General features: G+C 33.8%; 1 protein-coding gene and 2 long non-coding RNA genes across 6 annotated transcripts; 1 reads left to right on the top strand and 2 right to left on the bottom strand.

Annotated features, from left to right (window-relative positions):
• Window positions 1-3,361: 3,361 nt before the first annotated feature.
• On the bottom strand, window positions 3,362-25,312 carry LOC138348338 (uncharacterized). 4 transcript variants are annotated; one of them, XR_011220866.1, is made up of 5 exons: window positions 22,098-25,312; window positions 19,532-19,625; window positions 14,358-14,428; window positions 8,286-9,155; window positions 3,362-5,733 (listed from the first exon to the last, which is right to left on the bottom strand). It is a non-coding gene; the product is annotated as an uncharacterized lncRNA (long non-coding RNA). The 4 variants fall into 4 exon arrangements; XR_011220863.1 differs by lacking the exon at window positions 3,362-5,733 and having other exon boundaries at window positions 7,574-9,155; XR_011220868.1 differs by lacking the exon at window positions 3,362-5,733 and having other exon boundaries at window positions 7,574-9,155; window positions 14,358-15,227.
• Window positions 25,313-32,798: 7,486 nt separating this feature from the next.
• Window positions 32,799-36,766, bottom strand: LOC138348341 (uncharacterized). Its single transcript, XR_011220869.1, has 2 exons — window positions 36,168-36,766; window positions 32,799-33,528 (listed from the first exon to the last, which is right to left on the bottom strand). It is a non-coding gene; the product is annotated as an uncharacterized lncRNA (long non-coding RNA).
• A 14,360-nt stretch (window positions 36,767-51,126) lies between these two features.
• On the top strand, window positions 51,127-51,507 carry LOC138341832 (uncharacterized). Its single transcript, XM_069293746.1, has one exon. It carries the CDS (start codon window positions 51,127-51,129, stop codon window positions 51,505-51,507), a length of 381 nt encoding a protein of 126 aa, XP_069149847.1.
• The last annotated feature ends 20,582 nt before the right edge of the window (window positions 51,508-72,089 follow it).

The raw sequence follows: 72,089 nt of genomic DNA on the forward strand, positions 1-72,089 counted from the left end.
TTGTTTTATCTTTCATCAACTTTTGTAATCATGTGAGTGAACACAATTGAAAATAAAAGAGAGGGAAAGATTCTGAGTGTAATTTTACTAGCAGATGAATTGTTAAGATAGAATTCTGATTTGCATATCAGACAGGACCAAGTTAAGGAACTTTGTACTTCTCAAGGGTAACTTCAAATGCTCTAAAGGAGATTTTTAAAACCTAAGGCGATTGGACTAGGCTCCACAAAAGTGACCCAAACCAGTATAAACATCTTGTATTAATGCAAGATATTTTTAGGGTTTCTTCATTCTACTAACTTGCAAGTTAGATGACTGACCATAACAAGTAGCAGACTAACAAATAATTGAATTCACCCCTCCCCCCTTTGTATGTCACATTGTTCAATAGGTATGTCGAGTCTTCCTAGCATCTCCTCTTTGGTTCTCAAAGTTTCCATTTTATTACGTGATTTAATATCTACTGCAGGGAAATATCAATTAGATCGGTGCAAATCTTCTATGAGGTAAGTTGTGTATTGAACAGAGTCCAAAAATCTTTATGGCATTGTGCATGTGATGTGGTTTATTTTATTCATTTATTTTCCCTCTTTTATTCTAAGAAAAGAGGCTTAGGGATATGTGGTGTAATTAAAGTGGACATAATACCATTCTGATACTTCAAACATCAACTATTTTTCTGTATAAAAGTAGCAAGTATGGTCACTTCATATAGGTTATTCAATTTAAACATGTCACCTAGTTGATGAATAATATTAAACACTTTATTATTTTAATTAATGGTTTAAGCATGGGAGACTAGGTGATAACATAATGTAAAACAAAACAAATACTAAGCAAATAATAAAGGAAAAGCGAGGTGACCTATATTACACAAATTAATAGTCAAATACAAAATCTTATTTTATATAGTAAACCACCCCAAATAAATATAATTACAACACATAAAAAGAGAAAAGGTAAGGGAGACTCTAAAAGACTTTATGGATCAATGCTCGGCTTCTATATACGGAACGACAAAATAGATGTTTGTCTTTTACTGTTCTAGGCAATGTCATCATCTCTATAGGGTCTAAAGTACCCCTACCCCACCACCGCATGCATAACGTCCTAAAAGGTTCCTAGAGCCCCTGCTTAATGTATTGGACTACTATTTAAGGAGGTTTTAGACAGAATGAAAAAAGTATGCTCCTAATAGTCCCCTAGAAACCAAGTCAAACAAATAGGACGAGCATTTAGCACATAAATCTCACATTACCTCTAAATCTTATTAAACATGCTTTCAAACACATATAATTGTAAAGGTCTCATGCTAGGTATGTGTGCAAACAAAAAAATAATAATAAAGAATAAATAACAAGTATATAATTATATTAACACACAGAATATTACAAGGGTAAATTCTGGTTTTAAATGGCAAAACATTATTCAAAATGCAGAATTTATTTATTGACATATTTGAACGGGAAAGATGAGAATGCGGAGAAATATTTAGCATCTTATTTTATGTGGCAAGAATTTAAGAATAGCAAACTTACAGTAAAGGATTAACTTAGTAAAGGTTTTATTTATTTTCAGATTGAAAGAAAGTTTATTTACCAAGGAAACTAGCATGGAGGAGGGAAAGATGAGTTATTAATTTTTATCTTTTAGATAAAATGTCATGGTACAGTGATAGCAAAGGCATAAAAGTAACTCAATTATTTAACATGCTTGAAAATAATTGATTTATTTTAAGTGGCCAAATATCATAGTGATAGAGAAATAGTTACGAGTTTGTATCAAATACACAGAAAATTACTATATTTTTTCAACATGCTGAATATTATATAATAATACCTAAGAACATGATTCTAAATGATTCAAAGGTCACACATATTGCATAATTCCTAGACTCATGATTACTAATCAATTTGAATGTAAGAATATAGATAACCATAAGCCTTGACATACGAGAATTGAGTTAACATGTTAATATTAATATGCAACACATATAAACATGATTTATTTTGTAGATAGTGTTAAAGCCTATAAGTTGATTTTCATATCCCAAAATATGCCCTTAAAAAGGTTACAAAAATTAATTGCTACCTATTAAATAGGATCACTAAATAGAGTAAAAAAGCAGACAGATTATTAAGTGAATACAGAGTTAAAACTTATGCAACATTAGGTCGTATATGCATGGAGTCTAACATTATTTATAGACAAATATTTACTATATTTTTCTCATATAGGGAATATTTATCACACCCGCTGGATATTACATAAGACAAATACAAACAAATGGTTGATTTTAGATTATTATTTAAGAGATGTTATAATATTTTTGCATTCTTCAAGTAATATACACATAGGAAGATTTTATGGCAATAAGACCTAATAAAATAAATGAGAAACAATTAGCAGGTAATTTCCCCCTTTCCTTGAACTATCCCCAAATATTTCATATGTAATAGAGACTCGTAGTTATAAATAATTTTTTAAAAACAAATTAAAGAAAAAATGAATAAAATATACAATATTAAAATAAACAATATAGTTCCGTCATGAAATCTCTTCTACATTTTGAACACTAAGTTCATAACATGCAAGAAGGGACAATGTAACACATACATATCTATAATGCCAAAATAATCATAATAAATCAATTATAATATAAAAATCACCATAAACACTTCTAAAACACGATGAAATTATAGATTCATGAAAAAGACATATTAAATTATTCGAGTCTGAATCAAAGCCCCAATTAAATTTAGGTTGAGCCTCTTATTTAGGAGGGCACTTTCAATTGAATTCTCTTTCAAGCTTTCAAAATTTATGATAAAATCTAAAGAAGTAGTACATCCCGAATTAATTCATGCGCTTTTTATTTAATAGAATTTTATGAATGTTTATGATTTGTTTTAAAACCTTTAATATATTATTTTTAAGAGAGAAAAGACATAAAGTGACACCTAAAGTTGTCTCTAATTTTCAAAAAGACACATGATAAACATAAAACTAAAGAAAATTTTCATATAATGAATTAAAAATAAAAATTGACAAGAGAGGAAAAAGAAAAGAAATATGTTGAGCCATATTGAAATAAATTGATCAAAGTTAATAAATATATAAATAAATAAATTGTTTAATCAAGAAATATGATATATGCTAAGTTCATTCATAAAAGACATGGATAACATAATCCTTTATAATGACACAAATTCTATTAAAAAATCAATAGAAAGAATGATAACAAAAAAAAATTTTAAAAATCAAGATTATTAATTCACAAGGGCAAATGATTTATCCAAATCACTAATATCAAAATAGATATTGTCACGATCCAGACCATCATGATTGTCACCCACACCAAATCTCCGCTGGGAGAACCACTAATTCAATCCAAACTACGGAACTACATTAAAACTAAGTCAATTAAGATACAGAAGCAAGTTAAATAACTGAACAAATGTGGAATTTAAATGTCTAAAATCTGGAATTCAATGTACCAAAACATCTAATAAGATCCATAAGTCTAAACAAGAAGGGATGCATCCCTAAACTTATGATCTATTCAACTAAATAGAATAAATGTCTAAGTCCGGAAATGGAGTACATAGATTCAAGAGAATCCCATGGTAGCCCGAAATAATTGGCTAACCCTTGAATTCGAAGCAAGCATCACTGTTCTTCTAAGCAAGGTGTATCAATAGTCGCATGAAGATGTGTTGTACTCAACAAAAATAGAGTAAGTGCAGTATCAGAACATAACAAAAGTGTATTGGTAGGATCACATGACTATCCCGCTGAAGTAACATAAGTAAGTCAAGAAATATATAATCACATGCATATATATCAACATATACAACATTATCAACATGAAGAATCACCAAAACATTTAATACTTATCATTACATGATTAGTCCTTTCACGAAACTCATACACAAAAAGTTGGTCAGCCTGATCACGAAATGTAAGGGATCAGAGATATATAAAGGGAACAGATTAACAATTCCTTATAATGATTAATCAATGTCTAGTCACCAAATGTAAGGAATCAAAGACATATTCTCAAGTAAAAGAGGAGAATTGGTGGATCTTGGACTAATAAAAAAAATCAATATAAGCAATTCTAAAAGGTAGATCCTAAGATATTCATATTAATTATATTGCTGAAATGCTCATTGATAAATCACAATCTTCTCCTCCTATTGTTGTTTCTACAAGCTCAAGTAGAAATAAGAAATAAATTTCTTCCATAGTAAATGCTACACCCCTTGTTGTAGGTGATCATGTTTCAGATAAGCACACTCTTCCTCTACCTCTATCTCTACCTCTTTCCCTTCCAATATTACTACTCGATATGATTTGTTCATTCCAAAATTTATGATCATCAACAGGTTGCATAACATTTAATATGGAAGAAATTGATTTCTCCATTCTCGTTAAACATATAGCACAAACAACATCATCGGGAGGAGGTTAAAGTGGAGTATCAATGAGCATGTCAGGACTTTAATTCAAAGCAATATCCTCACGAGCGAATTCTTTGGGTTCACTTTATTTGAATTTTATAATTAGTCCACACTCAATAAAATTATTTTCTTTTATTTGAGAACATGTCTCTGATCTCTTACACTTGGTGATCATGCCTAAAAACTAAGCATTATACGAAGTTATATAAATTATTTTTCACATACATTTATATGTACAATGAATGAAATTACAGTTCTTTCTACTTATGCGACATAAACCTAGAGTAAAAATCTTGTACTTGTATTTGAAAATTTTACCTATAATATGTACTTTCTTTATATCGAATTATTTGAAAAGATATGAAGTACGAAGATTAAAACATCTTAGTTTGAGTAGGAATTCGGGCATGAATTCAACTTTCTAAAATAAATATTTAGACACAAAAGGTGCTACAAATCAACATAATGAATGAATCAAAATATTTTAGGAAAGAAATGGTTTAATTCCTCAAATAATAACACTTTGAAATGTAATAGAATTAACATAATATAAATAATGAATCCATATAACATGAATGAAATGGAACAATATAGCAAATATCAAACGACAGTGGTTGTTTTTACGTTTTTTGAAATAGTGGTGTGTATATTAATTTTGATACTACCTTAATTTGTTTAATTAAGTACATGTCATTTTTCATTATCATAGGAAACAAAAGAACAGTAATCACCATAAACATTTTGAAGAATAATATATGGTTTCATTAGAAGTGTATTTTTGTTCTTATAATTTGAGTATATAGTCAACACAAGAAAGTCAAAATACATAATTTTACTATTGATTCTGGTACAAATTCTTGAAACCTTTTTTTTTCAAAATAATTATATATATAAAAAGATAATGTAAGTCAAGATAAAGAATTATTAAAAAAATTGTGAAAACTGCAATTAAAGAAAAAAATTGTTTGACTCTCTAAAAAATAACACCTTCACATGAAATAGTACGAAGGAACAATGTAACTCTCTATGTTCTACCTTATTTGATACAATTTTCGTGTCTTTGCAAATAAAATTTACTTATTAGAAGTAAAAAAAAGAGATATATGACATTATAAAATAATTCAAAAATAATTAAAGGACAGTATAAAAAATCAAAATTAGAGGACATACCTGATTTTTTACGAGGGGAAAATACCTAAATTTGTATTGCATTTTGAACAAACTTACAGTTTCTCATATTTCACCTTCCTCTTTATACAATTCGTACAAACTGTAAAAAAAAAATGTTAAACATAAATTAATCAAATTCCATAAAAAAAATGATATAGAAAATTTTATTTTTCACCAAAATATAATATATAATGAAATAACAAATAAAAAGTGAAAAGAAATAAAAGCGAAAAATATTGAACCATATTGCAAAATTCATCCCTTTTAATAATAAAATCTCAAATTAGTAATACATAAAAATATAGTAGTGTTAATTAATAGGTTCAAATGCAATAAATAGTTCATTGTCGTGCTCCATTTTTAAAAAAAATAAATTAATCACGACCTAATAACTTTTTTGGACTTCTAAATGTTTTGAATATTCGCCAGCTAATGAATTGATGGGTGTTGGGGCAATTTATTTAACCTAGCTAAATCTAACTAAGGTCAACGAACCAGAGATCATGGTAAAGGTTCAAGTTACTTCAAGGGGAAGGTGTTAGGAATTTCTCGAAGTCCACAAATGTAGATCATGACCGTATCTCATGCAACTTATGCGGGGGTTAAAAGTAGCAAGTATGATTACTTCATTTAGGTTAATTAATTTAAACATGCCAACTAGGTGATAAATAATATTGAACACTTTATTATTTTCATTATTTATTTAAGCATGTGAGACTAGGTGATAACATAATATCAAACATAACAAATACTAAGCAAATAATAACAGAAAAAGCAAGGAGAACGTAAATTACACATTGAAATAGTCAAGAGCAAAAGATTATTTTATTTATTAAACTACCATAAATAAATATAATTACAAAACACACAAAAAAATGAGACTTTAAAAGACTTTACGGATACATACAAACCATATATTTTTCATTTACAGTTCAAGGCAATGTCATCATCTGTGTAGGGCCTAAACTACCCTTACCCAACCTCAACATGCATAACGTTCTAAAAGGTGCCTAGGGCTCCGCTTAATGTCCTAGAGACAATTGACTACTATTCAAGGAGGGTTTAGACCGAAAGAAAAATATATGATCCTAATAGTCCCCCTACACACCAAGTTAAGCGAATAGGACGAGCATTTAACACATAAATCTCACATTGTCTCCTAAATTTCATTAAACTATCTTTCAAACACACATAGTTGTGAGGGTCTCATGCTATGTGTGTGTGCAAATAAACAACATAATAATAAAGACTAATTAACAAGTAATAAAATAACATTAACAAGCAAAATATTACAAGGGACAAAGATTTATTTTATTTAATTTTTATCTAGAATATGACAGTTTCATACCGACACTGATATATTAGCTTGTATTAAGTGGCAAAACATTATTCAACATGCATAATTTATTCATTGACATATTTGAACAGGGCATATGTGCATGTAGAGCAACATTTAACATCTGATTTTAAGTGGAGAGAATTTAAAGGTAGCAGTTTACAAAAAAAAATTGATTTGCAGACTGGAGGACAATTTCATTACCAAGCAGATTAGCACACAGGAGCGAAAGATGAGTTACTGAAATACGGTGGAAGAAAAATGCATAAAAATAACTAAGTTATTTAACATTGTAACAAATAATTGATTTATTTTGAGTGACAACAAACAATTGTAGTACAAAAATAGTTACGAATGGTAGAAATACGCAGAAAATTATCATAATTTTCAACATCCTGAAAATTACTTAATAATACCTAAAAACATGATTCTAAATGATTGAAAGGTCATCCATATTGTATAATTCCTAGAGCCATGATTACTAATCAATTTGCATGCTAGAAAATATTTTATCATAAACCTTAACATATGAAAATTAAGTTAACATGTAGAAATTAATATGCAACGTATATAGGCATGATTAATTTTGTAGAAAACATTAAAGCCTATATGCTGAATTTTAAATCCCAAAATATGTCATCAAATGAATTACCAAAATTAATTGTTACATCATAAACAGGATCTCTAAACAAACTAACATGGTGGTAGTTTGTTAAGTGAACAAAGAGTCAAAATTTATTCAACATTAAGTCATATATGCATGAAATATAATTTTATTTATAAATTATTTACTACATTTTTCTCATATATGGAACATTTATTACACCGGCTGGATATTACATCAAACATATATAAATCAAAATCATAAATGGTTCATCCAATTGCTATCATATTTCTCTACACTTTAGTGACTTCGATTTCCTTCTAAATCTAGACAAGGTTGCGGAATCCAAATATTACTAAATAGTTTTCCATCTCCCATTTTCCCCTGTTGTCATTTCTATAATGATAAGAACAGTTCGTGTCACGACCCAAAAATAGGTGTGATGGCACTTGTCTTATCCCACAAAGACATGTCAGTCTAAAACCAAATATCTAACAAAGTGCGGAAGTAAATGACAATCCAACAACAATTTCTATCATGAAACCAAGCCATATTAATTAAATTCCCAAAATAAGGTTTGTCATGTGCACAAGCCTCTAATGTAAATATTAGAATTGAAATAAAAATAGAAGTCTAAAATGAAATTGTCTTTCAAGTAAAAACAAAGTCATAAACTGGAGCAGGAAAGTTCGCTGAGATGACAAGCAACTACCTCACAACCCTCCACAAGATGCCTCGGAAACGAAAAGAATGACATGTATCACAAAGATTCGGGCTCCTAACCTACAAAAATTAGTAGAAGCAAGGGGTGAATACCAAATCACGTGGCACCCAACAAGCAAAACTCTAAACACAAGTTAAGTGAACAAAATACGGGTACTCCTTACACGCTATTTGAACCTCCACGCTATAGCCTAACAATTTACTGTTTACCAAACGCACAACCCAATAACCACACTCTATAAGTTTACACATTCTCAATAACACAATATTCAAAAGTTACAAGCTTCACAGAGAAACAATCACAAGATCAGCAAAACACGTGTTAAGCTCATCAATAGTAAAATGTGCAATGCCAGGAGATGCAATGTCAAATACAGTGATGCATGTCTTTCTTAATGATACACACCCGTTGTCTCTCAGTTCGGGACCCATGAGAGACATATCTGTCCATGCATCTGTCACCGTGCACGATACGACCCTCGATAATAGTAACCGTGGCGTCGCACGATACGTCCCTCGAAATATAATATCGATCGCGGCGCACGATATGACCCTCGAAATGGTACATCCTCTTATCACATAACTCTTATCACAACCATGTTTCAAATGCAGTTTGAATTACATACTAAAATAAAAAATGAGGAGATAGACATTTTGATAACAAAGCACAATTTGCAACAAGGAATAAAACACCAACAAATAAGCAACAAGTCTCCAAATCATTCTCAACATCACACAAGAAACTACACGAATTTCGTACGCTTAACAAAAGTTTAGAAATCCACTTGCCTCAAATAGTGTAACAATGACTCCAGAACATGAGCCTTCCTCTTTCGGTTGACTTCCAAACCAATAAAATCTATTCAAAAAAATAATCACGATCTTATTTCAAAACTAACAACATTCATATTGCTATATCTCTAGCTTAGACACAAAACTCATACGAATTTATTTATAATACAATTTCTAAATTTTTGTTCCAATCAATTTGTCAAATCTCATTTTTCCTGCATTTCAAATCTATGATTAAATCTTAATTCGTCGAATAATATAATTCTAATAATACTCTTATAATATGCTATATATAATATTTAGTTACCTATCTCAACATGTCAAAACATAAATAATGATAGAATACCTACAAGAATAATCAAAAATAAAACTAAAAATATGTAATTAATTGTATACAAGAAACAATACATAAGGCCCTAACGTAATTATATATTCATTAACTTATAGTTGGTAATCATTGGCATCTATATCCAATGATTGACAACTAAGCCTCCAAACAAAAGAAACACAAACTGTACCCCTTTTACAGATTAAATTTCAAAACTTTCTTCTTTCTTTTCTTTAATTTATTTTCTTATAATTTATTATTCTAATAATTAAATATGGTGACCTCTAACCTTATACTAATAAATAAAGAGGTTAAGACATGAAGAATTTGTTTTTACCTAATTTACATGGGTACTTCTGTTGACGCCGGCTGCAGGTATGTTTCTCGCCTACAATCTTCCGTCTTTTATTTTTCTTTAATAATAGTAATGAATTGAAAAAAAAAACTCTATTATTATAATATTATTTATTTATGGCCCAATTAAAATAGGATACTAAATAACAAATTTGGCCTATTAAATATTCAGCTAAACTAATTATTTAAAAAGAATATACATGAGTTATTTAACCGTGCTTGTCGAATAGTTCAAAAATTTTAAATCAACTTTACCGATTAATTCTAAATGACTTGGGCGACTATCAAGATGAGTAAAATTGTATCATTATTTTCTTTTATATAAAAATTTGCAAAAATAATTTTCCGGGTCATTACATTATCCATCACTATAAATCATGTTCATCCTCGAACATAAGAAAGAGAAGGAAGAATAGATGACGTGATCAAAACCTTCAGTTACACCTACTAGTCGATGTTCATCTCTCCAAGTGATCTTATTTTTAAGACCATTCCATTAACATCAAATACAAAGAACTGAACTTTCGAGTCAAACTTATGAAGATCTACAAATCAGGAGTGATTATCAAGCCACATACTTACTCTTGAACCCAATACAAACCATCACCCACTAAACCTTAACAGAACCATCATTAAGAATCTTTTCTCACATCACAAAGATAAACATCTGAATCAATATTGGATACAATCAGAAGTGAGCCTGAATCAATAACCACACACCGTAATGCACAAACTTTCACAGATCTTATCAATATTTTCTTTTCACAACACAATCTTTTAACTAGCCTAAGTTATAAACATCTAATATTTAGACATTGGGTACTCATCGAGGAGAATTTAACTCATCTAGTCCAAAGAATGAAATGACTAACAAACACCCAACAAGTGATACACTCTAGGATGAAACCTTTAACACTATTGTTAGATAACCATAACTATTCACGAAAGCTTTTCTATAAATCCTCATAAGCAAGGTTGTGCATGTAGAATAACTAGTATATTTCAACTATTCCAAACAATACCAAATCTCCAATAACTGAAATGAACCAGTCAAACCAAGGATTCCACTTTAAGGAAAATCACGGGATCGGTGCACCTGATCCACCACTAGAAACTCACTCATAGAAGAAAAAAGAAAACACAAATGTAGAAAGTGAATTATATTGTAAACCATGTCTAGAATGAAGTAGTTGGTATATAAAAATATACAGAATCAAGGTCGAATAACAACAGATACTCCTTCCATAATGCCCATATAAAAATAATACCAATAATTTAACTCCACCCCTTGATTTTTAGCCACCCACAATCAACCAATCTAATCCTCATCACAACATTACAAATAGTCGATTCATCAAACCCCACATACTTCTCATAGTACTACATTGAAGTCAACACTCTTATACAAACAACAATCATAACATGTCAACTATTTACCTTACTCTCAAACTGTCACTAGTATCAAGATCTCCTTATAAAACACATTGTAGCCTCTAAAAAATTAAAAATATGGCTCTCTTTTTCCATTTAAGCATTATATGACATATATGAGTCACACCTAAGTCTGATAGCAATACTTTCAAATTACTTTTCCATCGAGGAAAACTAATTAAATCATACTCAATGCGAACTTCACGCGAAATTTTAACTACCATTCATACCATCATGTCCTCATGCAAAAAAAAATCTCAACGAAATCCTTGGTCACTCCAATAATTCTGTATACTATAAGCTCTAACGTTTACTTACCATCAAATGCGTATGTAACACATCATGTCAATATATATCGCCTCATCAACAAAGTAGTTTCAATCCCTTCAAAATCCTCAATAACCATGTAGAATTGTAAGTCCATGTCGTTGAGCATCCATAAGTTACCCATCATATTTTAGAATAATTTAGCTCAACATAAGCACATAGAATCATTCACACCTAGTTATTTATCACTCAACCAAAACTCAATCTTTAGAAAAAAATCATTCATAACTTCCTCGTAAGTTGGTATCGCAATAGTTCACATATCATAGTCATATCTAATATCATAGGCAAGTATCAATAAATCCTTCAACTACAAACCAATGGCTTATAAAAGAGGTCTTATTTATTCACTTTTCTCAAATTCTTCCCATGACACAAAATTCTAAATATCTTGAACCCTTCAATACATCATACTAGTGTTCCTTTTATTAACTTGCTCACCAATCTTATCCTTTGATCAACAACCCATGATATTTTACCTTATCCTCTAAACTATAGCATCATATGAATACCCCTTAGCTGTAGCAATCAAAAGTAACCAATTATACTACTCAACTGTTATGTCCTTCCAAATGTTTTATACACAATGTGCTCGATCTTTATTTACCTTACCAATTCATACCTTGACAAAACACACTATCACCATGATAATCGACGAATAAAATCATGAATTTTGAATCCAACTGTGTAACTCAATCTCCTTATCTATCAACATTAACTCATACCTTGAAGATTTTTTATGAATTCATATATATTAGCATAAAATTAGTCGCTTCTCCATCGACATTATCATAAAATTCACTAAAAATTAAACCATACTCATTATCAAACTCAAAATTAAAACAATTATTCTATTGATCAACTCTACATATTTCTCACAGTACTCGTTTGAAGTTAACACTGTTATCATAAGTAGAACAAAACAAAGGAAACAAATGTCTCTGAACCCAACTTTCAACTCCTCTTAAGATACCATCTTAGCCCTTGCAATCAGAATAAAATATTATGGTTCGCACCTCTTTCCAAGGACTAAACTACATTACACTAATTCTTTTCATTTATAAGTCTAGCTCCTTTCAAATTTATATAAGCGGTGTCTCAGCATCTCCTATAACTTTTCATGCAATTAAGCTACTCAATAGTGCCAAACCTCAACCTTAAATACTCGCAAGTCACTATTATAATACAAATTCATTTAACCAATGATCTTTATTAATATATAGATGCATCTTAATTATGATCAAACTCTTCTTATCATCATGCTCAGTTAGCTCTTATCATCATCACTAAGCCAACATTTTCATCAATATGACACCTAAAACTTGGTTATATTCATCAAATCCAAAGGACTATCTCAGTTTTATATGCACTTCTTACTAAAATCTTCAATTACCTTTACACAAGTATAGTCTTCGTGACTTCCTTTACTCATCATCTTGTGATTCTGGTATCTTTCCATTTCCTTGGTCCTTAAGATGAAATAATCAGTCCTTATTTAGAATCCTCAAGATACACTTCACAAACAAAACACATCAGTAACGTATCAATGATCTATCACTAAAAATTTTAGCACAATATAATGTCTAACACATTGTTCTTTGGTAACAAGTTCGCAACCTAGTTGGTTTCTGAAATATAAATACGACATTGAACCTTATTATACAAGCATTTTACATAATTAATAACTCTTTAGTAATTGGTAATTGCACTTGACATCAACGTATCCATTTCCATATACCACTAGTACTACATTGTGAAGACTATTAAATCCACCACTAGAACACATCATACCTATCGAAAAGATCATAGCGAAACAGGTTACACATTTCTACCCATCAAATAGATGTTAAGTATTATCATAGTTCCATATCTAGCTCAAGATATATGAATTCTTTCATAGGTCAGGTCAATATCAAAGTAGCACACTCCATAACTCCAATCAAGTAAGCATCGATACTACTATAATAGAAATTCTAACCTTAATTGGTGCATCATTTTCTAAGAATTCCATTAATTTTATGATAACTTTAACGATTATAGTTTCCAAAGTTACAAATCAATTATCTAGTCATCCCTTTAATCATCCCACTTCGAATTGTTAACCACTCTAAATATCGTATATACCACACAAGTACTAATCATTTTACTAGGATAATTAAACATACATAGCCCCTTAATTTTTTTAAGTTTTTTATTTTTATATTATTCGAAATATAACCACAAATCCTTTTCATAAGTATATCACTTCCACTTTAATACCAAATGAAACATTTAACCAATACACGACACACCAAGTACTCACCAGAGGAATTACACATGAGGCATCACATAAATGAGAGTCGATGAAGTAAAGGGAAAAAAATTAAAATCGGACCAGTACGCACGATATAGATCCAAGAAGTGAAGATTTTTCCTAAAAGTCACTTTAGCCTCTCGAAGATAAGTAGAAACGTCTCCTACTGACCCTCGAGACTCTACTTAGACTCAACGTGTACACACGTGAGACCTATGAAACTAGGGATCTGATACCATTTTGTCACGACCCAAAAATAGGTGTGATGGAAGTTGTCTTTTCCCACCAAGACAAGTCAGCCCAAAATCCAATATCTAACAAAGTGCGGAAGTAAATGACAATCCAACAACAATTTCTATTATGAAACCATGTCATATTATTTCAACTCCCAAAATCAGGTTGTCATGTGCACAAGCCTTTAATGTAAATATTTTAGAATTGAAAAAAAATAGAAGTCTAAAATGAAGTTGTGTTTCAAGTAAAAAAAAAAGTCATAAACTGGAGTAGGAAATTTTGCTAAGATGACAAACAGCTACCTCACAACCCTTCACAAGATGCCTCAGAAACGAAAAGAATGACAGGTATCGCGAAGATCCGGGCTTGTAACCTACAAAATTTTGTAGAAGCAAGGGTGATTACCAAACCACGCAGTACCCGACAAGCAAACCTCTAAACACAAGTTCAATGAACAAAATACGGGTACTCCTTACACCTATCTAAACCTCCACGCTACAGCCTAACAATTTACAGTTTACAAAACACACAACTCAATAACCATACTCTATCAGTTTACACATTCTCAATAACAACTCAATATTCAACAGTCACAAGCTTTACAAAGAAATAATCACAAGATCAGCAAAACACGTGTTCAAGTTCATCAATAATAAAATGTGCAATGTCATGAGATGCAATGTCAAATATAGTGATGCATGTCTTTCTTAACGATACACACCCGCTGTCTCTCAGTCTGGGACCCATGAGGGACATATCTGTCTATGCATCAATCGTGGCGCATGACACGACCCTCGAAAATAGTAACCGTTGCGACGCGCGATACGTCCCTCGAAATATAATATCCATCACGGCGCGCGATACAACCCTCGAAAGAGTACACCCTCTTATCACATAACTCTTATCACAACCATGTTTCAAATGCAGTTTGAATTACATACTAAAATAAAAAATGAGGAGATAGACATTTTGATAACAAAGCACAATTTGCAACAAGGAATACAACACCCACAAATAAGCAACAAGTCTCCAAATCATTCTCAACATCACACAAGGAAATACACGAATTTCGTACGCTTAACAAAGTTTAGAAATCCACTTGCCTCAAATAGTCTAACAATGACTCCAGAACTTGAGCCTTCCTCTTTCGGTAACTTCCAAACCAATAAAATCTATTCAAATAAATAATGACGATATGATTTCAAAACTAACAACATTCATATTGCTATATCTCAAGCTTAGACCCAAAACTCATACGAATTCATAACACAGTTTCTAAATCTTTATTCAAATCAATTTGTCAAATCTCGTATTTCCTGCATTTCAAATCTACGGTTAAATCTTAATTCGTCGAATAATATAATTCTAATAATACTCTTATAATATATTATATCTAATATTTAGTTACCTATCTCAATATGTCAAAACATAAATCATTATAGAATACCTACAAGAATAATCCAAAATAAAACTAAAAACATTTAATTAACCGTATACAAGAAACAATACATAAGGCCCTAACGTAATTATATATTGATTAACTTATAGTTGGTAATCATTGGCATCTATATCCAATGATAGACCACTAAGCCTCCAAACAAAAGAAACACAAACTATACCCCTTTTGCAGATTAAGTTTTCAAAACTTTCTTCTTTCTTTTCTTTAATTTATTTTCTTATAATTTATTATTCTAATAATTAAACATGGTGACCTCTAACCTTATACTAATAAATAAAGAGGTTAAGGCATGAAGAAGTTGTTTTTACCTAATTCACATGGGTATTTCTGTTGACGCCGGCTGCAGATATGTTTCTGGCCTATAATCTTCCGTCTTTTATTTTTCTTTAATAATAGTAACTAATTGAAAAAAAAAACTCCATTATATAATTTTATTTATTTATGGCCCAATAAAATAGGATACTAAATAACAAATTTGGCTCATTAAATATTCAACTAAATTAATTATTTAACAGAATATACAAGAGTAATTTAACTGTACTTATCGAATAGTTCAAAAAATTTTAAATCAACTTTACCGATTAGTTCTAAATGACTTGGGGCAACTATCAAGATGAGTAAAATTGTACCATTATTTTCTTTTCTATAAAAGTTTTCAAAAATAATTTTCCGGGTCATTACAGTTTGTTACAGAAATCCCGAAAGCAAAAGATCAAATTTTAAATTATGATAAAAACAATGAAAAAAATATTAAAAAGCTCAAATATTCATTATTATAAAATCACAAATACAGTTTTTAACAACATCAGCCAAACAAAACATGAACCTCCAAAAAACTAGTTCTCGACCTCCTCAGGAAATTTTAGACTTGTTTTTCAAACTCTTTTAATGATGTTTGCATAGACTAAGTTAGGGTTTAGGGTTACATTAAATAATGGGTCAACTCATTTAGCTAGCATTCCTTACGAATATATTAGGCCCAAAAGATATTTTTTGACCTCAGATATATATTATAAGATACATCTATCTGTAGATTTTGTCAATATCTAATAACGTTTTCAAAATAATATCTTTTGAACCTTATATTCCCACAAGGGGTGCTAGCTAAATGAGTTGGCCCATTAGTTAATATATCCCTAAACCCTAACTTAATCTATATAAACTTCATTACAAGAGTTGGAAAAAAAACTCTAAATAATTTACAGAAAGGGCCTAAAATACTCTTAACGGATTGGCAATGATACAAAATTACCCTCCATCAACCTATTGGTTCCAAAATACCCTTTCCACCCACCTATTGAGTCCAAAATACCCTTCTCATTCACCTTTTGGTTCAAAACTGCCACTCATTTAACGGTTTTATATTTAAACTATTTAGATATTTTTAAATATGTGGCGCTCAACTATTTGTTATAATTTAACTTATTAATATAATTTATAAATCAATCTACTATCCACCCCATTCCTAATTAAATCCCTCTAAATTAATGGATAAATGCAAGCTACTGTCAATTAAGTGTTTTCAAAAATTATAGAAGTAAATTATCATACATTCAAGTGGCTAAATAAAAATCACCGATAAACTTAAAAGTCTAACTATGTTATTCTTACGTCTGAATTATGTGATGGTACTTCATAGGTAACTTTTTTTTCAAAATGATATATTAATGTTTTAAAATAAATCATAAATATTTATAAAATTATATTTAAAAAGTGCATGAATTAATTCGGGATGTATTAATTCTTTACCTTTAATCAGAAATTTTTAATTAAATTTTGATAGAAAGTGTCCTACTAAAAAGCTGGTCAACCTAAATTTAATTGGGTCTTCGATTCAGACTCGATAATTTTGAATGTCATTTTCATGAATCTATAATTTTATCGTGTTTTAGTAGTGTTTATGATGAGTTTGATATTATAATTGGATTATTAATTGGGTGAAGTTTAGTTAGTTATGAGTGGGTAATGGGTTCGTTTATAAATTATACTAATAAATTATAATTATAATCAATAGTTGAACGCCAAGTATTTTAATTTTTTTAAAGAGTTTAATTTTAAAACAATTAAAAAAGTGGTCAATTTTGAACCCAAAGGTTGATGACAAGGGTATTTTGGAGCCAATGGGTGGATGAAAGGGGCATTTTGAAGCCAATAGGTGGATGAAGGGTAATTTTGTACCATTTTCAATACTTTAAGGGTATTTTAGGCCCTTGTCCGTATATACACACACACACACATATATCATCTATATAACATTTCCCTATAATGATTAATTTTAATGCCTGATCAGCAAATGTAAGGATCATAGACATCTTCTCAAGTAAAAGAGGAGAATTAATTGAGCTTGGAATAATAAAAAAAATCCAATAAAATTGAATCCTAAAAGTTAGCTCCTAAGGATATTTATATTAATTATGTAGTTGGTATCGAGAGAGATTTGAGATTTTCTCTTCGAATTGAATATTCTATTAAATAGAAGTAATTCATCAGCATTCGGTTAGGATTAATCTAAACCAACCCATCATATTATGTATACGATTCAACATGCCAACTATTAAACAACTTATTAGAAATACAAGACAGCCAATCAGAAATGTCACGAAATCCCCCGCTGACATGCTCATTGATAATTCACAATCCCCTCCTCCTCCTCCTGTTATTGTTTCTACAAGCTAAAGGAGAAATGAGGAATAAATTTCTACAATAGTAAATACTACACCACTTGTTGGTGATTAAGTTTCTAATCAACACAGTATTCATCTACCTCTTCCCCTTCAATTACTACTACTCGACATGATGCGTTAATTCGAAATTGATCATCATCAACAAGTAATATAGAATTTACGATTGAAGAAATTGATTTCTCCATTCTCCTTAAACTTCTAGCATCAATTACAACAGAAGGAGGATGAGGTGATAATGGAGTATCAATGAGCATGTAAGGACTTTTATTCATAGAAATATTGTCACGAGCAAATTTTTTGGGTTCGCCAATTTTGAATTTTTCAATTAGTCCACGCTCAATAAATTATCTTCTTTTACTTGACAATATGTTTCTGATGCCTTACACTTAGTGATCACGACATAAAACTAAGCATTATACGAAGTTATATCAATTAGTTTTCACACACATGTATATGTACGATGAATGAAATTACAGTTCTTCTACTTATTCGACATAAACCTAGAGTCAAAATGTACTTTCTTTATTTCGAATTATGTGAATATGTATGGAGTACAAAGATTAAAACATCTTAGTTCTACTAGGAATTCGTGCATAAATTCGTCATTTTTTAAAAAAAAAAATGTATAGAGAAAAAGTTCTCCAAGTCAACATAGCAAATGAATCAAAATATTATATAAAAGAAATTGTTTGATTCCTGAAATAATAACACTTATGTAATAGGATGAACATAGTATAAATAATTAATCTATATAACATGAACCAAGTGGAAAAATATAGTCATTATCAAATTACAGTGGCGGTTTTTACAATTTAAAAAAGAGTGGTGTCTAGGTCAATTTTGAGACAACCTTAACTTGTTTTATTAAGTACATGTTATTTTTCATCAACATAGGAATAAAAAGAACCCTAATCACCACAAACATTTAGAAGAATAATCTATGGTTGCATTAGAAGTGTCTTTTTGTTCTTACAATTTAAAGCCTATAAAATACGTAATTTCACTATTGATTCGGGTACAAATTCATCAAACCTTTTTTAAAAAAAAAATAATTACATATTGGATAATTATTGATAAAGAATTATTCAAAAAAAATTGTGAAAATTTAAATCAAAGAATATAATTGTTCGAGTCTCTAAACAATAATACTTTCACATAAAATAGGATGAATGAATTATATAACTCTCTCCATTCTACCTTATTTGATACAATTTTTGTGTCTTCTCAAAATAAAATTTACTTACTAGAAGTTTAAAAAAAGGAGATAAATCACAATATAAACAATTCAAAAATATTTAAAGGAAAATACAAAAATCAAAATCATAGGACATACCTGATTTTTTTTGCAAAGGGACAATACCTAATTCTGTATTGCATTCTTGACAAACTTTTAGTTTCTCTTCTTTTACCTTCCTCATTATGCAATTCTAAAAAAATATTGAATATAAATTAATCAAATTCCATTAAATAATCTATACACAATAATTGTTTTTTTTTCACAAAAATATAATATATAATTAAGAAAGAAAGAAAAAGTGAAGATAAAGAAAAGAGAAAATTGTGTGTTTGAATAATGCTTGATAAAATTTAGAGGCTAATGTGAATTTATGTGCTAAATGCGATAAATTAATCATTTCCGCGCTTCATTTTTCGCAAAAAATGTGTTTTAGTCATGACCTAATAATTTGTTGGGGATTTTTAAATGTCTTAGAGTTATCACCTAACGAATTGGTGTGTGTTAGGGCACTTATATTACCTTTCTAAATCTAATTAAGGTCAACAAACTAGAGTGTTCAGGGTAAGGGTTTAAATTACCTTGTGGGGAAGGGGTTAGACATATCTCGAGGTCCACAAATGTGGGTCTCGATCGTATCTCATGCAACTTATAAGGGGGTAACAAGTAGCAAGTAAGGTTACTTCATTTAGGTTATTTAATTTAAACATGTCAACTAGGTGATGAATAATATTAAACAGTTTATTGATTTATTTAATTATTTAAGCATGCGAGACTTGGTGAAAAGATAATATAAAACATAACAAATACTACGCAAATATTAAAGGGAAAAGAGAGGAGACAGAAATTACACAATTAAATAGTCAAAAGCAAAATTTTATTTTACTTAATAAAATACCCCAAATAAATAATAATTACAATACATAAAAAAGGAAAAGAGAAGGGCGACTCTAAAAGACTTTACGGATCAACGTTTGACTTCTATGTAGGGAGAGTCAAAACATATATTTGTCGTTTACGACTTCAGGCAATGTCACAATCTCCATAGGGCCTAAACTGCCCCTAACCCACCACTGCATGCATAACATCCTAAAAGGTCCTAGCGCCCCCGCTTAATGTCCCATAGACATTAGACTACTATTTGAGTAGGTTTTACACTAAAAAAATGCTCCTAATAGCCCCCTTAGACACCAAGTCAAACAAATAAGATGAACATTTAGCATTTAAATCTCACATAAATCTCCCATTGGCCTCCGAAATTTACTAAACAGGCTTTCAAATAGATAAGTTGTGACGGTTTCATGTTAGGTGTGTGCGCAAACAAAAAACAAGATAATAAACACTAAATAACAAGTAATAAAATAATATCAATAATCACAATATTACAAGAAACGAAGATTTATTCAGTTTAATTTTAATCTGAAACATTACATGTCATACCGGCACTGATTTATTACCTGTTTTTAAGTGGAAAAAAACATTATTCAAAATGTAGAATTTATTTATTGACATACTTGAAGAGGCCAGATGAGCATGCAAAGAAAGATTTAGCATCTAATTTTAAGTGGCAAGAATTTAAAAGTAGCAGATTGATTGAAATGGTTAATTTATTTTTAGATTGGAGGACAATTTATTTACCAGTCAAACATGCATGCAGAAAATGCAGAAAAGTAACTTAGTTATTTAACATGCTAGCAAATACTTAATTTATTTTAAGTGAACGAACACAATTGTACTACAGAAATAGTTACGAGCGGACAACATTATTTTCCTTATTAATGATAAATTAAATAGTGGAGGAGAGCGCGTTTAATATATAGCAAGAAAATATTCAGGATCAATCACATATTATTTTCCTTATTTGAAGAAAAAACCAAATCACTAATATTATTTGAAATTATTTTTGGCTCAATCAAATATACTTTTACTAAAAATATAATAAGTGAGAATCAATTCAACTTCAATTAAGCCAATTATGATCAATTAAAATTAGTAAATAAAATACTAAGTAAAATTTACCTTACCCAAGAGACGTGAAATCTGTCCGGATTTGCACAATACCATAAAAATCACTTTAGTATCAATTAATCAAATTCAAGCAAGGATATAATAATTATATTAAAGGAAGAAAACACAAGTTAAAAAGTGGTTACATATTCCTAATATAATATATTCACAACAACAAAAGAGAAATATGTTGAGAATCAATGTAAACTCAAGTAGCAATCTCAATTATCATAAAAAATTATTACCACTACTACTAGTAAAATTGCACAAATCAAAGGGATCAAATGACATTATTGGAGGTAACAAAGAACAAGGTACATCTCAAGATAATCAGTGATTTCATAACCAAATATATCAATTTTAACCAAGAATCAAGTGTCAAGGTATTGTTATAAGTACACGAGCAAATATCAACACAATCTTCTTGTGAAGCAGACAATGAGCTAAGCGATCAAGAGCAACAAGCACATGAACGAGACTATAATTCAACTTTCTATCACACATAAACAGTTTGTAAAATATGAAAGTCATAACTAGTAATTCAATTTTAGGATAAAGAGAACTTCTACACCAAACATACATAGAACTTTCATCACATTGCACATAAGAAGAAGAATTAAATTACTAAGATGAGATAATGATTTTAAATTAAATGTACCCGGATGGATCGTTAAATATCCATATTTTGACCAGTTTGAAACATTCAAAAGCTTCGCTATCGTTTGCCTTGTTCACTGGTTCAGAGCTGTTGCCCGTAAATGAGAGAGACGAGAGGAAGCAGTCGGCTGGCCACCACTGCTGGCATCGTTTGGTTGTTGGCTTCACTGGAGAACGCATGCCGGAGTTTGCCTGGTCGTTGATGTTCATCAACGGGTTGCTGCCGATTTTGTGACGGAGATGACTGCTGCTGTTGTTGTTTACATTTTGCTGGCTAGTGTTGTTATTTCAGCTGGCTGGAGCTCCTGGGGCTGCTGCCATCACTGGATTCGCTTGGTTGCTGCTGTTTCGTTGCTTCTATGGCCGTTTGCTTTCGTTTGCCTCAATGGAGAAAGGGGAGGAGAGAAACAGAGGCACACAGCTGCTGGACTTGCCGAAAAGGTTGTTTTCCTCTCCTGGCTACTGTCCACCGCTGGAAAGAGAGAGGTGAGGGCAGAGAGAGAGTCGTCGGTGGAGAGAAAAGGTGGGAGAAAGGGCGGCTAGAGAGGGAGGAAAGGAGCAGTAGAAAAATTAAATAGTTAGGATTTGGATCGTTTGATATCAAAAAGGAAAGAAAGGATGAGTGAATTTGAACGTTAACTTTTAAAGAGATGAGGGGCCGAGATTCAATATCAAAAGATGGATGTTCCAGATTATGAGATGAAATCTCAAAATCACATTGGATTAAATTTGAATGACTAAAATTGCAGTAAAATTAGCTAGAATTGTAATAGAAGAGTGGATATAATTGAAATACATTTGGAATTGAATAAACTAGAATTGAAAAAATTAGAATAGAATATACTAAGATTTAAATGATTTTGAGGAAAAGTAAAGAGATTATATCCAATAAAAATATTATATATATTATAATGCTTTTATATATAATAAAGCTCACTTAAATTTTTAAACATTTAAGTAAAATAAATTATTTTGAAATTTATTAATAATTCTAAAATATTTTAATAAACTTTTTTTATAAAGCTTAAAAATATATTTTTCTACAAAATACACTAACATTTTGAACTAGAAATATATTTTAAAAATACATATTTAATTGAATAACGTTTTGTGAAATATTTAAAGGTCGTCAAAATTGGGTCTCAACAATCGTACAAGAATGAAATAAACAAATAAATAAAAACTTTAATAAAAAAATATAATGAACCCCCAAAAAGTTACATTCTAATTAATCTTTTAAAAAACATTAGAAAGAACGAAAAAGAAAATTAAAAATTCTAGACCATGAAATGACAACATTTAGTTATCAAAATCATCATTTTCTTTTTTAAAAAGGAAACTCAAAAAATTACAAAAATCACATCCATCAGTTGTCTCACAAAGTAAGTTTGAATATGCCGACCGCACACAACAGAGATTGACAAATTATTTCGATAACTCTGCCTTGATGAACAATAAAATACACATTGGAAAGAACGTAACAAAGAAAATTTAAACTCAAAGATCATGAAATAACAAGAACAAATAATTTATCAACATCCTTATTATAAAAAAAAAATAAACCCCAAAAAATAAAGTTTGTTAAAATGATTTGATTTCTTTCACATCTATGGTAATATACGTCAATAATTGTGACATCTTTGCTTAGCTTTTTGTAATTTCTATGAGTCAAAAACATTCATCATCCTAGCTTGTGGTTTAGCAAAATCAGTCATATTTCTTTTATGCATTGTAAAAATAAAAATCAATAAAAAGGAAATCAAACCAAATAATGTTTTCCTTAATTATAAACATATGTATTCCATTATTTTCATGAAAACCATATAATATTTAAAAAGATCATACCAACAACAACAAAAACACAACAAAAAGTAACTTGGTTTCTTGATTCTTGATTTAGTGTGCATAAAGGAACAAAGAAAGAAACTAATAAAAAATTTAAGAAGCTTGATTTTTCTAGACTATTATGACTTGAATAGTTAATGTGTGACGAGGTCTTTTGAATCAGAAAAATATAGTTCATCTCAACTATTTCTTTCATGACTTACAAAACATAGTTGATCTTGACTTTTCATTTTCTTATTTGTTTTACCTTATTTAGAGTGTGTTTAGGTCAATTTGCCTACGATTTTTTTTAGTATATGAAACTTCTTATCAACACCTATATCAGGTAATCTTAGATAGAGGCAAATATATGATTTCACTTTTATGAATTTCTGTTGTGACACACTATAATATAAGGCATAATTATCAACAAAAATATCTGTCGATAGATCTATCAAATCGGCTTATAAAATCGAGTTACTTACCAATTACTAATGAAAACTTAAGTATTTCTAAAAGGCTTGTTGGTAAATTTTGCAAACCAATTATAATCGTTGGTAAACTTACTTAACAAAAAACGGTTGGTAACAACCTGAAGATTTTGTTAGTAATTTATGAGTATTTTCCAACCAAAATGCTGACATTTTGTAGATATGTTAAATGTTACTTTAAGAATATAAATAGAAAGTTAAATAACTTTAGAACTCCCCATCTTTTAATTAAAATGCTGACGTTTACTAGCAGAAGACAAATATAATATTTCAAAATTATATATAAAGCAATATACAAGATATGGTTTCCAGAATACAACACAAAAGAGTGGCTTCAATTACATCAGATAATTAATGTCCACCCATATGAAAAAAGAGTTTATCATCATCCACATAAAAATAGTTGACATCAGAAGTATCAGAATAATATTGTATCCACTTTAATTACACTAGATAGCCCTAAGCCTCTCTTCATAGCATAAAAGAGGGAAAATAAATGGAAAAAAAAAAACTATATAACATGCACAATACCATGGAGATTTTTGGTCACAGTTCAATAAACAACTTACCTCATAGAAGATTTGCACCGATGTAATTGACATCTCCTTGCAGTAGTGATTAAGGGTGTGATTGGTATGAACGGAAACTTTTTATGGAAAATGTTTTCAAATTTTTTCATGTTTGGTTGGGACAAAAGTTTTGGAAAATGTTTTCCAAATCAACTTATTTTCCTCAAAATTAAGGAAAATGATTTCTCTTTAAAAGTAAAGGAAAACATTTTCCAAAGCTCTCATCCAACTTCAAATTACATCTTTTTTTAAAAAAAAATTCAACAAATAGTTGCAATTCAAATTTTATATTTTCACTCCTCTTCCCCCGCCCCCCCCCCTCCATACCTAGATCATCCCTCCACTGCCCTCCGAAAAACAAAATTTCTTTTTTAAAAAATATTTTGAATTTTAAAATTTTCTTTTGTCACCCTAACCGTTGACTCTACCCACCCACCCTCCTCCCACACCTCTAAAAAAATTAAGTTTGTTTTTAAAAAATATTTTCAATTAAAATTTTATTTTTTCACCCCTACTAGACCTCCACACCCCTACCCCCACCCTATCCACCTCCCAAAAGAAATTCTCAATTTGGTTTTAAAAAATAATTTCAACTTCAAATAATTTTTTTTCACCCCTAACATCCACCCCCATGTCCCTACCACTCTGATATCCCCCCACCCCACCCACGAAAAAAATTAATTTTATTTTAAAAAATTATTTTCAACTTCAAATTTTATTATTTTTCACCCATACCCCTGCTACCCCTCTTCCACCCCCCCCCCCCAAAAAAAAAATTATTTAAGTTTATTTTTAAAAAATATTTTCAACTTCAATTTTTTCTTTGTTTTATCCGTACCTCGACCCCCGCCCCTAACACCCACCCCCTACCCAACCCATCCTCCCAAAATAAATTTTCATTTTATTTTGAAGAAATATTTTCAACATCAAATTTTTGTTATTTCCCCCTCCCCCCCCCCCCCCCGCCAACCCCCTACAACTCCCCTACTAGCCCCCCACCCCCATCCAAAAAGAATAACGTAATAAAATGGTGACTTTGTGAACCGAAGAGAAGATTATGAAAAGACTCTATGCATAGAAAATTGCACTTTTCATTTTTTATAGTCAACTTCACTTTTCTCCCTTTTTCTAAGCATGCTTGAATGTTCCTTTAGATTCCATAAATCAACAAAGACCTCATTTTTTCTTGATACCTATTAAACTATGATCTTCCTTATCTTGAATGTTTTTTCTACTTTTGTTAGTATGCATTGAATGATATGCGAAAAAACACATGTATAATATCTAATACAAGCTATTAAACATATATTTAATGTTTTAGAAGACTTTTGTTTTGTATTTATTTAATTTCTTTCTAATAATAAAATGTCCGAGAAAGGTGTCCAGTACTAATTCTATACTGCTTATCAGTTAATTGTGGAGGGTTTTGAATTGGAAACTATGGTGGTAAAAGCTCTAGTTCGGATACATGAGATCAAGGGTTGACCTAGGGTTGATATTATCAACTATTATCCGAGTAATTGGATATTGTTTTTTGATCCTTTTGTATATTAATTATTTGTAGACCTAGAACAAGCGAAAAGAATCTGAAAATGGAAGATTCAAGTTCGTCGGGTATTCAAATGTTGATTCGAGGTAGGTGATAATTGTGATTGTGTGATGTATGTTTGTTCATTATTCATTACGAGACTTGTATATATATATATGAATGTTGCATTATTGATCACACTTGTTGTAAAAGAGATAGATGAATGTCTATATGCATGGATCACTTCTTGATTGTATAACTTGAGAGTGTATTTGTGTTTGTGATTGTGGTGTGTTGACGGATTGGATTGCCACATTATGGCATAACTAACTAGGATCAGATTGTCATGTACTGACATAATGATGAGATCATATTACGACAAACCTAAATAGGATCACATTGCCATATTCTGGCGTAACTATGGGATCGGGTACCACTTTCTGGTATGCTAATTGTTTGGGTTTGAATTTGATGAATCCTCAAATCGGACTCATCTAGGGCCTTATTTTAATGAAAGAGTGTCCTCAATTTGTGTATTTTATCTCAATATCTGATAAAAACTTTTAAGTTTCAGGTATTTGGGGATTTTGTAGGAGCATTGACATTTAAGTGCTAAAATAGAAGAAAACAACTGAAGATTCAAAGTGCGCATCACCAAGCACACTTGGCGATACGCCATATAGCAAAGTTTTTCCTTCTGCTACAACAAGTGAGCCTTGAAGGAAGTGGATCAAAATGTGACAAAAAGAAGCAGTCGATGCTTTGCCAAATAGTTCTCCGAAGTAGAGTTATTTTTCCCAACCAAACCGCATGCATGGATATTGAGGCAAGAACAAACGGCGACAAACCAAAGAAAGGGCTAGTCACCTAATCGCTCGGTGATTCACGACTAAAAACGACGAATGGATCCACCATCACTAAATCTGAAGTCTATAAATACTGAAATCTTTTATTGTTAAAAGAAAATTTTAGAGTGTAAAAAATATATACTTTTTATTTTAGAAACTTTATTCTTAATTTGTCTCTCAAATTTGGAGAGGGTTTTGAGGAAGCTTGAAGAAGAAGTTCTTCTTCCAATCTTGGAAGTGGGTCTTCTCCATTTACCTTCGTTTGCTATTTTTTAGGTTTAATATCTTATACCCACTTGATTCCTTTATCATTTTAAGTATATTTAATTAATGTTTGATGTGTGTCTAAAAACCCCCATTCTTGGAGTGTGATTTAGCAAATGTGTGTTGATATTACAATTAAGTCTTGCTTGCTTATACGATTAGATGTATTGTAATGGTGATTTAACGTAGTGCTTGTGGTTTAATTTAATTGTTTTTAGTTTAAAATAAAAGAGCATTCATGTATTTTCGGATTGCCCAAAAGGGAGGTTACAAAACAAGGACCACTAGATTGATGGGCTAAGGAGTAATTCGAAATAAGGTTCAGCCCGAGAAGGTAATCCCTACTCCCTTATCCAAGCACCCTCAATCAAATGGTCAGGGTGTGGGTAAGGCATATGTTGGTTGTTTTAGACGAGTGGTTTCCGACATGAACCCATTTTATATGGTCTAAGTTTCCCGAGAGGGAACTTAAATTTACCTAAAGCATAGCCTAGTAACCATTGTCTAATGAATTTTCATATAAAAAGCATGTACACTTTTTTTGTGTCAACATATATTGCGGTCACACCTCAAGAGATCTCTCCCATACTTATTTTGTCCTTTATTGTTTCTATTCTATTACTTGTGACAAAACTCTTTTTTCTTGTTATTTGACACTTTGGTGTCACAAATTGAATCTAATTTGTGTTTAACTCGAAAATGGTCTTGAGCTATCACTATTTAGAACGGAATTCTAAGTAGCCACTAATTTCATTACCACTCCGTTGGGACACAACTCCAACACTTGGTTGGGTTACTTTACTAGCTTCGATTCGTAAACACTCAAACATTAGGTTAGTGTCGTTGATCACGAAATGTAACACTCCGAAATTCCATGACCTAATATAGAGTCTCACATGATGAACTAATACTTGTAAAAGTGTTTATAGACCTAAGACAATGTATTCAAAATATTTGGGAAGTGTTAAAGTAAAAACGTCAAGAAACGTCCATGACGTTTGGTGAAATGTGAACTAGTGTGTTTTTACATATTTCATGGGGTTTTAAGAGTCGGAATTAATGAAAATGAGTAAAATGTGTTAAACATATAGAAGAGTGTGTTTAGGATCAAACGTCAGGGTACGACTTCTCAAGGATCATCCAAAGGGTCCTTGGAGAGGACCCTTGAATTTGACCAAAAGCTGTCAAATGGACAGTGGCGAAAGGACAGAAAAAAGGATTAGTCGTTGATGGGTCAACGGCTCGTCGATGGAGTTATAGGTCCAGCCTAAGCCAATTAATCAAAATTGTCAAAATAACCAGTCTTTGTCCCAAACCACGGACAAGCAGGACGGTCCGTGGTCCAGTCGACGGCCTGTAGGCCGGGTCTCGTCAATCCGGGTCGAGTTTGACAATCAAATTTTATGTTAAGGGACTTAATTATTTAGTTGGTTAATTAATGGTTAAGGGAGGTTTAATTAAGTCAGTTGAGGGACTATATAAGACCTAAACCTCATTACACTAACCTAACACCCCCACAATTCCCAAACACAAATTCTCTCCAACTTCTCTCTTCTTTCTCTCTCTAGTGCAACACCCCATTGAAGAACAATTCAAAGCTCGTGTAGGAATTCAACACTTCACCTTTTCTCCATCAAACACTAAGGAATCCTAATGTATGGAAGCTCTTCACTCTTGGGATCTCTTTCCCAAAGAGGATCTTCAAAAATGATTTCAAAAGATGTCAAAAATATGTGTTTCTTCTCAATTCGTGAATTGGATTTAAATTTGATTTGATGTTGGTTTCTTTTGATTATTAGTGAGGGATTATGATTATATATTGATTTATTTTTGTACTTCTATGATAGAATCTATGAATTAAATCTTTTACCCTAACACTACCTATTAATTGGACTTGTAGATGATTAGGATTATTGAGAATTGGTTATGTTATTGTTTGATTCACTCTATTAGGATGATGATGAGTGGATTATTGTATAATTGTGATGAATTGAGGGTGAGATTTTTGATGAAGGACATGGAGGCTATTCGGTAAGACTTTGTTATCTTGAACTCTTTGCTTCAATAATGATGGATTATAATTGGTGACAATGTTGTGCAACTGATGTAATATAATTGATTAGATTAAGAAGATTATGATATGATGAAATTTCTTGACTATATTAATTTTGAGATCATGTTTAGGGTATGTTGATACAAGGTTGAATATGATCCACTTGTGTGCCTTACTATGATATGATTATAATATGTTGATCTCACGAATGAAAGGTTGTTATGAAAGGACATTCTCATGTAATACATAATGAGCTAATAACATGATATACAAGGGGTTAGTCTCCTATGATCTATACTAAGCTGTGATTATTAATATGACTTAAAGATATTTCAAAAAGGGAGTTTAACTTAGCACCACATTAACTTGATAACGAGGGGTGTTGACTATCCATAGAAGGTAGATTCACCAAGCATTCTCATTAGATGAGGGTTCCAATTGATAATGGTCATGTAGAGGTTTCAAGATATATCTCCTAGTTCCTTAACTATGTTGCCTCCATAGGAATACTAGCTCGTGGATCCACATAGAATGTTATGTTCATGTTTTGGTCCTACCTTGGCAAGTAGATCACCTTCTTTTGGTGTAGGGTTTCATAACTTGGAATTCTATATTTAGCTCACATGGTCTATGTCGGTTAAGGCGATTATTCCCGAAAGTAAAATACAAGTAATTAAGTGAACACTAGCTAGGGTGATGTAAGGGGTTTTGACTCTACTAATGCATGGCACAAGTGGTCCTTTAGGGAAGTCCTAGGAGTTTGTTCTTATGTAATTATGATATGTATGAATTTTATATGATGACTTTACATGCTGATGAACCTATATGATATTATTTTCATTGGTGAACGTGTTATTGGTGTATAATGATTTACGTGCTTATGAACATGAAAGATATGAAGATATATGAAATGTTGACATTGCTTATGATCCTTTACTTGGTTTACTTGACTATGTGGGGTTATGGGGCTTTACATAGGCATTGCACTTTGTAGGCTTGGGAAGGGGTTGTGAGTAAGGGTCTGATATATATGTTGTTATCTTATGAACTCTTGTACATGAATTGTTGCTAGGACATTATGCTGGAGTTTTTTTTATACTTATATGATCTTTAAATGATGTCATTCATGATAAAATGACCTTATGTTTATAATACAATGTTGACTTGACTTTGTGATGGTATTGGTCTTCTGTTGAATATGGACTTGCCTTGAGTATTATTTTGTCTATTGACTTGTATATGATTCATAAGTGTGCATAAAGGCTTTCGAAAGTGACTTATCATGTATTTGAACTAAATGTACCTTTAAGCATGATTTTAATTATTTATGTGCATATGTTTCCACACTTAGTACATGTGTTTGTACTAACCCATACTAACCCGTATTCTTTCCCTTTTCCCAAACAATGTAGGTTCGGGAGATTGAGGGGTATCAAGGTCGCTTGCAAGAAGACATGGACTTTTCTCCAGGTTTTTGTAGGTCCTCGAGTTCGAGGATGGTGCCACATACTCTACCTTAGTAGTTTCACTATAGTATAAAGACATTCATTTCTTTCCTTGTGTTGAAGATATTATTATAAGACCTATTTGACAATCATGGATTTGTATAAGGGATATGCCCTAATGTTCTAATGAGTTTTACATGGTTTAATGTGAGACGATATTATTAGATTAAATCCTTATTTGTCGGTTATATTGTCTAAACGTGAAGCCTATATAAGCTTCATATGTGAGGATCTAAGTAAACTCCATATGTAGTATGTGAGAGGTCTATGTACACCTCAATATGTAAAATGTTTTAATTTTTCCTCATTTTAACCTATGATATGTTATGACGAATGCTAAGAGGATATTCTAAGTCCTCTCCGAGAATGATGACGATGCCGGTTACGTCTAAGGGGTGATCCCCGGTGGTGACACGAAATATAAAAGATACACATATTGAAACATCAAAATGGCACCACTTCCACAAAGTTTAGTTACTTCTAACTATAGGTTTTGTTGGCACAGTTGCATAATAGTGGTCTAATTACTAAAGCTACTTTGCACAATGATTTTCTTCTCCGATGTATGAATTTTAAGTGTCTATCATTCTCTAGCTTGCTGCCTGTTTCTATTGGTAAGATATTTGTATACCTTAAATAGGATTTGAGTGTTCAATACTGATGTAAATTTGATCGTGACTTAGCCCCTAAATAATAGGGATTTTGAGACATAAATTAATGTATGTGTGTGTATTGTACATCCATTTTGCTAGTTTTATCATTATTTTTCATGGAGTATGTTTGCTAATTGAAGCATATGTTCATGCATTGTACATTCAGCAAGCCACATCTGGGCAGATTGCTTCAGGTAGAATGCCCCTCATTGTTTTTGTCCTCTGAAATGTTTTTCTTTTTTTGATACTCAGATTGTTAAAGTGCTTCCGTTATTTCATAGTTTGTTGCTCAGACAATGAATGTTCTTTTGCTTTTTCTTTGTTTGTTGTCTAGGTTGTGAATTTGTTCATAATGCAGTGTCTTTTGCATAACAGGGTCATTGGTATTTTCACATAGCTTTTTTATGTAATATTTTGTTAGAGTATGAGAAATTGTTTGATCTCGTGATGTTTTTATCATTTTAATTTCATCTTTTGACTCATTTATTTTATTATTTCATGTCATGCGGTATGATTTTCAAATAATGCCTATTAAATATTTCAATAGGGTGAACCATTGTGGAAATTCGTTGAAGACACTATTTTATTGGATTTGTTATATAATGATACTAGTTTGTTAAATATAAATTTAGTTTTAAAGTTACGATACTATAGTTTGGATTAAAAATTAATTTTTTTTATATTTGATGAGATGAATTACATTCAATGAAGTACATTATATGTTTTTTTGAATTTTTCAAACATCATCACATCGAACAGGCACTCTTTTGATTAGAATTTTATTCGATTTATCGGTAGAAGTGCAAACTAGATAATTTTATAAATGGATGTGGTCATTATTATTTAAGGCTAAATTTTTTTTGTTAAAGTTTGTTAATTTTAGCATCAAACAAATTGAATTTTCTAGACTAAAACATTGGACAGTAAATGGGGGAAACTAACATGGTTTCAAAAGGATATTCTAGCCTTTATAATTAGCACAAAACCTATGTCATTAAAGATATGAACTTTTAGTAGCATCTTGATGAAATTTACATGCAATCAAAATGGACACTACATGAACATGATTATCATATTAAATTTTATTTAAAACCTTTATTTATGGCCACTAGAACTAATGCGCTTTAGCATCAATTTAGTAGGCTTACCCGCTATAAGAATTGACACTACAAAATATAACTACTATTTTTTTTTTGGATTTAACATCCATCTAAATTGCCACAAGCAATTCCCACTAGAACAAATGTGTTTTTGTGACAATTTAGTTGGTTTTAATTTCTATTTAAATGGATGCTACATGAGAAACCTACCTCTTTGAATTGTATTATGTAGCCTTTTTAATTGCCGAAACCAATTGACACTAAACTTTACTTCTAAATGGCTGCAAAAGTCTTTCCCGGCCCTTGATACAACGGCTAAAGGGCATTGGCTGGTAATGGCTATAGCAGCCATAGTTATGGATGCTAATGCCATTTTTAATTCCCTTATATCCCTTTTTGTATTAGTGACTCTGTCCCAGGTATGTTGGTCCACATATAATTTCCTGGTATGTTGGTCCATATAGAATTTCCAAGTGGATTGGAAAATAGCTTATGAGTTTGAGCTATCAGAAGAGTTAGTTGCGGTTCATCTGGTGTTTCATGTCTTCGTGCTGAAAAAGTGCATGGATGATCCTTCCTTCATCATAGCACCTGAGACTATTGAGATCAAAAGGCAGCATCAGTCAATGTAATTTTGAGGAACTAATTTGTTGAAGAAGCTACACGGAAAGCGAAATTGGACATGAAAAAACGATATTTGCTTCTTTTGGAATTCGGATAAAATGCACACCAAGGTACTAAGTTTCTTCTTACTACTATCTAAATTTTGAGTAAGCATATTCTTTTTGTTGCAATTGTTTGTGGATGTATGAACTTGATGTTGCTACCCTAAGTCTTGTAAGAGTAACCTCATTCCAGGATGAATGATCCGAAGGGGGAGACATTTCAAAATCTCGCAACTAAAAAGAACTAGAAAAGAGTTCAAAATCTGAAAATACTCATTTTGAAAAAAATAAGAAAATCTGAAAATTTTAAGTAAGTTAAAATGTGTGTTTTGGTCATCTTCAAATGACCATAACTCTCAGCTCAGGATGTGTTAGGTGTATTTACAAATATGGTTGGAAAGACCTTAGAATAATATTTTCATCCGAGTTTGCGCGATTCTTAGTTCAGATGAGTTAGTTATTCCTTTCGGAAGTTGGGTTGTCGGATTAACGAAAACCCAATTCGAATTTGGGAATGACAAAGTTGTAATCCGAATTTGGGAATGACAAAGTTGTATTTTTTACCTAATTAAGTCAATTCATTTATAGGAATAATTGGGGTTAAAACAGATCTTTGTTCATTTTAGAAAAAAAAGAATTCACGCTAGGGCTAGTGAATCCCACAAAACTCCTAAATTTCATCCCAGAACTACGATGAAACCAGTTCTTAACCACCTTGATCTTTTGAACATCTACATGGCAAAAAAAATAAGACCGATTTCAAAGAAAATTCATACTTGAAAAATTTAGCATACAAATTTTGCTTCCCAAGAACACCCAAATCAGTGCAAAGAATGTTGCCATGTTCTTCTTCACTTTTCGAATAACCCAAAATATTAACAATAAATTCTGTCACAAACGAATCAAGAAATGGTTTGAACACCCCATTCATCAAACTCATAAAAGTTGTAGGTGCATTGGTAAACCCAAACGACATAACCTAAAACTCATTATGTACATAGAGAGTTCTAAACATCGTCTTGGGAACATCCTTAGGCCTAATTTTCAATTGATGTTCGCCGTATCTTAGAGAAACTACTGCCCCTTGCATTGGTTAAGGAGATCGTCTATTCGAGGCAAGGGATGCTTGTTCTGAATAGTGATTCTATTCAATTGGCAGTAATCTATACACATTCACATGATACTATCCTTCTTCTTAACAAACAAAACTGGAGCACCCCATGTGGAAGCACTTGGGCAAATACACACACACACACACACACACACACACTACACACATAGGAGATCAAAACAAATAAAGAATAACCATAGACATTATATCACATAGAGAAAGGGAACAACGAAAATTAAATCGAGTGGTTCTTTTGTTCAGTCAAACACACAACAACATTCAACATAATAAGAAAGATTAAATTTAATCTAACGGAGAAACAACTAACCAGTTAAAGCAGAAATTTATCTGCAATGAAGACAAACTCAATCAATTATACGATCCGAATACAACAAAATCGATTGGAGAGCCCTCTTAGAATTCACAAGACTTTTGTTTTAAATTTTTTCTTTAGAGTTGAGAGAGTTTCTGATAATTGCTAAGTGAAAGCCTCCAACTCTTTTTCTGTTGGTTAAAGCATATCCTAATGAGAATGAGTCTTTTTGTGGTTGTTAAAGCCTATCCTAATGAGAATGAGGTCATCTCTTTATATAGTGGAGGAGAGCGCATGAAATATATGTCAAGAAACTAATTAGGATCAATAACATATCATTTTCCTTATTAAAAGAAAAAACCAAATCAGTAATATTATTTGAAATTATTTTTTGCTCAATCAAATATACTTTTACTAAAATTTAATAATTGAGAATCAATTCAACTTCAATCAAGTCAATTATGATCAATTAACATTAGTAAATAAAATACAAAAAAAAGATTACCTTACCCAAGAGACGAGAAATCTGTCCGGATTAGCACAATACCATAAAAATCACTTTAGTATCAATTAATCAATTTCAAGCAAGGATGTAATAATTATATTAAAGGAAGAAAACACAAGTCAAAAAGTGTTAACAAATTCGTAAAATAATATTTCACGACAAGAAAAGTGAAATATGTCGAGGATCAATCTAAACTCAAGTAGCAATCTCAATTATCATAAAAATTATTACCACTACTACAAGTAAAATTGCATAAATCAAAGGGATTAAATGTCATTATTGGAGGTAATAATCAACAAGGACATCTCAAGATAATCGGTGATTTCATAACTAAACTTAACAAGTTTAACCAAGAATCATCTGTCTAGGTATTGTTAAAAATACAGGAGCAAACTTCCACACAATATTCTTGTGAAACAGATCATGAGCTAAATGATCAAAAGCAACAAGCACATCAAGGAGACTATAATTCAACTTCTATCACACATACACCGTTTGTAAAATATGATGGTCATAACTAGTAGTTAAATTTTATGACTAAGAGAACTTCTACACCAAAAATGCATAGAACTTTCATCACATTGCAGATAAGAAGAAGAATGAAATTGCTAAAATGAGATAATAATTTTAAATGAAATCTACCCGAACGGATCGTCAAATATCCATCTTTTGACCATTTTGAAACATTCGAAAGCTTTACTGTCGTTCGTCTAGTTTACTGGTTCAGAGTTGTTGTCCAGAAATAAGAGAGGGGACATGAGGCAAGCGACTGGCCACTGCTGCTGGTGTCGTTCAGTTGTTGGCTTCACTGGATCACTCAGGCCGGAGTTTGCCTGGTCGCTGATCTTCTTCACCGGCTGGCTGCCAATTTTGTGCAGGAGATGGTTGTTGCTGTTGTTGTTTACGATTCGCCGGCTAGTGGTGTTGTTTCAGCCTAATGGAGTTCCTGGTGCTGCTGCCTTCACTGGAGTCTCTTGGTTGCATCTTTTTCGTTGCTTCTATGGCCGGTTGCTTTTGTTTGCCTCACTGGAGAAAGGAGAGGAGAGAAACATAGGCAGACGACTGCTGGTCTTGCCGAAACTGCTGTTTTCCTCTCCTGGCTACTATCCACCGCCGGAAAGGGAGAGAAGGAAGGAGAGAGAGGACAAGAGGCGAGGGCATAAAGAGAGTCGTCGGTGGAGAGAAAAGGTGGGAGAGAGGGCGGATAGAGAGGGAGGAAAGGAGGAGTAGAAAAATAGAATATTTAGGGTTTGGGTCTTCTGATATCAAAAAGGAAAGAAAGGATGAGTGAATCTGAACCGTTAGTTATTAAATAGATGAGGGGCCGAGATTCAATATTATGAGATGGATGCTCCAGATTATAAGATGAAATCTCAAAATCACATTGGATTGAATTTGAATGGCCAAAATTACAATAAAAAGTAGCTAGAATTGGAATGGAAGAGTGAATATAATTGAAATACAATTAGAATTGAATAGACTAGAATTGAAAGAAATTAGAATAGAATAGACTAGGATTTAAATGATTTTGAGGAAAATTAAAGAGATGATATCCAATTAAAATATTATATATATTATAATGTTTTTTATATAAATAAACTCACTTAAATTTTTAAACATTTCAGTAAAACAAATTATTTTTATATTTATTAATAATTCTAAAATATTTTAATAAACTCTTTTTATAAAGTATGCATACTAAAATATATATATTTGTACAAAATACACTAACATTTTGAACTAGAAATATATTTTAAAAAATAAATATTTAATTGAATAACATTTTTGAAATATTTAAAGGTTATCAGCATTGGGTGTCAACGATCATACAAGAATGAAATAAACAAACAAATGAAAACTTTAGCAAAAAAAATAATGAACCCCAAAAAGTTACATTCTAATTAATCTTTTAAAAACATTGGAAAGAACGAAAAAGAAAATTAAAAATTCTAGATTGTGAAATGACAACAAATTATTTATCAAAATCATCATTTTCTTTTAAAAAAAAGGAAATTCAAAATTTTCAAAAATCACCTTCATCAGTAGTCTCACAAAGTAAATTTGAATATACCGACCGCACACAACAGAGATTGACAAACTGTTTTGATAACTCGCCTTGATGAACAGTAAAATAAACATCGAAAAGTATGTAACAAAGAAAATCTAAACTCAAAGATCATGGAATCGCAAGAACAAATAATTTATCAACATCCTTATTATAAAATAATAGACCCCCAAAATGAAGTTTGTTAAAATGATTTAATTTTTTTCACATCTATGATAACATTCGTAAATAATTATGACATCTTTGCTTAGGTTTTTGTAATTTATATGAGTCAAAATATTCTTCATCCTAGCTTGTGGTTTATCAAAATCTGTCATATTTTTTTATACATTGAAAAAATAAAAATCAATAAAAAGGAAACCAAACCAAATAATGTTTTCGTTAATTATAAACATATGCATTCAATTATTTACATGCAACCATATATTATAAAAAAATCTTATCAACAACAATAAAAACACAACAAAAAGTACCTTGGTTTCTTGATTCTTGATTTATTGTGCATAAAGGAGGAACAAAGAAAGAAACTAACAAAAATTTTAAGAAATTTTTTTTTCCTGGACTTTTATAACTTGAATAGTTAATGTGTGAAGAGGTTTTTTGAATTAGAAAAATATACTTAATCTCAACTATTTCTTCCATGACTTATAAAACACAGATTAATCTTGGCTTTTCACTTTTCTTGTTTTTTTACCTTATTCGGAGTGTGTTTAGGTCAATTTTCTTACGACTTTATTTTTTTTATAGTAACTGAAACTTCCTATGAGCACGTAGATAATCTTAGATTGAGGCAAATATGTGATTTCACGTTTTAAATTTCTATTGTGACTCACACTACAAAATAAGGCATAATTATCAACAAAATATATGTCGGTAAATCTATCAAACTGGCTGATAAATCGAGTTATTTACCAATTACTAATGAAAATAAAGTGTTGCTAAAAGGCATGTCGGAAAATTTTGCCAACAAAGTATATTCGTTGGTAAACTTACATACCAAAACTCGGTTGGTAACAACCTGAAGATTTTATTAGTAATTTATGAACATTGGCTCTAACATTGTTGTTGACAAATTTACCAACCAAAATGTTGACATTTTTGTAGATATGTTAACTGTTACTTTAAGAATATAAATAGTAACTTAAAAAACATGAGAACCCCTCGTCCTTCTATAAAATGCTGACATTTACTAGCAGAAGACAAATATAACATTTCAAAATCACATATAAAACTATATATAAGAAATGGTTTCGAAAATACAATAGAAAATAGTGACTTCAATTACATCAAATAACTAATCTCCAACCATAAGAAAAACAAAGAGTTTATCATCATCCACAAAAAAATAGTTTACATTAGAAGTCTCCAATCATAATAAAAAGATAGTTGACGTCAGAAGTATCAGAATGATATTATGCCCACTTTAATTACACTAGATAACCCTGAGCCTATCTTTCTAGAATAAAAGAGGGAAAATTAATGAAAAAAAGAAACTAGATAACATGCACAATACCATGAAGATTTTTGGACATAGTTCAATACACAACTTACCTCATAGAAGATTTGCATTGATGTAATTGACATCTCCTTGCAGTAGAGATTAAGAGAATGATTAGTATAAACAAAAACTTTTTCTGGAAAATGTTTTAAAATTTTCTCAAGTTTGTTTGGGACAAAAGTTTTGGAAAATGTTTTCTAAATCAACTTATTTTCCTCAAAATTAAGGAAAATGATTTCCCTTCAAAAGTAAAGGAAAATATTTTCCAAAACTCTCATCAAACTTCAAATTATATCTTTTTTTTTTCAAAAAAAAAACATCAATTTTTACAAAATAGTTTAATTCAAAATTTTATATTTTCACTCCGCTCCTCCCACCGACCTCGATCATCCCTCCACTGCCCTCCAAAAAAGATTGTTTTTTTTTTTTAAAAAAATATTTTCAATTTCAAAATTTTCTTTTTTAACCCCAACCCTCGACTCCAACCACCCACCCCTCCTCCCACACCTTCAAAAAAAATTAAGTTTGTTTTTTTTTTAAAAAAAATATTTTGAATTCAAATTTTAATTTTTTCACCCCTTCTAGACCTCCACACCCCCCCCCCCCCACCTCCCTAAAAATTTCTCAATTTGGTGTTTAAAAATAATTTCAACTTCAAATTTTTATATTCTCACCCCTAACCTCCACCCCCATGCCCCTACCACCCTAGTAGCCCCCCACCCCAGCCACGCCAAAAAAAAATTGATTTTATTTTTTAAATTGTTTTTTCAACTTAGATTTATTTTTTCACCCATACCCCTCTCCCCCTCTTCCATCACCCCCTCCCCCCAAAAAATTATGTAAATTTGTTTTTAAAAATTATTTTCGACTTCAATTTTTTCTTTGTTTCACCCCTGCCTCGACCACCGCCCCAACACCCACCCCCTACCCCACCGCTCCTCCAAAAATAATTTTTCATTTTATTTTTAAAAATATTTTTACCTTCAATTTTTTTTATTTCACCCCCCTACCAGCCCCTACTAGCTCCCAACCCCACCCTAAAAAGAAACAAAATCATCAAAATGACCTCTTTGAGAACCGAAGAGGAGACTATGGAAAGACTCCACATGCATAGAAAACTACACTTTTCCCTTTTTATAGTCGACTTCACTTTCTCCCATTTTATAAGAATTTTTGATTGTTCCTTTAGATCCCATATATCCACAAACACTTCATTTCTATTTCTTTTAGAAGCCTTTTTTTTAAAATTTCTTTCTCATAATAAAATGTTTGAGAAAGGTGATCAGTACTGATGTACCGTAGTTTCACGATACTTTCAATGCTTTTTCCTTAAGTTTAATGTGTGTCTAAGGCCTTTTTGTATTGGTTTTAATGTAGTGTTCTATTTGTTTGCAGGAAATCTGTCCACAAGGAGAACGTGGGAGAATTGTGCTGAACATTACAGAAATGACGACCTATCGAGCCACCGACAGTCCGTAGTGACCTCGACGGTACGTAGGTGGCCACCATTGTACGAAGTAAAAGGTTGCTAAAGGAAGTTGGGGAATTCTTACCAAGTGTAGGTCTACAGAGTCACTCGACGGACCGTCATAGCCACGACGAACCGTCCTGCACACCCGTCAATGTTAACAGAAAGTAGCCCCAGTACACATCTCCAAAAGATTCTAAGTATGGAAGAACAGAAGACATAGACGGACCGTCGTGCACGCAACGAATTGTCATCCATGTTCGTGGATTGTAACAGAAAGTTAGTGAAGAAAGCAGAAGAAAAAGGAGTTAAGTATGGAACGACGGAGGGCCTCGACGGTCCGTCGTGACCTCGACGGGTCTGTTCTCCAGTCCTCGACTCTAACGCGTTTTTTCAGCAGATTTTCGTTAAATAGATTTCCCTCTTTTGTTAGGACTCTATTATTATAAATACTTGTAAAAACCTCGTTTTTGGGGTTTGAATCTTGGATATTTTCTAGTTTTATTATTCTAATTTTTGAATTTTGGGATATTGTGAAAATCACTTTATTTTCTGGAATGGTTTGTTGCAAGTTTTTGATTAATTCAAGTAATCTTCTGGGCTTTCTTCAATCTCATCAAAGTAAGTGCATGAATTCTTATCTAATTAATATGAATTATTTAATTTATTAACATGGGTAACTAAAATCCATAACTAGGGTTGTGGGAACCATGATTAAATAAGAAGGTAAAACCTATCTAAAATAAAAATTCTCGAATAGTGTCTTGCATGTATTAATAATTCTTTCATTTAGAAGTCTTTTTAACGAGTGTATGCATTAGAACTCGCCTTGTTGCTACTTCCCGGACCAAGGAGGTAGATAATAAGAAAAAATATATCAACTTAGATAAAGTATACACTATGTTATAGGCTAGTGTCGGTTGATGCGAAGTAACAATTAAGACAAACATCGAATATGATGCTGAATATGAGGTAAAGGTAAGGTTTAGTAAAGCATACACACATAGCCGGACGAAGGTGCAGAGTGAAATTTCATAGTTGCTGGACCAAGAAATTAGGAATACATAACTTACCACTTTGCATGTAAGATACTAGGAAATGATTGTATAGCTAGCATTATCGTGTTATGAACCTGTGGAGAATAGTTAAGCCCTAGTTACTCTCATTTCTTGATAAAAATCAAATCTTTGAACCTGTTACTTATTTACTTAGAAATAATTAATTATAGTTATTTCTTAAAATCCCCCCTTTTGTTACTTGTTTCTTGGAAAGGACTTGACTAAATAGAAGTAATAATAGGTTCAAGATAAGTCTAAATTATTTTTCCTCGTGGGATCGACCCCAACTTCATAGTTGGGTTCTTTACTTGATACAACCTTTTATACTTCTTTTCGAGAAGTAAATTTGAGTGTATCAAATTTTTGCGCCGGTATCAAGGAAAGTGAATCTTAGATTAACTTTAAGCTTATTACCAAAGTTTAGTCAACATTCTCCTAATTTTACTTTTTTTTTGTCTCTTGCAGATCTAACATCCGTGTATGCCAAGTATGCAAACTGGAGGAGAACCCATACTCTCACCCAACTCCGAACAAGAGCGCACACTATGCAAAATTAATCAAAATTTGGGTATTCTCGATGAAGACACAACCTGAAGCTTCCACCATCGGTTAATGCTCATGACCAACTATTACCTGAAAATCGTGGGGAAGGTGAAATACGGAGGCAAACTCCCGCTCCACACCCTCAAGAGTATTATAGGGGATATGATAATATTAGTGACTCTGACGGGCCCACTTGTCTTGCCTCCCCTACCACATGGCCATACATTCGTGCTAACTAGTAGTCTGATGTAAATTGTCACCGCTAGGGGTTATTTTTCTGGTCTATCTTCTGAGGATCCACATGCTCACATCGCCAAGGTGAGGTCAGTGTATAAGAGTATGTAGGGAGGCCTGACTTGAATATGGACGTAATTGGGTTAAGAGTGTTTTCTCTCTCACTAACGGGAGCGGCCACTATATGGTTTACCGAACTCCCCTATAACACAATTTACACTGGAATCAACTGAGAGATGTGTTCTTAGAACGTTACTACCCGGTGTCTAAGAAGATATACCACAAAGATAGGGTGAACAACTTTGTGGCACTAACGGGAGAATCACTCACTAGTTCTTGGGGAAGGTTCACCTTTTTCTTGAGAAGTGTCCCCAATCACCGCATCGATTATGAGTCACTAAAACAATACTTCTATCAGGGACAGGATGATAATAATAAAGCAGTATTGAATACGATAGTGGGTGTTTCTTATAAGGGAGTGTCCTTATGCTAAGATTATTGAGAAGTTAGATAAAATCTCCCAAAATAATAATGCGTGTAGAACTACGAAGTCAAAAACTGTAGAAACACTTTTGTAGTGCAATCCACACACAACGCAAGCCACAGAAGAGATTATTGAGGAAATAGCTCAAATGATCACAAAGCTTGGGTTGGTGTTAAAACATGTCACTAGGGATGCAGAAAAGGTAAAGCGGTGAACTACATTTCTAAACCACCACGACCAACTGATGAGTATTACTACGAGGAAGACACTTATGCGGTAAATATTAAGACGAGGGGTTTCCGACCAAACGTCCAAGGCTCCAATCAGGAAAATATGCGCCAAGGTAAAAGAAACCAAGGTCGGAACTATGGTAATTACTATTGAGAGGGACATTATGACCGAGATGGGAATTAAAATCGCGACAACAATTTCAACCATGGTAAGTATGGTAATAGAAATGATAGCAGTGGGCCCTATGTTCCACCTCAAAATCGTGAAATTGCTCCAAGGGATAGTGGAGGTAGTATGGCCCAAGTTGAGGATATGTAGCAAAAAATGAGGAGAAGGCTTGATGTTAGTGATGAGAACACTAAAGAGTTGAGGAGTGACTTAGCAAGTATTAGGCAAAAAAGTTGATGCACATGCAATCTCGATCAAGCATCTTGAGTTAAAAATGACCCAATTATCTTCAACTGTGAACCCACGCCAACCGGGCACTCTTCCTAGCAATACTGGCCAAAATCATAAAAATGATGTACATTGTTGGAAGTAACAACTCCAGGTGGTAAGCGAACCATTGATCAACCGATGTCGTTTAGTGTACAAAATGTGATAAGAGGCAATGATGAGGTAGTTGAGGTTAGTAGTGAGTTAGAATACCAAATGGGCAAAGAAGTTGAGGTAAACCAAAAGGTGACTCCCATGCCTGGACCACCACCTCCATTTCCATTGTGGTTAGTCAAAATGACTGAGGATGGTAAATACCGGCTTTTTATTATTATGTTGAATAATATTTCAATTGCTGTCCCTTTGATCGAAGCTCTCGAACAAATGCCTGATTATGCCAAGTTCATGAAGGATATGTTTAATAAGAAAAGATCGAGTAGTTTTGAGGATGATGGTAGAATGCAGCATTGTAGTGCTATTGCTACGAGTTTTGTAGTGAAAAAGAAAGAAGATCCGTGTTCCTTCACTATTCCATGTACAATCGGGTTATAACACTTTGCAAAAGCATTATGTGAACTTGGGGCAAGCATAAATCTCATGCCTCTGTTTATTTATAAGAAGTTGGGTTTGGTTGACCCAAAGCCCACTGCGATGCGACTACTGATGGCCGATCGAAAGATAAAGAGGCCTATTGGGATACTCCACGATGTGTTAGTAAAGGTGGAGTCATTTATATTTACGGCCAATTCTGGATTGTGAGGTTTATTTTGGAGGTGCCCATTAATTTTGGGAGGCCATTCCTTGCTACGGGTAGAGCCTTGGTTGATATGGAGAAAGGGCAAACAAAATTTTTGATGAACAATGAAGAAGTGACAATCAACTTTTGTAGGTCCATGAGGCAGAGTAGTGAGATCCAATCGGTATCTGCCATATCTTACAGAGTTTAAAAGTCATTTGAGGTACAAATAGAAGAGCGTATGGAGCTAGAAACACTAGCGGCAGTGATCATGGATTTTGACAGGGATTGTATTTAAGAGTATGAGTCATTGGTCGTGGCACTTGATAGAGGTGATGTTCAATTTAAACAAAAAAATTTAGAGTTAGATATGAAAAATGGCAAGTCTTCACCCCCGAAACCATCTATAGAAGAGGTTCAAAAAGTAGAACTTCAGGCTCTACTACCGCATCTGAGGTATGTATTCATGGTAAAAAGTGACCATTTGCTGGTAATTATTGCATCAGATTTGAATGTGCAACAAGTTTAGAGGTTGGTGGAGGTTTTAAAAATGTTCAAAAGAGTTATTGGGTGGACTATTGCGGATATTATTGGGATCCCTTCCGAGATTTGTTCACATAAAATCTAAGTCATGCCCGATTATAAGCCAAGTATTGAGCACCAGAGATGTTTAAATCAACCTATGCAAGAGGTGGTAAAGAAGGAAATCATTAAGTGATTAGATGTTGGAGTGATATATCTGATATGCTCAAACTTACTTCTCAAATAAGAAGTAAAGTGGTCGTGTCAAGTAAATAACCCAACTAGTGAGGTTAGGATCGTTCCCACGAGGAAAATAGTTTAGACTTAACTTCAATTTATTATTACTATTGGTCAGTCAATTACTTCCTTGGAAAGCAAAAATGATAAAACGGGGGTTTTCTATTTTTAAATAAATGAAAATAACTAGCGAAATTGAAGGAGACAACTACTAGCTTCAAATGTTGGAGTTTAATCAATTAATAAAAGTAACTAGGGTTTACGTGTTCCCCACAGGTTCGTAACTTGATAATTCTAACTATAACAATTCTTTCCTAGTATCTTGCATGCAAAGTGATAAGTTATGTATTTCTAAATCCTTTGTCCGAAATCTAGAAAATTTCACTCTGCACCTTGGTCCGGCTACGTGTGTTGCTATACTACGTTTGATATTTGACTAAGTTATTATCTTGTACCAATCAATACTAGCCTATTAGATACTACACACTAAATCTATGTTGATAATTCTTTTCCTATTATCTACCTCCTTGGTCCAGCAAGTAGCATTAAGGCGAGTTCTAACATTGGCCATCCGTTAAGAAGACTTCTAAGTGAAAGAATTATCAATACATGCAATACACGATTCTATAATTGTTATTTTAGTTATGTTTTACCTCATTATTCGCCGATGGTTCCCACAACCCTGGTTATGAAGTTTAGTTACCCATAGACATAATCACAATATTCAAAAATATGATATAAGAATTCATGCACTTAGTTCAATGAGAAAGAGTAAAATCTGAAAGTTCAGTTGATTAATAAGCAAAAGTCACCAACAATCAATTACAAAAGTCTCAAAAATAATAAAGAATCTCACAAAGAGTCTAAAAAATAATCAAGAGTCTAACCAAATAATCCAAAGTCTAATAATTAAGAGTCTAACCTCAAAAACGAGGTTTTTCGGACTATATATAAAAAAGTAAAACCTAATTAAATAAGGACTTTACTTGCTGGAAATCTGTCAAAACGCGGCTGGATCGACAGACCTCGCTACGGATTGTCGTGATCACGACGGACCTTCATGGACTCCGTCGTCCCATACTTGTGCAATTTCTTCTGCTGCTCTCTTCATTACCCTCGACGGCAGGTATAACGGATCGTCACAGGCACAACGGTCCGTCAGGGATCTCCATTCCAAAACATTTGAACTCTTGGAATTTGGGTACTGGGACTACTTTTTTTATCTTCATGAAGAACCAGCAGTACATACCGTCATGGCTACGACAGTCTGTCACGCTTTATGTAACCCCACACTTGGTCAGACTTCCCCATCTTCCTTCAGCAACTGCACTATGATGCCACCTACGGACCGTCACGAGCATCACGGACCGTCACAAGCTCCGTAGGTGGTACTTTTCTGTATTTCTTGCTCAAAACCCTCTACATTAATCTTTTAGACATATTTCCTGCAAATAAAGAGAAACTTACATAAAAATTAGCACAAATAGAGAGACCCTTAGGAACAGAGTCTCTGACAACCAGAACGGTTGTGCAGGACGGACCGTTGTGGGAATGACGGTCCATCGCATGTGTCCGTTGGTGGAAACATAGAAAAAGTGAGTGACAACCAGAATGGTTGTGCAGGATGGACCGTCGTGGGAATGACAGTCCGTCGCATGTGTCCGTTGGAGGACACTTAGAAAAAGTGAGACACTCTTAGGAATATGGTCTCTAACAACCAGAAAGGTTGTGCAGGACCGTCGTGGGAAATACAGTCCGTCGCATGTGGCCATTGGTAAACACTTGGAGAAAATTGAACAGTGGGGTATTAGGGCTGTTGGAACAGACCCAACGACGGTCCATCGTGGGTACGACGGTCCATCATCAGGGTCTCATTATGTAACTCAGTGACAGAACTGGGGATGCCCCAAACATCCCCTATGACCCAAATAGAATTGGTAGTGTTTAACCTACATTTGTCTAACCCAAATACCTAGTAAACTAGCAATGCTAAAGCACCTATTTCTAGAGTTGTAACACGGTAATTTCAAGGATTTTCAACCTAGGTCAGGCAGAATTTTATTAAAGAATTAACCTATCAAGAAGAACTAGGCAAATAATAATTGATAAACAAAAATGCAATATAAATTAGTAGAAATTAGAGACACATACCTGAGAATTTGAGAAAAACAAGAGAGAAATGTACTTGTTGAACAAGTAGAGACCCACAACAGCAGACTCCGACTAGTAGATACTGAATTTTAGGAATTTGGAGAATTTGGGGAAAATGATTGGTTGTAAAAGAGAGGGGTTATGATCTTTGGAAGTTAAAAAGGGAGGGAAATTGGAGAAAGAGTGAAGGAATGGGTGAAATGAAGGGATGGGGGTTTTAAATGTTGAATTTTTAAACAATCCCAGCAGGGTTGGGTCGTGTACGCTTCATTAATGACGCGACGAGTCCCCGACGACGGTCCATCTCAATCGTAATGGTCCATCATTGGTTCCATCGCGTGTGCCCTAGTTTGAAAATAATAGAAAAACGTACCTGGCATGATGGATTCGTGCGACGGTATGTCATAGTCAAAACGATTCATCGATGTATCCGTTAGTGACTGCTGCAGAGTGATTTTCTGCAGAATTTCATGGGGATTTGCCTGCAAATTTAAAACCCATTAGTAGAAAATGCTACCATTACTAGAAATAAAAACTACAAGTATTGGGTTGCTTCCTAACAAGCGCCTGATTTAACGTCGCGGCAGGACTGAGGACACTTGATTACTCAGACTTCATCAAGATGATAGGCCTCGATTACTTCATTCGCCGATTCAGCATGCCCGAAATAGATTTTTACGCATTGTCCATTCACATTGAACCGCACACCCTCCTTAGTTTCCAACTCAACTGCTCCATGAGGGAATAGTTGGGTAACCAAGTAAGGACCAGTCCATTTGGACTTGAGCTTGACCAGAAACAAGCGCAACCTAGAATAGAATAAAAGCACCAAATCCCCGACAATAAACTCTTGTTTTTCAATTTTTTTGGTCATGGTACTTCTTCATCTTTTCTTTGTAGAGGGCTGAGCTTTCATAAGCTTTCAAGCAAAATTGATCGAGTTCATTCAACCCAGTTAACCCTTGTTCTGCACCTTCGCTCCAATTCATTTTCAACTTCTTCATAGCCCACTCGGATTTATGCTCTAACTTAACCGGAAGATGACAATCTTTCCCATATACAAGTTGGTATAGGGACATACCTATGGGAGTCCTATACGCTGTCCGCTTGGCCAAAAGAGCATCATCAAGCCTCCTTTACCAATCCGTTCTACTAGCGTTCACTATTTTTGACAATATCGGTTTGATCTCCCAATTCAACACTTCAACTTGTCCACTAGAGGGTGGTAAGGAGTGTCCACATTATGGCGAACCCCATATTTCTCCTGTAACCCCTTGAACAATCTGCTGCAGAAGTTGGAGCCCCCATCACTAACAATTGCCCTTGGGGTGCCAGAACGAGAGAATATTTTTTTTAAGAATGCAATGACATTCTTCCCTTCATTGTTTGCTAGGGCGATGACTTCGACCCATTTAGATACATAATCAACCTCTACTAGAATGTACTTCATTCCATGAGAACTCACAAAAGGGCCTATAAAGTGAATACCCCAAACATCAAATAACTCAGTCACAAGAATGGGGTTTAGAGGGAGCTCTTGCTTTCTTGAAATGCCGCCATCTCGTTCGCATCGATCACATGTTTTAGCAAACTCATGATCATCTTGAGGAAGAATTGGCCAATAGTAACCACATTGTAATATCTTATGAGCGGTTCGGATACCGCTGTGATGTCCACCAATGGTGAGGAATGGCATGCTTCTAACACACTCAACATCTCACATTCTGGGAAAACTCCTATATAAGTATGGTTCATCCCAAAAGAACTTCTTCACATACATGAACTTTTTTCTTTGATGAAAGGACAAGTCCGATGGAACAATATCACTAGCCAGATAGTTCGCAAAATCTGCTAACCATGGAATCAAGTCTTATGAAGAAGCCAATAAATGCTCACCGGGGAAAGTATGATCAATATACGTCTTATCCCCTAACTCTCTCATAGCTTCATCCTCTAGACGGGAAACATGATCAACAACTTGATTTTCAGTTCCTTTTCTATCCATCCCTTCAAAGTAAAATTCTTTTAGCAGTAATACCCAACGAATCAATCTAGGTTTCGCATCCTTCTTTTCCATCAAATATCTCAATGATGAGTGGTTTGTATGCACTATAACTCTAGTACCTAGCAAATAGGAGCGAAATTTTTCAAAAGCAAAGACTACTGCAAAGAAGTCTTGCTCAGTCACTATGTAGTTCTTCTGAGCTTCATTTAGGGCTTTACTAGCATAGTAAATGGGGTGAATAATTTTGGTTCTTTCACTGTCCCAATACAACACCAAGAGCTACCCCACTAGCATCGCACAACTGTTCCAATCCGGAGAAATAATGATAGGTGCAGACACCAATTTTTCTTTTAGCTCACCGAATGCTTTAAGACACGATTCATCTAAGCAAAATTTACAATCTTTCTTCAGCAGTTTGCACAATGGATGTGCAATCTTTGAAAAGTCTCTGATGAATCTCCGGTAAAAACCTGCATGCTCAAGAAAGCTTCTCACACCTTTCACAGAGATCTATGGGGGAAGTCTCTCTATTACTTTGACTTTAGCTCGATCAACCTCTATGACCTTTTCTGAAATGTGATGACCCAAAACAATAGCTTCTTTCACCATGAAATGACATTTTCCCCAATTCAGCACTAAATTTCACTCTTCACATCTCTTAAGGGCCTCATATAAATTATTCAAACACCGCTCGAATGAATCACATCATACATCTCTGAAATGTGGCAAGTGCATTGCACAACCCAAACGATATTTTTTTGAATGCAAAGGTCCCATATGGACAAGTAAAAATGGTTTTTTTCTTGATCTTTAGGAGCAATAGAAATCTTATTATACCCTGAATAACCATCAAGAAAACAGTACCACCCTTTTCCGGCAAGTCTATCCAACATCTGATCCATGACGGGAATAGGAAAATGGTCTTTTTCAGTCCATGCATTTAATTTGCGGTAATCAATACACACCCTCCATCCATTAACTGGTCTCATTGGAACAAGTTCATTTTTTCATTGGGGACCACAGTCATTCCCCCTTTCTTAGGTACACAATGAAGAGGTCATACCCAACTACTATCGGCGATCAGATAGATCACTCCAGCATACAACTACTTAATGATTTCCTTCTTCACGACCTCTTGCATAGGTGCTTATGCGTATCCGGTGCTCAATACTTGGCTTATGATCAGGCATGAGTTGGATTTTATGAGAGCAAATACTAGAAGGGATCCCAATAATGTCCGCAATAGTCCACCCTATATCTCTTTTGAACCTTTTTAGCACTTTCACCAAACTCTCAACTTCTTGTTCATTCAGGTCTGAACCACATTTTGCCAAGGTATGTGATAGACTCCAAAGAGACGGTGGCATTTAGCAAAAGAAAGAGCTCCCTCTAAACCACATTTTGTCGATTGAGTTATTTGATGTGTGGGGAATTAACTTAATGGGACCTTTTGTCAATTCTTATAGGATGAAGTACATTCTTGTGGCAGTGGATTATGTGTCTAAATGGGTAGAAGCTATTGCAGTCTCAAATAATGAAGGGAAGAGTGTCACCACGTTCTTGAAAAAGAACATATTTTCCAGATTTGGCACCCCAAGGGTTATTATAGGTGATGGGGGATCTCACTTTTGCTAGAAGCTGTTTAAGGTATTATTTGAAAAATATACGGTTCGCCATAATGTGGCCACTCATTACCATCCACAAACTAGTGGGCAAGTTGAGGTGTCAAACAGGGAGACTAAGCAAATTTTGGCAAAAAGGTGAATACTAGTAGAACAGATTGATCAAGGAGGCTTGATGATGCTTTTTGGGTCTACCGGACAACATACGATACTCCCATAGGTATGTCCCCATAGCAACATGTATATGGGAAGGATTGTCATTTACAAGTTGAATTAGAGCATAAGGCCATGTGGGTAATGAATAAGTTTAAAATGGATTGGAATGAGGCTGCAGAACAGAGGTTAAACGGGTTGAATGAGCTTGATGAATTTCGCTTGAAGGCATATGAAAGTTCAGCCCTCTACAAAGAAAAGATAAAGAAGTACCATGACCAAAAAATTGAGAAGCGCAATTTTTTGGTCGGGGATTTGGTGCTTTTGTTTAATGCTAGGTTGCGTTCGTTTTCGAGCAAACTCAAGTCCAAATGGACTGGCCCCTATTCGATCATGCAACTATTCCCTCATGGTGCGATTGACTTAAAGAACAAGAAGGGTGTGAGGTTCAAGGTGAACGGGCAGCGAATCAAAATATATCTAGGGCATGCTGAAACGGCAAAAAAAGTGATCGAGGCATACCATCTTGATGAAGTTTGAGTAATCAAGAGCACTCCGTTGTGCCGCGACTTTAAATTAAGAACTGATTTGGAGGCAACCCAATATGTATCCTCTAGCCAAATATAGGTTTTTTATGACTCTCTAGGCATAGTTGTATTATTTTTGCTTTAACTTCTTTAATATTCCGTTTGATTGCTCTTTTCTTTTTCATTACTAGTGTTGGCTAGAGCATAGATTAGGGCACGTGTCCAAAAAGTGTCCAAAAAATACAAAAAGATTATCTTAATAGGTGTTAAATGTGCAAGTATCAATCACCAGAAATATGCAGAAAATTTGGTCTACTGCACCCATCGACGGAACCATCCGTGATGCCTAGGTATGTCTTTCAAATTTTCCAAGTTAGGGCACCCTCGACGGATCCCCATGACGGACCGTCTGATCTGTTACGGTCCATCAATGGGGAATAATCGCGTCTTTATACACCGACCCAACCGGGTGAATATTAAAAGTTTTAAACTTTTAAAATTTTCACCTCTTCACATAATTCCTCATAACCGTTTCTCTCCTCATTTCCTAGCATTTCTCCTCCCTTCATCACCATTAACTCCCATTCTCTAATCATCTTCTGATATCCAACATTTGCTTCAAATTCCCATATTCCCTTTCTCTCCCAAATTCTCCTAGTTTCTTTAGTCCATTGTCGGTTGGTGTTCATGGTTGTTGTTACCGCTGTTCAACTCCTAGACTTCATACTCTTATTCCTCTACTACAATTGTCATGTATAATGTTCTGATCCGCTTAGATTAGCTTTTGTTAATATTCCTGATTACTATGATGTCTAACTATTTGGATACTTAATTTTTGACCATGTTGCATGCTAAAACATCCACAAAAATGTCCTCAGTCCCATAGAACACATACATATTGAAAGGGATGGGTGTGTGTTAAAAAAAAGATAGAGTGTGTTTTCATGATTGTGTTCCTGACCTAGGGACTGATAGGATGTCGAAAATACATGTTAAAACTAGGAAATTTCATGCCCTACGGATGATGGGATGCTAGGTAAACGTTTAGTAAACATATGCTTCTAAGAATACTTTAAATTAGTATGATAGAGTATCAAAGTTTAGCTGCAAAACTTACTTCTTTGAATGTCAGTACGAGACCCCGTTGACAAACCGTCGTTGGGGTCCGTCATCCCTACTTACTATAGTTTACTCTAAGTGTCCCTCGATGGACCACTTTGATAGACCGTCATTCCTTCGAAGGTCCGTCTTTTACAACCGTCGACACTGTTAGAACCTTGTTTCTATCGTTTTAAAAATTTATTCTAAGTGTCTGTCAACAGAACCTTATGAGAATCGTCTTCCCTTCAACGGTTTGTCCTGCAAAACCCATCGACACTATAAGATACTTTCTTTCTGACATTTTAAAAATTTATTCTAAGTGTTCCTCGATAGACCCCATGATGGACCGTCGATGGGTCCGTCCTACACTCTGTACTTCTTTACTGTCATTTCTTCTCTATGCTTTGCTGCCTCCCCTGGTACTAACTACGTCTCTCTGCAGGTACAAATGACCAAAAAGTGTACTGTGTCTACTCACGAGGGCATTCAAAGTCAGTTGCTCGATCAAACAATCTTATCATAGGCTCAGATGATAAGCGTGACCCAAAGTACGTGCCACTAGGCATCCACTTTCCTAACCCTGCTGCCCGATCCACTAGAACCATGCCCACGATGGTGGCGCCCGGCGTAGTCACTACCTCCCAATCTGAAGAGGAGTGCATACTCAGCCGCATATCTTCTGGGTCTACTGCACAGTTTGAGAAAGTATCTGACTCCGAGGATGCTTTCGGTTCTAAGGAAGCGTTTAGTTTTGAGGATGTCTTGGGGAATGAGGTGGCCTCTTCTCCCTCAACCCCATCCCAGTCTGCCTTGTTTAATGAGGCTGATAGTGCTGACTCTACTCTAGCACCGAGATTGGCATCCCCGACCCGGTTTTTGATCAGCCCAACTGGTGGTGTTTTGAGGGGTAATATCAGGTATACACCGACGCCAAGCTACCGAATGACATGGGGGTCATGAACCGGACCCTAACACTAGAGTGGCAGGTCCTTACGGGGAGTATCCCCACATGTTGGATATTCATGAATTATTCACCAACCATCGGCTGGAGTGGAAGGCTCGGGATGTAGGCCACTACAGTGAGGAGATGGTCCGATTGTTCTATGCCTTTTATGTGGCGACTCTCCGATCTCATCTAAACAGGCGGGCAACCCCTGCCGAACATGTTCTTTTTGATTACGTCTGAGTCTGTGGCAAACGGGTTGACATTTCCTTGCCGACCACCCACAAGTATCTCCATGGAGAGGATGTTGATGCCACTCGGACACCTCTCACCACCGAGTTCGACTATCGGTGGAGGTTGATTAAATATGGATGGTTCCTGTGTGAGCCAGAGTTTATAGAGACCACCAAGCGGTGGATTTCACAGTACCTTTGTATCAATGGTGAGGCTGCCGATTGGGTGCTAGAGCTGGAGGGAAGAATCAAGAAGGATAACCTCACCTTCACAGCCAAGTTTTTGTGTCTACTGGTCCAACACTGCCTTTCCCCTACTGTTGCTGATAATATTGTCACCTAGGATCCTGCAGTGCTGATTGCAGCGATGATTGCGGGGTTAAAGGTGGACTTTGCATGGCTACTATAGGCAGTGATGCACGAGAGGTCCTTCAAGGTCAAAACTACTTACCCTTTCCCGTGCATGATTTTTGCTCTATGCAGGTGAGCAGAAGTGCTACACGACATTAATGTTCTCAAGACCCCGTCTGGCACAGTAGATATTAAACTCATTCGGGATGAGGCCAATGAGTTGGTTCCCAAAATAGGACTTTGAATAGAGGTGCAGCCGCTATGTGAGAACCTGGCAGCCACGGTAGAGAAGGGCCAAGGGGCTAATACGACTACATCTAAACACTCTGGTTGAGTCTATCCCGAGTGGCAACACTACTCCGAGCTCCCCTCACTCTATCCCATATGCTACACTGGTCTCGCTAGCTAGCGTCCAGAAACTTGAGGCCCAAATGTCCACACTTCTGCCCCACATCGAGCCTGGGATGTAGAGGTCTATTGCTGAGGCAGAGGATCGCTTAGAGAGGAAGATGGCCCAGCACAGTGAGCGGAAGGTCAGGGAGGTCCACTAGTGCTTGGACACTTTTGAGCTGCAGGTTCTTGCCTTATCAGCCCCTACAATGGATTTGACGTCTATCCAAGGTGCTGTGGACAGTCTTAAAGATGATTTAGATACTATACTAGAGGCTCAGGTACCAGAGTTTGAGGCCCCTTGTGCAGAGCCCGCGAAGGACACAGTGTTGGCTACCTTGTTCTCCACTACCACAGTGCCACCACCTCCATCATGAGAGCGTGCCAAAGAGGCATCGGACTAGAGATGAGGAGGAGTCCCGGGCTCGGAAGAAGGAGTTCCTTGAGTTGGAAGCTGCGAGGAGAGCCTCACTTATTGATGAGGAAGCTCGCCAGTTGAGGGCTATAGAGTTGGGAACTGGGGCATCTAGCTCCAGAGTTGATGAGGCTGAGAGGAGCACTACTGCTGGTGTTGTAGTTTATGAGGACACTATTGAGGGTGTCCTGACTACAGAGGGAGCGGGTTCCACACAATTGGACTCGCCAGCTTGTTGATTGCCGGCGCTTTGCGCCTCAGGTTTGCTTCACCTATCACCTTATTTTATATACTGTTATGCATTGGGAACAATTGCATGTCTTTTTGTTGAGGTGGGGTAAATGGAAAGTGATTGCTAGGGTGAAGTCTGAGTAGCCCAACTCATGATCCTCTCTTGGGGTTTTCTTGCCTGTGTTCTTATTCCCCAAGAGACTGGTTATTTTTATCGTTCAACCGGCATGTAGGTATCTTTGGTACATAGTATATAAATGGAATCTGACACATGATGGCTAAACAAAATGATATTCTGATTTAAAGGAAATGCTGCATGACTAGACACAATAACTGATAAATATGTGGCTCTAAGCGTGACATAGAGATACACCACTGCATGACCCTAAAACTAAGACTCGAACTAGGATTCTGATAATCTGGTAGAGTAATGAGATGTCAAGTGAGTGTGAGGAAAATTGAAATAGTCCACTAGTTGTACTGAGCTAGAACTTTCCTTGTTAGTCTTGCTAAAAGTAAGCCGTAATAGACAATTAGGAAAGGATCATAGGCCTTTGTTCAATAGCCAAGTTTTAGCCTAAATAATAGAAAAAAACCCAAATGAAATTAATCCCTTCATGATCTAAATGATTTGAGCATAAAATAGACCTTTCTTTTTCACCCTAATAGATATTTTCTGGGAACAATGTGTTGGCCCTGGTCTATCCTTGGACATGTTCACCTCACCTTTTGCCAAAAGCATAAGTTTTGGGTGGCTAATGCAGTAAACAACCTTGTCGTGGCCCTGACACAACTTTGTGTATTGTCTACCTTGACTCACGGCAAAGCCATGAGTTGAGGGTGGCTATTATGAGGAATACTCCAGAAAGTGGGGTTGCAAGAGTAAAGCGAGAGAAAGAATGAGAGAAAAGTCACTCAAGGAAAGTTTAAAGCAAAGAAAAATTAAAAGAATTGAAAAAAAAACAAGAAGAGAAGAGTCCTTATACAAAAGAAAAAAGAAGGGATAATAGAAAGGTTAATGAAAATTGAGAAAAAGGGCGGAATAAAACTATAAAAACGTAGGACACTTAGCCGTTATGTCAAGGAGGGATAAAATTAACAAAAATATATCTAAATGTACCATACCTGACCCTTAGCCTAAGTAACAAGCTAAAAAAGTCATATCGTGATCCTAAGAGTGCATTGTGGTAAACTTAAAGAAGTGAAAATAAGAGAAAGCCTATGACAACAAGTATAAATTAGGTGAGAAGTTTTTCTGAGAGTGAGTGTTGAAAAATAATCCTTATACTCAAAATGAAATCGTTGTGTGAAAAATGAGGATGTTTTTTTTTGAATTGAGGACACTAGTTGCAATACCAAAAAATTGGTATCTTAGTGGGAGATCAAAGAGGATAGGTGTCGGTGTGGGGTGACTATGTGTCATGGTTTGATTCAGATGAACAAGCCTACTAGTGATAACATGCATAAATTAATTTGAAAATAATCGAGATTGATAGCCAGATGATTGCAAAAAGCAAAATTAAGGATACTTTTGTATAAAGATTTTGTGGTGAGTCATAGTGCATCGCTTGAGGACAAACAACGAATTTAAGTTGAGGGTGTTGATGTATCGTGGTTTCAGGGTACTTTCAATGATTTTTCCTTACGTTTAGTGTGTGTCTAAGGCCTTTTATTATTGGATTTGATGTAGTTTTCTCTTTGTTTGCAGGAAATCTTTCCTGAAGGAGAACATGGCAGAATTGTGCTGAAAATTGCAGATATGACGACCTACGAAGCCATCGACGGTCCGTAGGTGGATACCGTCGTACGAAGAAGAAGGGTGATAAAGGAAGTTGGGGAATTCTGACCAAGTTTGGGGCTATGGAGGATCGCGATGGACCATCATAGCCATGACGAACCGTCTTGCACATCCGTCAATGTTAACTGAAAGTAGCCCCAATAAGAACAGAAGACATTGACAGACCGTCGTGAACGCAATGGATAATCATCAATGTCCGTCGATGGTAACATAAATTTAGTGAAGAAAGCATCACAAAAAGGATTTACGTATGGAACGACGGTGGGCCTCAATGGTCCGTCATGACCTCGATGGTCCGTTGCTCCAATCGTCGACTGAGATGTGTTTTTGGGCTGATTCTTCTTAAATAGATTTCGCTCTTTTGTTAGTACTCTATTATTATAAATACTTGTAAAAACCTCATTTTTGGGGTTAGACTTTTTGATATTTTCTAGTTTTATTTTTCTATGTGATGAATTTTTGGATTTTGTGTAAAATACTTTATTTTCCAGAATCGTTTGTTGCAAATTTTTGATTAATTCAAGTAATCTTCTTGATTTACATCAATCTCATCAAACTAAGTGCATGAATTCTTATCTAATTAATATGAATTGTGTGATTATTAACATGCGTAACTAAACTCCATAACTAAGGTTGTGGGAACCATTGGTAAATAAAAGGTAAAACCTAGCTAAACTAACAATTCTAGAATAGTTTATTGCATATATTGATAATTCTTTCGTTTAGCAGTCTTTTTATTGAGTGCACGCATTAGAACTCGCCTTGTTTATACTGACTGTCCAAGGAGGTAGATAATAAGAAAAGAATTATCAACGTGGATTTAGTATACACTATCTAATAGGCTAGTGTTGGTCGGTGCAAAGTAACAACTAAGACAAACATCGATTATTATGCTTAATATGAGGTAAAGTTAATGTTTAGTAAAGCATACACACGTAGCAGGACTAAGGTGCGGAGTGAAATTTCCTTGTTGCTGGACCTAGGATTTAGGAGTACATAACTTACCACTTTGCATGCAAGATACTAGGAAAGGATTGTTATAGCTAGAATTACAATGTTATGAACCTGTGGGGAACACTTTAGCCCTAGTGGCTTTCATTACTTGATAAAAGTCAAATCTTTGAACATGTAATTTATTTACTTAGAAATAGTTAATTTCAATTATTTCTTATAAACCCCCTTTTTGTTACTTGTTTCTTAGAAACGACTTGACTAAATAGAATTAATAATAGGTTAAAGTTAACTCTAAATCATTTTCCTCGTGGGATCGACCCCAACCTCATAGTTCGCTTATTTACTTGATACGACCTCTTATACTTCTTTTCGAGAAGTAAATTTGAGCGTATCAAGTACTAATATAATACTGCTTATCTGTTACTTCCAAATAAATTGTCTTTTTATATTTTTGAATTTTACAGTTTATCTATGCTATATTATAATCTCCCAACATATGTGACATTACCTCAACCATTCAACTTTAAAAGTTTAACACACCTCAGCAAACCATTCACTATTTCTAGCTTCCTAATGTTTTCAATTAAGGTTTCCTATAATAACATTAAAATTAGAAACTACAACGAGGACATATATTCTTTGCATCTTTTAAAAAGCGTTGACTTTACGTAAATCAAGGGTCTATCAGAAACAAAATGCGTACATAAATGTTGTCATTTTAAAAGCCCATTTGTAACAAATCATTTTATAACAACCTGATTTTCTTCTTTAGAAAAAATCCAATGGGAAAAGAATTAGTGGTAGAAAACATTTCTCAACTTAGTCTAGATTTGGACTATTTCAGAGTCATTTAGGTGTAGGTAAATCTTGTATCAATCGGCTGATTTATTTATGATTTTGATTACATGAGTATTTAGATAAGTCGTTAATGATCCCGTATAACTTTACAAAATTGAATTCGAGCGAGTATAGCTCTCGAAATTGATCTCAGCGTAAAAGATATTTTTGGAGTGTCTTTTGTTAGAGACGTGTTGTGAAATGGTGCTCTTAGAATGAATTAAATGGTTCATTGTTCGTGGAAGCAACTCTGGTTCCGAATTCAGTGGCTCTGATGGGGCCGCTATAGCGGGGTGGGTGACGTTGTGGCAGACCAGACACGACATAAAGTCGTAAATAAATCCTAAAACTTATTTATTATACAATTTTCAATTTTGATAGCTAATGAACGACCACATATGACTTTTTGACAGTTTTCTTACATTCTTGACGCTAAAGGTAAGCTTTTCACCTCTTGAATCAATTATTCAATCCGTGTAATCTATTTTCTTCGGTTATTAACAATTGGGGAGGGTTTTGAATTGGAAACCATAGTGGAAAAAGCCCTAGTTCAGATAGATGAGATCAAGGGTTGACCCAGGGTTTATATTATGAAAAATGATCCGAGTAATTCGATATTGTTTTTTAATCCTTTTGTGTATTAATTATTTTTAGACCTAGAACAAGTGGAAATAATATGAAAATGAAAGATTCAAGTTCCTTGGGGATTCAAATTTTTATTCGAGGTAGGTGATGACTGTGATTGTATAATATATGTATGTTTATTCTTCATTATGAGACTTTTACGTATATGAATGTGGCATTATTAATCACACTTGTTGTAAATAAGATAGATGAATTACTCTATGAATGAATCACTTCTTTATTGTATAACTTCAGATTGTATTTCTGTTTGTGATTGTGGTGTGTTGAAGGATTGGATTGACATGTTATGACATAGCTAACTAGGATTAGATTGTCACGTTCTGACATAAAGATAGATCAGATAATGGCAAAACATACTAGGATCACATTTCCACATTCTGGCATAACTATGTGATCGGGTACCAAGTTCCGGCATTGCTATTTGTATGGGTTTGCATTTGATGAGTCCTTAAATTTGACTCATCTAGGGCCTTATTTTAATGCAAATAGTCTCCTCAATTTTTTTTAATTTTATATCAATATCTGATAAAAACATCTAAGTTTCAGGTATTTGGGGATTTGGTAGGAGCATGGACACTTAGGCACTAAATGGAAGAAAAGAGCTGAAGATTCAACGTGCGCATCACCAAGCACGCTTGGCGATACGTTGGATAGAAAAGTTTTGCCTTCTGTTACAGCAAGTGAGCCTTGAAGGAAGTGGATCAAAAGGTGACGAAAAGAAGCAGTCGACACTTTGCCAAATTGTTCCATGAAGCAGAGTTATTCAACCCAACGAAACTGCATGTATGGATATTGAGGAAAGGCACAAACAACGACGAACAATAGAAAGGGCGAGTAGCCGAATCGCTCGGTAATTCACGACTAATGACGTCGAATGGATCCTCCATCACTAAATCTGAAGTCTATAAACTCTTTTATTGTTCAAAAAAAATTAGAGTAAAAATATACACTTAATATTTTATTTTAGAAACTTTGTCTTTAATTTTTTTCGCAAATTTGGAGAGTGTTTTGAGGAAGCTTGAAGAAGAAGTTCTTCTTCCAATGTTTGAAGTGGGTCTTATCCATTTACCTTTCTTTGATATTTGTAAGGTTTAATATCTTATACCCACTTGATTCCTTTATCATGTTAAGTATATTTGATTAATACTTGATGTGTGGCTAAAACCCCCATTCTTGGAGTGTGATTTAGAAAATTTGTGTTGATATTAATGTTGTGTCTTGCTTGCTCATAGGATTAGATGTATTTGATTGGAGATTTAACCTAGTGGTTGTAGTTTAATTTAATTGTTTTGTAGTTTAAATAAAAACATCCCATGTATTTTTGGCTTGCCCTAAAGGGAGGTCGCGAAACCAGGACCACTAGACTAATGTCCTAAGGAGTGGTTTGACATAAGGTTCAGTCCGAGACGGTGAGGCCTACTCCCTTATCCAAGCACCCTCTTTGAATGGTCAAGGTGTGAGTAAGTCATACGCTGGTTTGTTTAGACTAGTGGTGTCCAACAGGATCCTGTTTATTATGATATAAGTTGCCCGAGTGGGAACTAGTATACAATTAAAGCTTAGCCTAGTCACCGTTGTCTTGCGAATTTTCATATAAAAAACATGTACACTTTCTTTGTGTCAACATATATTTCTATAGCACCTCAAGATCTCTCTCCCATATTTATTTTCTCCTTTAATATTCCTATTTTACTACTTGTGACAATACCCCTTTTTCATGATATTTGACACTTTGGTGTCACAAATTGAATCTAATTTGTATTGAACTCGAAAATGTCTCGAGCTATCACTATTTAGAATGGAATTCTAAGTAGCTACTAATTTCAGTACCAGTCCCTCGGGACACGACTCCAACACTTGGTTGGGTTACTTTACTAGCTTTGATTTGTAAACACCCAAACTATAGTTTAGTGTCGTTGATCACAAAATTAACACTCTGGAATTCCATGACCTAATATAGAGCCTTACATGATGAACTAATACTTGTAACACTATTTAAAGGCTTGAAACACTGTATTCAAAATATTTCAGAATTCTTAAAGTCAAAACATCAAGAAACATCCATGACGTCCGGTGAATTATGAAATAGGCACTACTTTGCCTTGACATGTTTCATGGGATTTTAAGAGTCGGAATTTAATGGAAATAGGAAAAAAGTGTTAAACATATAAAAGAGTGTGTTTAGGGAAGAAACGCCTGGGTACGAATCCCCAAGGACCACCCTAAGGGTCTTGGAGAGGACCCTTGCATTTGACCAAAAGTGGTCAAATTGGCAGTGATGAAAGGACGGACCAGATGACGAGTCATCGATAGGTCAACGGCCCGTCTATGGAGTCGTAGGTCCAGCCTTATCCAATACTTAATAATGGTCGAAATTACCAGTCTTTGTCCCAAACCATGGATCAACAGGACGGTTCGTGGTCCAATCGACGGCCCGTAGGTCAGGGTCTCATTGGTTAGGGTGGAGTTTGACTGTCCAATTTTATGTTAAGGGAATTAATTAGTTAGTTAATTTGTTAATTAAATGTTAAGGGAGGGTCAATTAAGTTTGTTGAAGGACTATATAAGACCTAAACCTCATCACACTAACCTAACACCCCACAATTCCCCAACCCAAGTTCTCTCCGGCTTCTCTCTTCTTTCTCTCTCAAGTGGAAGACCCTATGGAAGAACAATTAAAAGCTTGAGTAGGACTTCAATACTTCACCTTTGATCCATCAAACACCAAGGAATCCTAAGGTATGGAAGTTGTTCACTATTGGGATCTCCTTCCCCAAGAGGCTCTTCAAAATTGATTTTAACAAATGTCAAGAACATGGTTTTCTTATCAATTTCGTCAATTGTCTTTCAATTGATTTGATTTTGGTTTCTTTTTATTAGTAGTGAGGGATTATGATTATATATTGATTAATTGTTGTAGTTCTATGATAGAATCTATGAATATAATCCTTTACCTTAATTTTAGCTATTAATTGGACTTGTAGATGATTAGGGTTATTGTGAATTGGTTATGTTATTGTATATATCACTCTATTATGATTATGATGAGTGGGTTACTAGATAATTGTGATAAATTGAGGGTGAGTTTCTTGATGAAGGCAACGGTGGCTATTTGGTCAGACTTTGTGATGTTCAACTATTTATTTCAATAATAATGGATTATAATTGGTGATAATGTTGTGCAATTGATGTAATATATGTGATTAGATTAAGAATATGATGATATCATAAAATTTCTTGACTATATTAATTGTGAGATCATGCTTAAGGTATGTTGATACAAGGTTGAATGTGAACCACTTGTGTGACGTACTATGATATGATTATGATGTATTGATATCACGAATGAAGGGTTGTTATGAAAGGACATTCTCATGCAATACAAAATGATAAAATGACATGATATAAAAGGTGTTAGTCTCCTATAACCTATACTAAGCTATGATTATTAAGAATGACATAAAGACATTTCAAAAAGGGACTTTAGATTATGACCGAATGAAGTTGACAATGAGAGGTGTTAACTACCCATAGAAGGGACATTCACCAAACATTCTCATCATATGAGTTCTCAATTGATAATGGGCATGTATAGGGTTCAAGAAATATTTCCTAGTTCCTTAACTTTGTTGCCTCCATAGGAATACTAGCTAGTGGATCCACCTAGAACTTAATGTTCTGTTTTTGTCCTACCTTCACTAGTAGACCATCTTCTTTCGGTGTGGGGTTTCATCACGCCGAATTCCATTTTTAGCTCACATGGTTTATGTCTGTTAAAGAGATTGTTCCTGAAAGTTACATGAATGTTTTAAAGTGAATACTAACTAAGGTGACTTAAGGGGTTCTACTTAGTGTAGGTAGGGGTATGTGACTTTTTTATACATGGCACAAGTGGACCTTGAGGGAAGTCCTAGGAGGTTGTTCTTATGTACCTATATATGTATTAATTGTATATGATGACTTTACATGTTGATGATCCTTTATGATATTAGTTTCATTTGTGAACATGCTAGTGGTCTATGTTCATGTACATGCTTATGAACATGCAAGATATGAAGATATATGAAATGTTGACATTGTTTATGATCCTTTACTTTGTTTACTTGACTATGTGGGGTTATAGGGTTTCACATTGACATTGCACTTGTAGGCTTGTGAAGGGGTTGTGAGTAAGGGTCTTATATATTTTTTGTGATGTTATGAACTCTTATACATGAATTGTTGCTAGGACATTATGATTGAGTTTTTATACTTATATGATCTTTAAATGATGCCATTCATGTTGATATGATCTTATGTTAAATAATATCCATATTTACTTGAATTTTTGATGGTATTGGTCTTGTGTTTAATATGGACTTTCCTTGAGTATTATTTTGTCTATTTCCATGTATATGATTCATGAGTGTGCATAAAGGCTTTCGAAAGTGACAGCATGGTTTTGAACTAAATGTCCCTTTAAGCATGATTTTAATGTTTTATGTGCATCTGTTTCCATACATAGTATATGTGGTTATTTTAACCCATATTCTTTCCCTTCTCCCAAATAATGTAGGTTCGGGCCATTGAGGTATCAAGGTCGCTTGCAAGAAGACTTGGATTTTTCCCCATGTTTTTGTAGATCCTCTAGTTCGAGGATTGTTCCCATTACTCTACCTTAGTAGTTTTTCTATAGTATAAAGACATGCATTTCATTCCTAGTGTTGAAGATATTATTATTAGACTAAATCCTTATTTGTTGGTTATATTGTCTAAACGTGAAGCCTATGTAAACTTCATATGTAAGGTGTCTAAGTAAACTTCATATATAGTATGTGAGAGGTCTATGTAAACCTTTATATGTAAAAAGTTTTAATTTTTCCGCATTTTAAACAATGATATGATATGACGAATTCTATGAGGCTTGTGTAAGTCCTCTCCGAGAATGACAACGATACAAGTTAGGTCTAGGGGTGCTCCCCGATCGTAACACGAAATATAAAAGATAGACATATTGAAGCATCAAAATGGATCCGCTGCAAGGAAGTTCAGTAACTTTTAAATATAGGTTTTGTTGGTACAGTTGCATATTAGTGGTCTTATTACTGAAGCTACTTTCTGAACTGATTTTCTCCTCTGATGTATGAACTTTTTGTTGTTATGATTCTCTGGCTTGCTGCCTGTTTGTATTGGTTGGATTTTGGTATACCTTAAATAGGAGTTGAGTGTTCAATACTGATGTAAATTTTATCGTCTCCTAGACCCTAATTATTAGGGGGTTTGAGACATAAATTAATGTGCATGTGTGTATTGTACATCCAGTCTGCTAAGTTTTATCATTATTTTTCTTGAAGTATATTTGCTACTTGAAGCGTAGGGTTTATGTATTGTATATTCATCAAGCCACATCTCGGCAGATTACTTCAGGTGGAATTCCCCTCATTGTTTTCGTCCTCTAAAATGTTTTTTTTTGCTACTCAGGTTGTTTATCTGCTTCCGTTCTTTCATGGTTTGTTGCTCTGACAATGAATGTTCTTTTGTTTTTTCTTTGTTTGTTGTCTAGGTTGTGAATTTCTTCATTATGAATTGTCTTTTGCATACTAGGGTCATTGGTATTTGCACATAGCTTTTTTATGTAACATTTTGTCTAGTGTATATTTTATCAGAGTGTGAGAACTTGTTTGATCTCGTGATGTTTTTATAATTTTACTTTCATCTTTTGACTAATTTATTTTATTATTACAAGTCATGGCAAAATAATACTATGAAATATTTCAATACGGTGAACCATTGTGGAAATTCATTGAAGACACTATTTTATTGGATTTGTTATATAATAATACTAGTTTGTCAATATAAGTTCAACTTTTAGGTTATAATACTATAGTTTAAACTAATAATTTTTTAAGATTTGATGAGATTTTGTTGGATTTATCGGTAGAAGTTCAAACTAGATAATTTTATCAATGGATGTGGTCATTATTATTTAAGGCTACAAATTGTTTGTTAAAGTTTGTTAATTTTAGTGTCAAAGTGAGTGAATTTTCTACACTAAAATATTGGACGCTAAATGGGGGAAATTAAGATGGTTTCAAAAGGATATTCTAGACTTTATGATAAGCACAAAACCATTGTCGTTAAAGATATAAAGTTTTGGTGGCATTTTTAACAAATTTACAAACAGTCAAAATGGACGCTATATGAACATGATTGTCGTATTAAATTTTATTTTAAAACTATCTTTATTGCCACTAATACTAATGCACTTTAGCATCAATTTAGTAGGATTTACCGGCTATAAAAAATTACACTACAACATATAACTACTATTTTTTTTATTTTAGTGTCATCTAAATTTTTGCAAGCAATTGCCGCTAGAACAAATGTGTTTCGCTATATGTTAGTTGGTTTTACTTTATATTTAAATAGATGCTACGTTAGAAACCTACCGCTTTGGATTGGATTTTGTAGCCTTTGTTATTGCCGTAACCAATTGCCACTAAATCAAATGATTTAGAAGCAAAACATCTTGACTTTACTAGATTTTATCCAAATGGCTGCAAAATCCTTTCCCGACCCTAGATTCAGCAACCAAAGGGCATTGGCTGGTAATGACTATAGAAATTCGTAGTTATGGATGCTAATGCCATTTTTAATTGCCTCTATATCCCTTTTTGTAGTAGTGACTTAGTCCTCGGTATGTTGGTCCATGTGTAATTTCCTGGTATATTGGTCCATATAGAATTTCCAAGTGGATTTGAAAGTATCTTATGAGTTTGAGCTACCACAACAGTTGGCGGCAATTCGTCCTATGTTTCATGTCTTCATGCTGAGTGCATGGATGATCCTTCCATCATCATACCAACTGAGACTATTGCGATCAAAGAGGTAGCGTCAGTCAAGGTACTTTGGAGGAACTAATTTTTTGAATAAGCTACATGGGAAGTTGAAGAGGACATGAAGAATAGATATTTGCATATTTTTTAATCCGGAGAAAATGCACACCAAGGTACTAAGTTTCATCTTACTACTATCTACATTTTGAGTAAGCCTGATATTTTGCTCCAATTGATTGTGGGTGTTTGAACTTGATGTTGCTACCCTAAGTCTTATAAGAGTAACCTTATTCGAGGACGAATGTTCCCAAGGGGGAGACATTTTAAAATCTCGCAAGAAAAAATAACTAGAAAAGAGTTTAAAATTTGAAAATATTTATTTTTGAAAGAATCAGAAAATGTGGAAATTATAAGTAAGTTAAAAACTATGCTTTGGTCAACATGAAATGACCATAACTCATAGCTGAGTGAGGTGCATTTACAAATATTGTTTAAAGCCATTGAATAATCTTTCCAGCCGAATTTGCGCGATTCCGAGTTCGCATGAGTTAGTTATGACTTTCGGAAGTAGGGCTGTTGGATTAAGGAAATCCCAATCCGGATTTGGGAATCACAAAGTTGTATTTTCCTTAACTAATTAAGTAAATTCATTTTTACAAATTTATTTGGGTAAAATAAGATCTTTGTTGAGTTAAGAAAAACAGAATCACACACGCTAGGGCTTGTAGAAAAGATAAAAGAAGAGAAAAGAGCAGAGAAATCAAGAATCGCGAAGAACACTCAAGCTTTTCATGTAAAATGCATCAAGGGTGATATCTAAAAAGGTATGTGAGATCACATAGAGTTAGGTTAGTTAATCCACGCTCCAACCATGCTTTAACAAATCTAATTTAACTTTTGAATTTTATGAAATTGAGTTCTTGAAGAACATTGTTAAATGTTTTGTTGAGTTCTTGATGGTTGTGTTGTTGAAGTTTCTTTTTGATTTGACTCATGTTTATGGGTGTAATTTCAGGTTAAATATAATGTATATTGATTGTACTGATGATCCTAAGTTTATGGGGAAAGAACCATGGATGTTTAGAGGGTTAAGAGATAAAAAATGAAGGAAAAAATTCAGAGAATGCCCGGGGATAGACAAGGCACGTCTTGCCTCCCAGAGCCCCAAAGGTAAGTCTTTTGTTCGTTATCCTCTGGGGCGTTGCGCCAGCCAGAGCGCCCCACCCAGCACTTTGAAGTTTGAGGGATGGCACCCTACTCCTCTCAGAGCCTCAGGGTGGCTGATTCTCCACATTCTTTCCCAATTTTCTGTACTAGTTCCCTAGTGATGTGCCTTTGTTTCCTAGTTGATTCTTACACTCTAAGGTACATTTAAACATAATGAAATCATACATAAGTATCATATCATAAACCTTGAATCCATAATTCATTTCCTAGAAATATAAGATCAAAGTCAAAGAAGTCAAGAGTCAAGTCGAACTATTAAGAAGAAACACAAAGAAAAGTTATTAAAAGTTTTCAAGTCTTTAGCAATTTTTTAACTTTTTCTTTCACACTCAAATTTAAAGTTAAGTAAAGACTAAAGAGTAGAGTTTATTATTCTCAAAAGCTATAAGGGAACTAAGTATTCCGTAACAGTTCATAAATGTTTTCACATTTGAATAAGAAAGGGAATATCCCACAGAAACTATGTATCCATCATGGGTATTAAAGGGTTATAAATTGATGATCACTTAAGTTAATCTAGTAGATACACTAAGTTAAGTAGTTCTATGTTGCAACAAAGTATAGGACAAATCTAGCAGCGTGGACAAGACGTTGTATCACCACTTAGGCTCATACTGATGGTTAATGGTTAGAGAATCTCCCACGGAAACTATGTGTGTTATTTCTTTATATTGAGTTAACTTATTCATTGAGTGAAAAAAAAACCAAGGTAAGTGTTCCCTTCACATCCTTTTCAATTTTAAGTTATCTTTAGCTTTCCAACTCGCATACATGTACATTCAATGTACAAATTCCAGCTAGCATGTGTCATTTTATGATGCAGACATATGTAACTAGGATCGGAATCTCGCGTAGCTTTGATCCGGTGAGAAGCTCAGAGTCATTTGGTAAGCCTCCTTCCATTTTGTAGGACAACTGTTATCGCTTAATTTTCATTTTTCAGTTGATAGAATGTTGGAGATCTTGTCCCAACGTCCCTCTTTGTTAGAGGCTTCATAGATCGATAACATAGTTCTTTAGTGTTATTCATTTCAGTTGTAAACGTTTCAGACATGAGTTGCCACTTAGGGTAAGTATTAATTTTAATTTATTACATGAGTTATCTCTTGTGTTTAAGTCTTACACTAAGTAAGTCATGCTAAGGTTCTACTCGAGGCCAAAAACGGTCTTCGAGTGTCGACCACACCCAGGGTTCAGGATCGGGGCGTGACATTACGATATGTGAAATTATAAGGCTTGAAACTGTGAATTTGATTATAAAATCATTAAATTAATATAAATTAAATATGAATAGATTTAAAAACTACTTAAAAAGTACTCCAAATTAAACATAGTTGATGAATCAATATGTGTTTTTAGAAAAATGCTGGACTCCTCAAATAGTAACACTTTAACATAAAATATGATGAAGGGAGTATAAACAATGTATCCATAACCTAATTAGTTAATTGTATTTTTTTTAAAAAAAATTCAGAATCCTTTAACATAAAATGGTAGCTTCCTCTCTATTTCCAAAATGACATAAGTGCTCTTTTCAAGGCTATATGAAACTAGTTGTGACTCTGTAGAGGTTCTTCCAACATTATGGTTTTAATTAACTAGGGTACAAATTGTTAAATTTTCTAAAAAGAAAAATACATATTCTATAATTACACGAAAAATATTGGAAGTCAATATAGCGAATAACTTAAATATTATGATTTTTTTTGGGGAAAACTATAGTCAACGGAAATATTATTTGACTTCCCAAATAAAAACACGTCCACAATAAAATGACAAGAAAGAAGTATATAACTTTATACATTCCACTTTGTGAACAAAATTTTCATGCTTATATATATATATATATATATATATATATATGACACTATAATTAACAATTCAAAATGTTTTACATGAAGAATAATATGTAGTTGATTTTTTGCAAGGGGGAAACAACCTAAATTCATATTGCATTCTCAACAAACATTTTATTTTTCTTTTGATATCTTCTTCGTTATGCACTTTTTGTAAAAAGTTAAAAATATATTCAACAAAAATTAATCAAATTTCATTAAAAACATAAAACTAAAGAATTTTTTCATGTAATGAATTAAAAATAAAAACTTACAAGGGAGGAAAAAGAAAACAAAGATGTTAAGCCATATTGAAATAAATTGATCAAAGTTGATAAGTATATTAATAAATAAATTGTTTAATCAAGAAATATGATATATGCTAAGTTCATTTATAAAAGACATGGATAACCTAAACCTTTAGAATGACACAAATTCTATTTAAAAAATTATTAGAAAGAACGATAATAGAAAAAAAAATTAAAACATAAGATCATTAAATCACAAGGGGAAATGATTTATCAATATGACTAATAGAAAAAAAGATATTGTGACGACACAGACAATCATGATTGACACGCACACCAAACCTCTGCTGGGAGAACCACTACTACAATCCAAACTAACTAACTACATCAAAACTAAGCCAATTAAGATACAGAAGCAAGTTAAATAACAAAACAAATGCGGAATTTAAATATCTAGAGTCTGAATCTCAATGTTCCAAAACATCTGGTAAGATCCATAAGTCTAAACAAGAAGGGATACATCCCCAAACTAATTTTCATATCTTGGTTTACCCTCTAGACGTAACCGGCGTAGTCGTCCTTTTTAAGGACTAAGACTAGCCTCTTAGTCTCATGTGATCACATTCATAGGCTTAAAAATGTAGAGAAATTTAAGACTTTCATTATCACTACTTGGAGGTTTATATAGACCTCTACATACACATAATATATATTCATATTGAGTGTATGTAGACCCTTTGTATAGGAAGGTTACATAGCCTTCTACTTTTATTGCACATACATATACATAAAATATAGAAGTAGTATCAAGGATTGTCTCATCTCATACCATCTAAATGAGTATCACAATATGGGCATAGCCCTTACATTAATCCTACAAGACCACATAAAGGTCATACAAAAGTGCAATACTCAATTCAAAGGATTGAAACGAAAGTCATTAAGTTCATGATAAGTCCATAAGCTAGATGATGGTATTGCCCTCGAAAGTTGAGGACCTACCCCACTTGGATGAAAGGAAGAATCCAAGCCCTCAACAATGTCGCCTTCCAAACTCTTCAACATCCGGAACATAAAATGCTTGGGTAAAGGGATGTAAATGGGGTTAGAATTCAACATGTACTAAGTATGAGATCTTATGCACAGACACCACCAAGACATGCTAAAAAGTACTTCTTATAAAAGCATGTCAAATTACCCATTTAGGGGCCTAATGCAAAGTCAAGTAAGTCATATCAACCAACCAAACATGCTTACTATCTCGACGAGTAATACTTATCCCAACATACTTGAAACAATGTTTTATTAAAACCCTACCATCAAGAAATAATATCACAAGAATGAATAAGGGTCAAGCATATCCTAATAAGCAAGACAACTACTCACAAGTCCTTATAAAGTCAAAAAGTGCAATGACCAAGTAAAGCCCCATAACCTTACTCAATCAAGTATCCTCAACAAGACTACATGAACAATGTCAAACTTTACATATCATGTCATTAAGGCTTACATTTCTTCATATATTAACATCATAACCCAAGGCGTATTCATAAATGAACTAGTAAAAATCTAGTATCAACAATTTGACATGGTCATCATATACACATCATTTTTTATCATAACGTAAAAATATGTAAGAACCTCCTCCTAAGACTCCCCTCAAGAATAACTAGTGCAATGTTTAGGTAGAGTTCTATACCCCTACCTAGACTAAGTTAGACCCGATAGGTTATCCAAGGTAGAGTTCAAATCTTTAATTCGTTTTATCTTTTGGGAACATCTTGCCCTAACTGACATAGACCACATGAGCTAGTTTGAAATCCGGTGTCATAAAACCCTGCACCAAAAGAAGGTGTACTACTTGCCAAGCTAGTACCAAAAAATTAAACATAGCAATTACGTAGATCCACTAGCTACTATTCCTATGGGAGCAACATAGTTCAAGAACTTGGAGATATAGTTGGGACCCTCTTTATGGGACATGCATTATAGTATCCAATCTTAAGTGTAAAGTAGTTTTCCTACATTCCCTATGTGGGAAGGGACATTCCTCAATCTAGTTCTCTCGGTGCTATGATAGAGTCCCTTTTTGAAATGTCTTTAATCCTTTAATTATCAATCGTAGCTTAATTTAAGCCACATGGTCTACCCCTTGTATAATCATCATCATCAATAGTTCTATAAGAATTGTATGAGCATAAGTCCTTTCATCACAATTCATATAACTGAGGTTAATACATTAGCATTTCATAGCATATTAAGGTACATTGATGGTTTTCACTATCCTTATATCACATTCACCATAATAAACCTCACAACATAGTCAAGACATTTCAATTAAACATCATACCATCATATAATCCTAGTATAAGGCATACTCCAATGTAATATAATGACTCAACAACAATTAATTCCAATTGGAAATAAAGATAGAGATTCTAAGACTTACCAAGTCTTCCTCATAGTCTATCGTCAAGGTCTTACCATCAACCTATAACTCTATCCAATTTGGGGAGTAATATCATCACACAATGATAACCAATAAAATAACAAGGTCAATTGCTTCTCTATA

The sequence above is a fragment of the Solanum lycopersicum genome, chromosome 1, assembly GCF_036512215.1.
Source record: "Solanum lycopersicum chromosome 1, SLM_r2.1".
Lineage (NCBI taxonomy): Eukaryota > Viridiplantae > Streptophyta > Magnoliopsida > Solanales > Solanaceae > Solanum > Solanum lycopersicum.

What these genes read in the sequence shown, in the direction of transcription:
- LOC138341832 (XM_069293746.1), top strand. Translation starts at nt 51,127, where the DNA reads ATGGATTGGAATGAGGCTGCAGAACAGAGGTTAAACGGGTTGAATGAG.